Source organism: Gossypium hirsutum, chromosome A05 (assembly GCF_007990345.1).
Source record: "Gossypium hirsutum isolate 1008001.06 chromosome A05, Gossypium_hirsutum_v2.1, whole genome shotgun sequence".
NCBI classification, from domain to species: Eukaryota; Viridiplantae; Streptophyta; class Magnoliopsida; order Malvales; family Malvaceae; genus Gossypium; species Gossypium hirsutum.
The window spans coordinates 97304772-97376860 of record NC_053428.1 but is presented as its reverse complement, the minus strand read 5'-3'; the positions used below and the strand labels follow the sequence as shown (position 1 = coordinate 97376860).

General features: G+C 32.8%; 5 protein-coding genes across 12 annotated transcripts; 3 read left to right on the top strand and 2 right to left on the bottom strand.

Annotated features, from left to right (window-relative positions):
• Positions 1-15592: 15592 nt before the first annotated feature.
• On the top strand, positions 15593-23910 carry LOC107959885 (ABC transporter B family member 20). 6 transcript variants are annotated; one of them, XM_041114204.1, is made up of 12 exons: positions 15951-16188; positions 16642-16765; positions 17608-17662; positions 17767-17940; positions 18060-18260; positions 19087-19346; positions 19425-19735; positions 19860-20080; positions 20155-20495; positions 20635-21422; positions 21513-21754; positions 21981-23910. In XM_041114204.1, exons 4-12 carry the CDS (start codon positions 17848-17850, stop codon positions 23208-23210), a joined length of 3687 nt encoding a protein of 1228 aa, XP_040970138.1. In that variant the 5' UTR covers positions 15951-16188; positions 16642-16765; positions 17608-17662; positions 17767-17847; the 3' UTR covers positions 23211-23910. The 6 variants fall into 6 exon arrangements, with proteins under 6 accessions (XP_016751542.2, XP_040970138.1, XP_040970136.1 ...); XM_041114202.1 differs by having other exon boundaries at positions 16642-16865; positions 16979-17662; positions 17765-17940; XM_041114201.1 differs by having other exon boundaries at positions 16642-17103; positions 17765-17940.
• Positions 23911-24076: 166 nt separating this feature from the next.
• Positions 24077-25844, bottom strand: LOC107959886 (photosynthetic NDH subunit of lumenal location 1, chloroplastic). Its single transcript, XM_016896056.2, has 8 exons — positions 25446-25844; positions 25265-25364; positions 25109-25192; positions 24942-25015; positions 24702-24824; positions 24537-24608; positions 24358-24454; positions 24077-24285 (listed from the first exon to the last, which is right to left on the bottom strand). Exons 1-8 carry the CDS (start codon positions 25509-25511, stop codon positions 24182-24184), a joined length of 720 nt encoding a protein of 239 aa, XP_016751545.2. The 5' UTR covers positions 25512-25844; the 3' UTR covers positions 24077-24181.
• An 8912-nt stretch (positions 25845-34756) lies between these two features.
• On the top strand, positions 34757-38415 carry LOC107959884 (protein ALP1-like). Its single transcript, XM_016896051.2, has 2 exons — positions 34757-35195; positions 37154-38415. Exons 1-2 carry the CDS (start codon positions 35057-35059, stop codon positions 38197-38199), a joined length of 1185 nt encoding a protein of 394 aa, XP_016751540.1. The 5' UTR covers positions 34757-35056; the 3' UTR covers positions 38200-38415.
• Positions 38416-48262: 9847 nt separating this feature from the next.
• Positions 48263-48951, top strand: LOC107959883 (uncharacterized). The gene is made up of 2 exons (XM_041114200.1): positions 48263-48442; positions 48541-48951. The coding sequence occupies exons 1-2, from the start codon at positions 48356-48358 to the stop codon at positions 48640-48642; spliced, it is 189 nt and encodes a 62-aa protein (XP_040970134.1). The 5' UTR covers positions 48263-48355; the 3' UTR covers positions 48643-48951.
• A 72-nt stretch (positions 48952-49023) lies between these two features.
• On the bottom strand, positions 49024-52659 carry LOC107959881 (WAT1-related protein At2g39510). 3 transcript variants are annotated; one of them, XM_016896049.2, is made up of 7 exons: positions 52281-52658; positions 52131-52193; positions 51740-51856; positions 50282-50519; positions 49779-49940; positions 49434-49585; positions 49024-49344 (listed from the first exon to the last, which is right to left on the bottom strand). In XM_016896049.2, the coding sequence occupies exons 1-7, from the start codon at positions 52472-52474 to the stop codon at positions 49128-49130; spliced, it is 1143 nt and encodes a 380-aa protein (XP_016751538.1). In that variant the 5' UTR covers positions 52475-52658; the 3' UTR covers positions 49024-49127. The 3 variants fall into 3 exon arrangements, with proteins under 3 accessions (XP_016751538.1, XP_016751539.1, XP_040970133.1); XM_016896050.2 differs by lacking the exon at positions 52131-52193 and having other exon boundaries at positions 52281-52659; XM_041114199.1 differs by lacking the exons at positions 51740-51856; positions 52131-52193 and having other exon boundaries at positions 52281-52657.
• Between the last annotated feature and the right edge of the window lie 19430 nt (positions 52660-72089).

Below are 72089 nucleotides of genomic sequence, written 5' to 3'. Positions count from 1 at the left end.
ACACTGTCCCGATATATCGTTTGTTGATTGAGCAACATGCCGGAGAAGGGGTAAGCTATTCCAATATTCGCGACATGTAATTACTTTATATATATTACTCAAACGGTGTGAAATTTTAACCATGGTATTAATCGTGTAGTTTATTTGGATGCCATATCGTAGACCATAAATTGTGGCCGTTATACCATCTTCTGCCTATATTCATTCTCAATTGTGGTGCACTAACGCACCAATTATCAGTTTCAATGTAGTCGAGTAGTACCATGGGGATCGAGTATTACGACAGTTTGGTTGCATCCAGTATATCCCGGATCCACCAAAGGAGGTGGGGAAGGTTCACGGCATCAACAAGAGAAGGAAACATGGAATGCATTGGAGGGTTGTGTACCGGAGGTATATTGCGGTGTGGGATAATCGAATGGGTCGAAGACCTCGGATGGATATGTCTTCCGATTTGCAACCATCGCCAGAGTACATGCAATGGTACTTTAGTATGAGAAAGCCATATTTACTTGGTGCCCAGTCGACTGTAGTCCCCCCACACGTGCAGCGACCTGGGGCATACAAGCCAGTGGCCGATATAGAGCCCGATCCACAGCCAGATCTCGAGCCCGAGTGAGAGGTGGAACCTGAGGCATAGTCTGAGGCCGAGTCTGAGCAATCGCATTCACATTCGGCTGATACTTCTTATCATCCGGATTTCCCAGACAACAACTATTTCCCGGGCTCGTCAGGGGGCGGATACCATTACGGGTTTGATATCTTTGGGTCGTCTCTATTGTAGCACAGCACTTCTCTCTGCCTGTATCCCCCTCAGTACAGCACTAGCCTCGGCCCATATCCACCGCAGTACTCCACTCCTCCTGGGATGTATCCGCTGCAGCATGGCACTCCTCCTGGCTCAAGTTCATCGATGCCATTTGAGCTATATGATTTTTCTTCCATGTATCAGACACCCTCACCTGCGACTGAAGAGGATGTTGGTTGTCGTGATCACCCACAACGTGAACGTCGACCTCCGAATAGGTATACCCCTAGGACCACACCATCTAACCATCAACTTTAGGGATTTCTTGGGTTTTGATATTAAAAAAGTTTGCATTTCTTTCTATATATTTAATTAGATTAATTGGAACTTTGAAAATTGTAACAAAATTTGACCATAACGTAAATAAGATTAATTTGGACATTTTGAACATTAAAACAGTAAAACTTAACAAACTTAGTATTGTAATATAAATTAAATACATTACAACAGTAATCTAATTGGAACAAATTTTGCAATATAATTTTTTATATAAATTAAATACATTACAACATAGGCTCAATTCCTACCCGATCGTGACGATTATCCAATATGATAGTTTCGCTGCGGGCATTTACTCTTATTATGACCAGTTAACCTGCATAATCCACAACGCTTACCATCGGATTTCTCCCTAATGTCCATTCATTACGAATTCTGGATGATTGCGGACGACCTCTCGGATTCCTGCGTAACCCTCTGTCTGGGACAAGTTCGAAAGTCGTCGGAGGCACCTCCCACGTAGACAAGTCAGGCAGGACGGGGAACTCATTTTTCCAGACACGTAACGTGCGCTCGAGTGTGTACACATCATCAACAAATTGTTCAACATTAAGGTTTACCTTAGCACACGCTGCCACGACATGCGCACATGGATAATGAAGTGTTTGGAACCTCCTGCAATCACACCGTTTGTTACAAAAATCAACTTCATATGACCTAGGTGGTATACCGGGTCAACGATCGTGGTCTCTGTAACACGAAATGTTTCATGGCGTCGTGAATATATTTCTACATTCATCGACCTCGCCATCCGACGGTTTGCAACCATTGCATCCCTGACATCTTCAACAAACACGTATCCTGCCTCTATCTAGTTGACTTGTTGCTGACCCATTCTTGGCATCAAGGTTACCAACCTGTAAAATGTAGCCTAAAAGACAGATGAAATCGGAAGATGTCGTGTTTTCAACAACACAGTGTTGACCCCCTCCACTAAGTTTGTGGTCATTTGACCATAACGAAAGTCCTCATCAAAACTTTGAGCCCATTGCCATGACTCTATAGTACCCAACCACTCTTGGAAAAATGTGTTCGTTTAACCCTCCATGTCACTCTCAAGTCGAGCCATTCTTTGGCGAAAAATATGTGGCTCCAGCTCGTGCGGTGTATATGTATTAAAGAAAGATAAGTTACAGTATTGGCCTAAAGCATTAAAACATATGTTGAAAAGATAAGGTAATCATTTACCCATTTTCACAACTTGTCTCTTCCAGTCTGTATTCTTATAATCTCGATGAAAGTTAGCTGCGATATGTCGGATACAGTAAACAGATTTCCATGGTACACTGGAACTCCTAATGGCGGCAATTAATCCTTTCCCTCTATCGGAGATGATACAAATATTATCGTTGCTAATAACATACCTCCGCAAGTTGGTAAGAAAGAATTCACACGATTCCATGTTCTCTTTATCTACAATGGCAAATGCTATCGGGAGCACATTCCTGTTGCCGTCTTGAGCAACCGCAAGAAGTAAGATCTGTGCATATTTTCCATATAGCCATGTCCCATCCATTTGCACAAACGGTTTGCAGTGGGGAAATGCGCGCACACATGGATCAAACGTCCAGAACATCCGATGAAAAATTCTTTTTTCTAGCTGTAATTGGTCATTCGGCCCGTAATAAGGTCGTGTCTGTAACTCAATGATAGTCCCAGGTACGTACTCCCGTATAGCGGCTATCCATCCCTGTAACTCGTTATACGATGCATCGAAATCCCCATACAATTACTCCATTGCCAATTGTTTAGCTATCCACGCCTTTCGATATGATACTCAATACTGAAACCGTGCCTGCATTTCGACAATCAGTACTGAAACTTTAATAGTCGGCATGTCCTTCACCATTGGCATGATAAACATACAGATAGTTTTAGAATCAAGGTTTTCATGGTCTTCAGTCAAGTTTTAGAATCAAGGTTTCCATGGTCTTCAGTCATACGTATTGATGTGCACGTTTGAGGCCCAACAAATTTACGTATCTCCCACATCTGCGATTTTTGAATAAATGCAGCTCGTACACGCCAATTACAGCCTTCCGCCAACTTCCAACACTCTCCAATATATAATGTCAGTTTAGACACTGCAACTTTGTAATCCACTGATATATTCATGCTATACCGCTTAATAGCAAATACATTCATGCTATACCGCTTAATAGCAAATACACACTATTCTTTGCTTTCGAATCTCTGGCCTACCAATAACTCCTCATGATCAGAATTTACCGCCAGCTGGTGAGCAGGAAAGATTTCAGGGTACTCCGGGAACTCAGCTTCATGCGCCGCGTCGGGGTCTATGAGCGACATGTGTGGCCCATGGTTATTGTGTATCATAATACGTCGCATCTGGTTTCCCACTAAAGACGCGTTAATGTTTTCATCGTCATTCACATATTCATCGTCAATATCATCGGGGACATCGTCCACATCGGGATCACTATCACTATCGACCTCTTCATCACAATGATCACTATTATCGTATCCATCATCACCAACCATGTCAATATCGGGTGTAACATTAAGATCGATATCGATCCCACGTTTATTCGATTCACTATCAACGTACGATATTGGAGCCACCACGCACGGTTCTTCAGTTGCATGTTCTTCACCATATGCAATGAGATATTCATTTTGCTCCATACCAGCTAACTCAGCAAATAAGTGAATCGGTGAATTTTTGTCACTCCCATTCCCACAGTAAAGAGCTATCATTGTCTCCACGTCTTCGTCTTCTACAAGTTCCATTTCGGTGAATTTGATAGGATCTGTCGAAACTGGAAACTTGTAGAAAAGTTTTGAGATCCTTCTCTCACAACGTTTAATAATTTTTGTGTTAATTCTTCCCTTCATATCATCCAATGAGAAATTTCTATTAAATCTCATTGCTATTTGTTGTCGACATTCAAATATGCATCCAACGGTTGTTGTTAAGATGATTCCATTAAAATAAACGCATAAGAAAAACTGATTATCCATCTTCAATACTCAATCTGTTAAAAAAATAAACAAAATTTCTCAAAACAATTTCGAACAATAAATAAATTACTTAAATACAAAATTAATTAATCAATATGCAATTTTTTTCATTCATAAGCCCATACTTTCTCAGTTCTAATTTTGTACATTAACAACATTTATTTTTACATTTAACCACTTCTATTGAGTTCTACATTTTCTTCCATCTCCGATCCCATATCTTCATCTGGGAAATTCTCTACAATCCAATTTAGAAATTCTTGATTCTCTTCATATTCATCTTCTACAATCCAATTTGGAAATTCCTCGGGATCTTCTTCCTCTTCAATCTTTATAACTGGTATTGAATATATAAGTTCTCTTGGTAATTTCCTAACAACTAATTTATCCATCCATGGTTTGTCAAACACATTTTGCTTCCCAATTAACTTTCGTGAACCTATACTTTGTCTCGCTATTTTCCTTGCTTCACAAGATATTATAAACTTCGCGAAGTTTATAACTAGATTCCAATAAGTTCGTGGTACCGATGTCTTCCAAAGTTCGTCTAAAATGATTTGATGCTCCTGTTCTATTAATGTCCTTCTAAGGGTTAGGTATTGCACTTTATTGTTTCTAATCATTTCATGACCCATCCATAACACTTTTTGCATCTTTTGATTTACGGTAATAAGGTGTTGAACAATGTCTTCTTCTGGTTTCATTCTGTAATCTTGGACTTCTCTCATCATCTTATCAACTTTCTCCCTTTGTGCTAAACTTATTATCTCATTAGGCAATACCAAATATGTTGCCATTTCTAACAATATGTATAACAAAAATATTTTTAGTTGTTATCACTAATTAACAATTACTTTATAATAGTTTTACTAACATAAAAACTTTCAAATATATTTAAAAAATTTAAAACATAAAATTCACAATAAACACATAATTAATCTAAACACAAAACTTACTAATATTTCACAATAAACAAAATAAATTTTAAAACAAAACATAAAAGTAACACTAAACAAACTATATAATACTAACAAAATAATTTTTTCTTATCATAATCTATTTTATTTAAAAAAATAACAACAACAAAATTACTTTTTCTTTTCTTTCTTCTTCTCCTTTCTTTCTTTCTATCCGACTCCACACGCCAAATAGGTAAGGTAATCTGTACCCCATCTACCTCTCGAACATAATTTCTTATGGAGGCTGCAATAGTGTTCCCAGATTTTTTCCTAAACCTCATGAATATACTTATTCTGTTCTGTCCAAATAGACCATAGAGCACATACGAACATTCTACATTGGTTATTGGTGTTATGCTTAAAGAACCAAGTAATCCACTTCAATATCTCCATACTTGACACCCTTTTTGGCCAAGACCAACCTAAATGATTCCATATATCTGTTGTCTCAGGGCACTCACGCAGGGCATGGATACTGGTTTCAATTCCACCTGTACATCTCGGATAGAGACTAGAATTAGTAACTATTCTATAGTGTAGATTACATAGGGTAGAAAGATAATTTTTTTAGATTCGCTAGATTGTAACATCTATACTCTGCTATAATAGAGCTTCTATGCATTTCAGACTGTGAATTCTCCAGATGCCTCCCATTGCCACACCCGGTAGTCTTCATGTTGGAATTTGTATAGTGGGATATTTAGGATCCTTCTAGCATTAGTGTCACTAAAGGTATTCCTTATTAAGTCAACTTTCCATTCCATGCTAACATTATCAATCAAGTCCCCTACCAAAGGATTACACTGGAATCGTTCACTATTTTGGATTCTGTAATTTTCAGTTCCTAGAACTTACGCTATATCACGAACTGGAATTCTAGTCCTACTCCCTACTCTCCAGCCCAACCCTTCCTAGAGCACTCCCTTTGCAGCCCAAATGCTCTTCCAGGTATAGAAAGGTATAATTCCTAGCCTTGCGTTCTTAAAATTCGAATTTGGATTATACGTTGCTTTCAAAGTACACGTAATTAATGAATTAGGATAATTAATCAATCGCCAACCCTATTTAGCAAGTAACGAAAGATTAGATTTATCCAAATTGTGAAAGCCCAATCCACCATCCTCTTTAAGCTCACAAAGTTGTCTCCAAGCACACCAATAAATCCCCCTCTTTCCATATCTCTTCTGCCACCAAAAGGATGTGCAAATATTCTCCATTTTAGAACATAACAATTTTGGCAATAAAAAATAAGCCATGGAATAAGTTGGGATAGCCTGGAGAACCAATTTTATGAAATTTTCTTTACCTTCTTGCGATAGAAATTTAGTGCTCAAACTGGCAATTTTCTATTTCATGCGATCTTTTAAACCTTGAAACACCAATTTTTCTCCCACTCGATCGTATTAAATAAACCCAAATATTTCTCTAGATTTGAGCATTTCTAACATTCAACAATTGCGTAACTAAGCTCTTGCTCTAATCAGTTGTATTTGTGTTATAAAAAGATCGTAGACTTCATATAATTAACACACTAACCTGAAAGCTCTTCATACTTCTACATAATCTTCTTTAATGCTTGTGCCCTTTAATTTGGAGCCTCCTCGAACAATATGCTATCATCCGCGAAGATTAAATGGGAAATTTTGGAGGCCCTTCGACTTACTCTAACTCCCTTTCGCTATTCTTTCCCCCTCAGCTAAGCGCATTAAAGTGGATAACCTTTCACTACATACCAAAATATATATAAGGACTCAAAGGATCCCCTTGCCTTAGTCCCCTTGTTGGCTTAAATTTCTCACCATCAAACCCATTCACTACAATCAAATATGAGACTGAACCAATATAGTGCATAATAAAGACTACCCACGAACTAGCAAACCCCATCTTTAATAACATTTGACGTAAAAAATCCCATTCAACACGATCGTACGCTATACTCATATACAATTTTAATGCAAAAAAAAACCTCTCTTCCCTATTCTTTTTTGCTTGAACATATATAGAACCTTATAAGCAAATAATGCATTATCAATTATCAATCTGCCTGGGACAAAGGTTCTTTAAGCCTCATTTATACAGTAATCTAAAACTTTTTTGAAGTGATTTGCTACCTTTTTTAAATTATCTTATAAAGGATCAAGTATAGACTTATAGGCCTAAAATTTGATAAATTCGTTGGTTGAGCAATTTTTTTGAAGAAGAACAATATTAGTAGTATTACAAGGTTCCAAAGACATACATTCGTCCAGAATACTCAAACATAACTCGCTCACATCTTGTCCAATAATATTCCAAAATTGCTGATAAAAAATCGCAAGGAAACCATCACTACCCACTGCCTTCGTTGGTCCCGTGCTTTTAACAATAGCAAAAATCTCTTCCTCCACATAAGGTGTCGTTAACATCTAATTCATTTCTTCAGTAATTTTCCTATCCACTCCAGGAAGGACATGATCTATATTTTCTACTCCTCTTGAAGAGAAAAGATTGTTAAAATAATTGCGAACAATCGTTTCCATATCATTTTCTTCATGCTAGATCACACCCATTTCATTCTCCAAGCCTCTGATTTGATTAACATGTCACATTTGATACGCAAATCTATGAAAAACGTCGTGTTCTTGTCCCCTATTTTCAACCAGTTTGCTCGGGCCCTCTATTCCCAGTATAATTCTTGTTTTTCCATCTCTCAGTTCAACTGAATTTTAATGCCAATAATTTCCACAAGCATTTCATCATCCCTCTCAGCTTCCAAGAGGAATTCCAACTTGTTGTTTAGATTCTTAACCTCCTCACCCTATTTCTTTTTTATATTTCTCTCTCATTCCTATAAGGCAACTTTAAGATAAACTAATTTTGGATAAGACATCACTTGATTCAGACTCTCACACCTTCTGAATAATCACCTCAAATGATCCTCCAGAACCCATCATGCTTCAAATTTGAATTTTATTTACATCTTCCTCCATTTTCTCATTTGTTCGTTCTTATTAACAATAGAAAATGGTCCGAAAAAAAGTGAGGTAAATGATCAATAAAATAATTAGAGAATAAGTTTAACCAATCTATATTCATCACTCCCCTATCTAACCGTTCCATATTATTTGTTTCCGGTAAATTACCTCTCCCAAGTGTACCAATAACCCGAGAAACCTCCATCCAATAATTGAAAATCCTCAAGCACCTTTCAAAAATTCTCCATGTGCCTTTCTTCCCTTGGTATTCCCCTTGCCTTTTCATAAGCAAACAGAATCTCATTAAAATCACCACAAACTGGCCAAGGGACTTCACAATTTTCCCTAAGGTGTCAAAGTAGACCCTAACTATCTTCTCTATGTCTAGCGATTGGGACTCCATAAAAACCCGTAAACCTCTATTTCAAACTTCCAACTTCTTCTTGAATATCAGCATCAATATGATTTTTAGATAAACTCCAAATACTAACCAATGCATTTCCATTCCACGCAATACTTAGACCTCATCTAGAACCTTCCGCATAGGCGTCTATCCCATTTTTGAAATCTTCTACGCACTTTCTCCATTCGCATCCCATCTAACTTTGTCTCTATTAAAAAGACAAATTGAGGATTAATAGACTTCAACATAAATCGAAGCCTTCGAACAGCCCGTGAACTCTTCAATCCGCGGACATTTCATGATAAAAGTTTTATTGTATCCGGTCAGCTTGCCCCTTGACAACTGCCGATATCTGATTGTGGTGAGCATTATTTCGCTAAACTAAAGCTCCAAATGAATCAACAGAAATAGAAACATTAGGAATCATCATTTCAATTATGGGCATCTTCTTTCCATCAACAGGTACTATTGGATCATCTTCAATATCATGGTCCATATGCATTCAACCCATTGCACTAAAGGAACCAATCTGATTAGCCAAATCAATATTATAATATCCTTACAAATTAAACCCCAGAATTGGGTTGATATAATTTCCAAATCTATTCCTCCATTCCTCCCGCTGATTACTCTATGACTCATGTTTTGACTGATTTCTTTCTTAAGGCACATCATTCCCTTCCTCTTGCAACCAAACACTACTTGCAACCTTCGTGTTATTACTTTCAAAGAAATACTCCACTTGAACTCCATGATTTCATCTTTGACATTAATCTAGCAAGGCAGAACTTGTCGCTATGACCTAAACATCTACATAAGAAACAAAACAACGTAAACTTTTCGTACCAAAAATTCACATAAGTGAATTTCAAGGAATGAAGCATAATTTTTTTCTTTCTTTTTAATGGTTTTTTATGTCTATCTCTACAAGAACTCTCAAATAACTTATAAGCCTCCTATTCAGTTACTTCGAGTCAAATTCTATAAATCTACCCACAAAATTACCTACCTACTTTTGCAATAGCGTCTGTAAAAAAACTTAAGGGGTAAATCATGAATTTGGATCTAGAAAGCTGAAAAAACTAATGGCACCAACTTTGGATCATCATCGTCTTTCAGGCTATGAATAATCAAAAGATGATTATTGAAAGTCCAAGGACATCCATTGACCACTCGATCTATATCTACTTGATGGAAAAACTTGAATAGATATCGTCTTCCCCCAAGATCCGTAATTTGAACACCCCTTAGAGGATGCCACAGATTTGCCATTGTAGTTTTCATTGCAGAAAAATGAACCACACTCGATGTCAAAAAACATCCCACCAAATAGTATTCATACATCGCCTTTTGTAAAGCCGTATCAATCAATAGTAAAACCACCGCCTCCTCCTCCTTCCCATCATTTATATTGAGACCTTCTAAATCCTTTTCTATGGTGAGAATCACTATCAAAAGAGCAAGCAGTACAGATCGTTATGAATGTAACAAAAAGAGAAACTTTTGACAAAGTAAAACATAAACTTTTGACATTTTCTTTAATGTGGTATATATATTATTTTTGATGCAGTATAGTACCGGCATCTAACAAGAGTTATATATTTTGATACCTAAAGGTAATAATGTTGACTTTTTAGTGTTTAATTTAAGTTTTAGGGTTGATTTGATGAAAGTTAATTACTAATTACTAGTTTTGAGTTCTCATTATTTTGTTAATAGAATAAATTTATGTTACGTTTGATAGAAGTATTATATCTTACGCATGTTTTAATATATAAGTTAGTAATAAACTAAATCAATTGATAATATTTAGCTATTCCCATAACTTATTTTTAAATAAGAGGAGGAATAATTTTTACTTAATTTATATATGTCTTATTTTTTACGAGAGCTTTACTTTCTTTTCTAATTCCAAAAAAAAAAAGTTACCAAGTGTTACATTTAGAAAATTTGATATACAACAATTTGTTAAACATGTCTGTGAAATTATTTTTTTTAATCTCATGATCAGACAATGTTTTAGAAATTGGATGGTGTCAAGTGAATTTAGACCATTAACTTTCAGTCCAATCAATTTAATTATAGATTTAATTATTATAAAATAATAAATATTAATAAATTAATACAAATGAAATATAAGCATCCATGGTATAAAATATAAAAACTAAATTAAATATTTAAACCAATTTAAATCTAATTCAAACTATTTTTTTATTAGTCTTGTACTTGGTTCTACCAAATTTGTGTGGATTCAATCTTTTCAAAACTTTTATATCAGTACAACCAATTAATCTAATTCAATTTCAAGATCACACTTAAAAAATTAATAATTTATTATCTCTAAATTCTTTAACCGAAATTTTCAAGGTTTTTCTCATCTTTTTCTACCGCTGAACTAAACATAATATTATATTATTGAAGAAACATAATCTAATTTAAAAATAGATTTAAAGTGAAGGAAGAAAAGTTGTAGGAATTAGTTGAACCATTTTATCTAAGCCAATGTTTTGTGTAAAAGTTAGTGTTTCTTTAGATTTTGTTTGTCTCCCAATCTATCCTTGCCACTCTTTGTTTTTCAACGCTTGGAAACCAGCTTTGTTTTCCCTCTCCTTCTCTCTGTCTACGAGGCAAAAATTGCACTTCGTAATTCATATAATTATATATGTTATCAATAAGGATAAAATTAATTAAAATATAATACTATAAAATAATATAGGGTAAATTACATTAGTAGTCACCTAACTATCAATAAATTTCTTTTTTTTTTTATCATCTAACTATTAAAAGTTATAAAATGATCACCCAACTATTAATAATTTTTTTTTGTCACGTGACAAAATAGACACCTAACTATTCAATTTTGTCTCTCTCTTTTTTCACCCGCTAACTAACGATGACAAGTTTTAAAATCAACATAATAGCAATTTTAACTATCAACATTTATAATCATGTCAATTTAATCTTGATTCTAAAAAATTAACCCTTAACACTTACACATTGTATAATTTGGTCTTCTTCTTCTTTTTTTTTTCAGATTTGCTTTTCTTTATGACATTGGATTTTTAATCGAATTTAGCTAATAAACTTGTTTTTTAGAATCAAGACCAAATTACAAAAAGAAAAACAAAACTACAAAAAAGACCAACTTACACAATGTGTAAATGTTGAGGGTTGGATTTTTTAGAATCGAGACTAAATTGATGCAATATATTAATATTGAGAGTTAAAGTTGCTATTATGCCAATTTTGAAAGCTACATCCATTAGCCATCTGGTGACAAAAAAAAGACAAAATTAAATAGTTAAATGACCATTTTGTAACTTTTTATAGTTGGGTGACAAAAAAAAAATTTACTAATAGTTAAGTGACAATTTTATAATTTTTATAATTGAGTGACCAAAAAAATTACTAATAATTAGGTGACTACTAATATAATTTACTCAATAATATAAATATGACATAAGTATGTACAAATATCGTAAGTCAGATTTATACAAGTTATTTGCATTTCAAATTTATATAAATATATTGTATCAAAAGAAATTTATATAAATATAATAAAATTTTAAATATGATTAAGATAAAATATATAAATATGATAAGTATATGTAAATTTATTCACACCTTTTATCTCTTTTATTTTATGCTTAATATTGAATTTAGCTCTCGAATTATATATGTTTCCTTATTTTGGCACTTAAACTACTTTTTTTTAAGATTGGTACTTAAACTATTATTATGTTACTCAATTTAGCCTCTCTTTTTTTGTAATAGTGCTAAAAAAACCCAGTTGTCACATGACGCCAATCATATTGTGCCACATGGCACATCAAACCAATCACTAATGTGCCATATGGTAATTAAGTTTATTTTAAATAAAAATATTAAATTTAACTTAAATCACCTTTGAATTTGACTTGCTATTGACCGATTGTTGATCACCGTTGATCGGCATTGACCGCTATTGACCATCTATGTGGTGCTATTAGAACAAATTGGTTAATAAAACAAATTCATTGATTTCGATTAATATACTTTGTATTATTGTCCTCAAATAGTTTTTGCACACAAAGCAAAATAGAAGCAAATGTTGCTCATTGGTTGTCTAATGTTTAACTAATATTAAGCGGTATTACATGGTCATATCGTAATATGAAAAGACAACTTGTATTAGTAAACGAACCTAAATATGTCCTTAGTCTAATCGGAAATGAGCAAACTGACTGAAAAACTAATATTTCATCTATCAAGTCCAATTTGGGAGATACCTTGTCTTGGGCATTGCAGTAGATGACTCCTAGAAGATAGAGACATAGATATGACTGACTGGACTGACAATACATTAGATAGGACCCAAGCAGGATAGATCCTGAATTCGTTTATGAGTTTATTCAATTGTAATGCTCATAGTGTGACATACCTAAATCTTGAGTGGATGGCGGACTATGTATGCGTGACTCGTACACTTTAATGTAAGTAAAAGTCTAGGTTCAAATAGATAAGGAATCGAAAGTTGGTGCATTGGGTGTATGAGTTTTGTAGCATGTAACGTTATTCACAACAGTGGAATTCATAGCCTAAAACATGGGTAAATAATATCCTCTCATTGGCATTACATGGTTGATGAAAAGTAAATGTAGCCACAGGTCGTCCATCTTTATGATGGATGACTTGATCACTAATTGATAGTAATTGACTTTTCATGAAAGAATATGTAAAGGTTACTATGAGATAAAATAGGATCATATTGGGAGAATGAATATTATTCCAAAGAGATCAATGATATCCTATGAGGGTAACACATTAATGATAAGGTCATTAAATGAACACTAAGTAGTTGCTTTTGTAATGCTATGTCGTTGGGAGAGCTCAGTCACGATACTATAGTGGAATGACTTCATGACTAAATGAGTTTATAATTAATAGGCGAAAAATCGGAACTTAATTATAAATCATTTGAGCCTTAATTTCATATATCCAATCGGTCCCTCTACTAGCTCGTTGAAACCATAAATGAATTACATGTTTCAATAAAAATGAACGTAATGAATAGAAAATGAGAAATGGTAAACATTTAGGAACGATTATGGTTTTCCCTGAAATAGAGAAATAGAATCATTTGAAAATGAAGGTAAGTTTCCAAAAATAGAATTGGAATTTTGCAATCCTGTATAGGATTACGTAAAAGTTTATGTTTTTGGACTATTTTGAAGCTCGAAAATGAAAAAAAAATCATTGCCATAGTGAACATGTTGAGTTGTGACATATTAAATAAATTTTCTCGAAAATTTACTAAGGGTAAAATAGTAAAAAATTTATCAAAATTTTACTGGGGTAAAATTGGGGTGAGAAAATTATTTAATATGTATATATTAAAGTTTATTTTGGGAAATAGAAAAATTGAATCTGGTTGGATCATATTACAGAGTACTAGGTTAAAAAGACCTAGGAAGTTCTTGTAATTGAAAGTGATGTGAGAGAGACCCAAAACCTCTTATATGAAGGGTGGCAACCCTAGTAAAAATATAAGAGTGAGTTGTTCACATCTCTTCTACTCTAAGTAGGACATTGTTTTTCTATTTAAAATAAGCTTCTAAAACTTTATAAGAGTTCTAGATTTCCTTCCTATAAATAGATGATATTGGTAGAGTTATTAACACTACTTTTAAAAGATTGTTACTCTGCTGAAAAATAGAAAGAATTTATTCTCAACTTATAAACATATTTTTCAGAATAACAATTTTATCGGTTTCTAATAAAAAAGAGAGAATTGTTGTTTTCACCCAAAAAAGAAAACTTTTTCTAATTCTGTGTTTTGATTCAATAGGTTCGAGTCCATACTCGAAATATTTTTTTTTATAAAAATAAGTAAAAAAGATAACATTTTTATTTTAAATTTAAAATATAATTAAAAATTAAGATTAAATTTAAAATGTAAAAACATTAAATTTAATTATTAAAATATCTTTTAAGAAACGATAAAAATTAAATAAAAAACACAAATGTGCCACTTGTTTTTTAAGAAACTGTTAAATATATATATATTTTTTATGATTTTAGCATTTGTTTTTTTATTAGGGATTACCAAACACGCTTAACAAGTAAAGCACCGAAAATATTAATTTTTCGCTTATTTAATTTTTTTAATGAATTAATAAACATATTTAATTTTTGAGCACTTAATTCTTTAGTTTAATAAAATAACACTCTAGTTAATATAAATTTTATTTGAACCAATTTAATTATAAAATAAATAAAATGAGTATAAAAACAAAACATATTCTTAATTGTAAAAATTATATTTCATAAATAATTTATTTTTTACAAGATTATAAAGAAAAAGAGAAAAAAATATTTTTACAAAGTAATGTAAATTAATATATTTTAATAATTAATTAATTAATTAAAATTAAATTAAATATAGGAACTACGATTTCCTTTTTTCTTATTTGTATAAAAATAAACTGAAAATGAACAATAAAATTTCTTTTAAAATAAAATATAAAAAGAAAAACATAAATTAAAAAGTAATAATACATAAAAAGGGAAAAAAATAATACAATAAATAAAATAAAATATAAGAACGTGAATAATTAATTTTTCAGCTCACGAAAAAATTTACGTAAATTATATTGATTGGTTGAATTAACCTAATATATATTATATGATGGAATATAATTTTTATAAAAAATTTTGCCGGCACTTGACCGTTGAAAATATATAGAATCATCAACAACCAAAAATATAAAAATAAATTTAATAATAAAATCCTCTGTTGAGTTTTATTATGTATAATTATTTTAATATTTAAATATTAAATTCAATTTTTATAATTAGACTTTTAATTTAATTATTTGTGGTTAGATTTTATTTAATTATTTGTTTATTGATCTTTTGTATTTGATTTTATTATTTATATATATTTATGACTGTACAGTTTATGTTGATGTTTTGTATTTATATTGTAAATTTTAAAAATAATTTAATAATAGTTAATTGAGTCTTAAAGAGGAATTACGAATAGTTTTATATATTATATAAAAATAATAATTTAGTAGGCGATTGAATCTTAGTTCAATTAATTTTATATTTACGGGCTTATAGAAAATTTTAGGTATTTTATCGTAAAGCAGATATGAATAAAAATAAATAAATAAATGAATAATAATATATTATTTTCCTTTTCATTATGGCTGTCTCCATTTTTCATCTGCCTTTGTTGACCTGGTCGTCATTTTAACTTAAAAAACCAAATTAAATAAAACCCCCCAACTTTTACCCAACGAGGAAAATATCTGATTTTTTTAAAAATCACTCTCTTAATTTAGCAGATCCGCTTGAAATTTCTGCTAAATTTAGAGAAGAAAAAGATAGTTAGGGTTAGGGTTTGGGTTTTCGTTAAAGATGATGGTATCAAGAGGTTTATTTGGGTGGTCACCACCCCACATACAACCTTTGACACCAGTCTCGGAGGTTTCGGAGCCGCCGGAATCGCCGTCTCCGTACTTGGATACAACAGCGGAAGCTGCTGGTGAAGCGGCACAGGTGGAGGCGGAGGAAGAGATGGAAGAGGAAGAAGAGATCGAACCGCCCCCTGCCGCTGTGCCCTTCTCTGGATTGTTTGCCTGTGCTGACAGGCTTGATTGGGTTCTCATGATCGTTGGATCCCTTGCTGCTGCAGCTCATGGGACTGCTCTTGTTGTTTACTTACATTATTTTGCGAAGATCATTCAGGTTCTTGGACTTGGGCCACAAGAACAAGGGCAAGACAGAATGGATGAGCAGTTTGAGAGGTTCAAAGAGGTTAGTGTGTTTTTTAGTAAGTAAAAAGAGGGATTTTAAAGGTTTAGGCTAGTTCGTTAGTTAATAATTTTGATAATTAGAGTGAAGTATTGATGACTTTTGTGTAACAAAATGTTTGGATTTTACAGTTTCTTTTTTCCAAACTTTTGGGAATTTAGTTAACTATTATGTTTTAATTTTAGAAAGCTTCGAAAATTAGGGGAGATGGAACCTTTGATTCTGAATTTAAGCAATTCCTTTGCTTTTTTGTTTCTTTCTTTCTTTCTTATATATTTGTTTAATTCTTGAGAACGTGTTTTGGAAATGGCAAGGTACCTGAAGTTTTGGCTTTTAGGTTTCTGGGGTTTGCAAATGGCAGAAACTTTGTTTTTTTTTTTTTGGGGTGGGGTGGGGCGTAATATTTATGATTCAATATTAAGGCGAAAGTTTGACTATTACTTGTTTCTATTATAGGTGGCAAATACAATGAAGCGAGCTGTTTTATTAGTTTTACATATTCGACTTGGTTTATTTGGTTACAGAATGGTAGTCTTAGGATATTTATGGATTGTTGTTTACTACTTGACACCTAATTGAGGTCAGTATTTCACATCAAGCTTGAGGGGATGGTGGCTGAGATTTAGCTTTGAAGTTAATTTTCTGGAAACATTTCTGATGTAAAAGAGCATGTTATATTGGTAATCTTTGTCATTTGAGATTAATGGTTATTTCTTGTATGGGATTCTTACCATAGGGCGTTGCTGTTTTGATATTATGGGTGGATGTTTTAACTTCATTTTCTTCCCTCTAGGTTGGGGCAGGGTCTTTCTTTCACATTGGAAATGCCAGACACCACTATGGAATATTAGCATATTATTCCAAAGTGAAGGATGTGATTTATTTTAGACCAGTTGAGACTTGTACATTTGTGGAAAGGTAAAAGGAAGGGACGGGGATTGGATGGATAGTGAATTACATGAAGAATGGAATTGTTAATGCAATGACACAGTTAATTTCAAATCAAACCACTGGATTTTGGTTGCAGTACTAGTTAGATTCTGCTGGTGCTTCAAGTTAATTAGGCACTCACTTGCTTTCTCTCTCTCATGTAGATGTCTTCTTATTCATGCATGTAAATTGAGTATATATAAGTATTCTCTGCTTGTTTGTGAACAATATTTGTTTTTAATCGTTACTATGAAGATTTAGAAACTTGCTTTCTACTAGGTTAACTCTAGGTTGTTTTTATTCTTAAAGATATTAATTATAAATATAAGTGCAAATCACATGGACAAAAGAAAAATCGTATTTTGACTCTTGAATTTCTGTTTAGTTTATCTGCTTTTTGCTTGCTATAATCAACTATAATTTTTAGTTTCCTTGAGGGCCTGCTGTTTTGTAATTGCACGTGTCTCCAACTAGTTCATTCTTGTTCTGCAGCTTTCTTTAACTATTGTTTATATTGCTGCGGGTGTTTTCGCTGCTGGCTGGATAGGTAGGTTGGTTCATATCCAAATCAGTTAGTGCTTCATTTTTGTTTTCTTCTGATTGGTGCAACTTTTCTGCTATTTTTTGCTGACTTTGTTCTGTGAAATAGAGGTTTCATGCTGGATTCTGACGGGAGAGCGACAGACTGCTGTTATTAGGTCAAGATATGTTCAAGTATTATTGAACCAAGATATGAGCTTTTTTGATACTTATGGAAATAATGGAGACATAGTGAGCCAAGTCTTGAGTGATGTGCTGCTCATCCAGTCTGCTCTTAGTGAAAAAGTATGTTCAGCCACATGTTGCTTCACCTGTGGTTCTTCCCTTTTGTAATTTAACTTAATCTTGGGTTGGATTTTGTTACAGATGTCTGCTCTAATCCTAGTATTCCTTTGATGATACAGGTTGGGAATTACATTCATAACATGGCTACATTTTTCGGTGGTCTAATTATTGGTTTTGTCAACTGTTGGCAAATTGCGCTCATAACTCTGGCTACTGGTCCGTTTATTGTTGCTGCTGGAGGCATATCCAATATATTTCTTCACAGGCTTGCTGAGAATATTCAAGATGCTTATGCTGAGGCAGCTAGCATTGCTGAACAGGTTTCTCTCTCTCTCTCTCCTCCTGACTGATCTTTGTTAATATCGATCTCTAGTGAATGAAAATTTGGCTACTTGCTTAATATTCGTTTAGAATGACTTGTCCAAACGATATATGTTGGTCTAAAAATGCAGTTACTGTTTGAATTGGCTGCTAATACAAGGGACCTATGGTTATGTTCTTTGGAAATGTGTGATCACTTCAGGAGTGGAGTACTAAACTAAGCTTTGCTAGTTAGTTGTATTCAAAACAGAAATGATGGCAAAGTTACTTACCAATGCTTACTTGATATAATATTTATAGGGAGCTTTAGATGCTTATTTTTATGAGTGTTTGGCCAGACGGCATTGTGGGAAAATTGCTGCTTGCTTTTGAAAATTGTTGTCAAATTGAATTAACTTGAATTAACTGAATACTTTTATTGGGGCTAAAAAATTTTATATATACATATATGTGTATATACACATCATCTTTTGTTTATTTGGAGTTTCTATCACACCTGTCAATTAGCTTTGCTGTAGAGGTTCTTGTCCAAAGATCCAAATTTTGGGCCTCTGCTTTTAACCTGCAAAAGCTCATTTGCAGTTTCTATAGTAGCTAAAACAATTTTATTTAAATTTCATTTGAACCTGCCTTCTGCTTTCTGGAGTAAAGAAGGTGAATCAAAATGTAGATGGAACTTGATTAAAATATGATGCCTTTTTGTGTTTTGTCGAATTTCTTGAAATGGTGACATGGTTTTTCGGTTTCTTACTTGAACTTCACTTTCTACATAGAACCACACTGTGGAAGTGATGCTAATATGCATAGAGTTCTTGTTATTTGCAGGCAGTCTCTTATGTCAGGACCTTGTATGCATTTACAAATGAAACTTTAGCCAAATATTCTTATGCAACCTCATTACAAGCCACTTTGAGATATGGTATATTGATTAGTCTTGTGCAAGGGCTTGGGCTTGGATTTACATATGGGCTTGCGATATGTTCTTGTGCCTTACAACTTTGGGTTGGAAGGTTCCTTGTCACAAATCACAAAGCTCATGGTGGCGAAATCATAGCAGCTCTTTTTGCTGTAATTTTAAGTGGCCTGTAAGCATCTATTTCTTCCTCTTTTTCCCTGCTCCATTTAATCTCTACTGACTTACCGATTCTTTCTTTGCTGTACAGTGGGCTGAACCAAGCTGCAACAAATTTCTATTCCTTTGACCAAGGTCGAATTGCTGCTTTTAGACTTTTTGAGATGATTAGCCGTTCATCCTCTGGTTTGAACCAGGAGGGAAACATCCTAGCTTCCATTCAAGGAAATATTGAATTTAGGAATGTGTATTTTAGTTATCTATCTCGACCTGAAATTCCTATACTGAGTGGCTTTTATCTCACTGTACCTGCTAAAAAGGCTGTGGCACTTGTTGGTAGAAATGGCTCTGGGAAAAGCAGTATTATCCCACTCATGGAACGGTTTTATGATCCTACATTAGGTACGATGGCCATATGATTTTATATTTCACATTGCAGTGGCATGTTATTTAAAGTTTTGAAATCATTGCTGGGTGGTCAGGCAACCTTCATGATTCTTAAATGATTTTATTTTTCATCATGCAGGGGAAGTTCTTCTAGATGGAGAGAATATTAAAAACCTAAAGCTGGAGTGGCTGAGAAGCCAAATAGGACTTGTTACTCAGGAACCTGCCTTGCTTAGTTTGAGCATAAAAGATAATATTGCTTATGGGCGAGATGCTACATTTGATCAGATTGAAGAAGCTGCAAAAATAGCAAGGGCACATACATTCATTAGTTCACTTGAGAGAGGGTACGAGACACAGGTGAAACATCTTACCGTCTTGATTATTTCTCATTTGCGGCACATTTTGTTGAAACCATTTTCTATGAATTTAAGGTGGGGAGGGCTGGCTTAGCATTAACGGAAGAACAGAAAATCAAACTTTCTATTGCTAGAGCGGTGCTTTTGAACCCAACAGTCCTTCTGCTTGATGAAGTTACTGGTGGACTTGATTTTGAAGCTGAAAGAACTGTTCAGGAAGCTCTAGATCTACTCATGTTGGGACGTTCAACTATAATAATAGCTCGGCAGCTTTGTCTCATAAGAAATGTTGATTATATAGCTGTGATGGAGGAGGGTCAGCTGGTTGAAATGGGTACACATGATGAGTTAGTAGCCCTTGATGGGTTGTATGCTGAGCTCCTCAGATGTGAGGAGGCTGCAAAACTTCCAAGGAGGTAATTAGGTCTATAGGTGCTTTACTAAGAAGGCTTATATCGTATGTTTGGAATTCTAATTACTTGTTAGTGGTTTTTCTTTGATTGTAAAAGGATGCTCTTTTATTTCTATAACGGTTTATTTTCTAATTTCTTTCAGGATGCCAGTTAGGAATTACAAGGAGACGTCAACATTCCAAATTGAAAAGGATTCTTCATCAGTTCACAGCTTCCAAGAATCTTCATCTCCAAAGTTTGTCAAATCACCTTCTCTCCAAAGAGTTCATGGTATATTTCGGCCCCAAGATGGTGCTTTTAACACACAAGAATCACCTAAAGCTCATAGTCCACCACCAGAGAAGATGCTGGAAAATGGCTTACCAGTGGATGCTGGTGATAAGGAACCATCAATTAGGAGGCAGGATAGTTTTGAAAGGAGACTTCCGGAGTTGCCTAAACTTGATGTTCAGTCTGCTCAGCAGCAGAAATCAAATGATTCGGACCCAGAATCTCCTGTATCACCCCTTCTGACATCTGATCCTAAAAATGAACGTTCGCATTCTCAGACTTTTAGTCGGCCTCTCAGTTACTCTGATGATATCCCAATTGAAGTTAAGGAAGCAAAGGATGTGCATCATGGGGAAGCTCCGTCATTTTGGAGGTTGGCACAGCTTAGTTTTGCGGAGTGGCTCTATGCTGTCTTGGGAAGCATTGGTGCAGCAATCTTTGGCTCTTTCAATCCACTTCTTGCATATGTTATTGCACTGATTGTAACGGCATATTATAGGCGTCAGGAACATCATCATTTACAAGATGAAGTAGACAGGTGGTGTTTGATAATTGCCTGTATGGGTATAGTGACTGTTGTTGCCAACTTCTTGCAACACTTCTACTTTGGAATTATGGGGGAGAAAATGACTGAACGGGTGCGCAGAATGATGTTCTCAGGTATCTGAATCTAGAAATTAATACTCCAAATTTTTTTGAATGCTGAATTTTATGCATATTGTTTAGCTTGTTTTGTCTGTCATGTGACAGCAATGCTGCGGAATGAAATTGGATGGTTTGATAATGAAGAGAATAGCCCTGATAACTTGTCCATGCGATTGGCAAATGATGCTACATTTGTAAGGGCTGCTTTTAGCAATCGGCTTTCAATATTTATACAGGATAGTGCTGCTGTTATTGTTGCTATACTAATTGGGATGTTGCTACATTGGCGGTTGGCACTTGTGGCATTTGCAACCCTTCCAGTCTTAGCTGTCTCTGCTTTTGCACAGGTTTGCATATGTGTATCCACGCATATATACATATATATTTATTATTTACTTCATTATCGAAAAAACATGGGAGCTTCTGGATTTTTGTGCTTAAATTTTCCTGTTCCATGTATTGTTTTTTCTTCTTTTTCTCCTCTATACTTTTGCCTTTTCATTTCTTATTGAATTTGGAGGGAAGATTGTCCTTATCCAAATTTCTTAATAGTTGCCTACTTAAATGTTGCAGAAATTATGGCTCGCTGGATTTTCAAAGGGAATCCAGGAGATGCATAGGAAGGCATCATTGGTCCTCGAGGATGCAGTGAGGAACATATACACTGTTGTAGCATTTTGTGCTGGTAATAAGGTAATGGACCTCTACAGGCTACAGTTGAAGAAAATATTGAAACAGAGTTTCTTTCATGGAATGGCAATAGGGTTTGCATTTGGCTTTTCACAGTTTCTTCTTTTTGCCTGCAATGCTCTGCTCCTTTGGTACACTGCACTCTCTGTTAAAAGACGCTATATAGATCTGCCTACAGCCCTCAAGGAGTACATGGTTTTCTCTTTTGCAACTTTTGCACTGGTGGAGCCATTTGGATTGGCACCATACATACTTAAAAGGCGGAAATCTCTCACTTCAGTTTTTGAAATTATTGACCGAGTCCCTAAAATTGAGCCAGATGAAAACTCAGCATTGAAGCCACCGAACGTCTACGGAAGCATTGAGCTGAAAAATGTTGATTTCTGCTATCCCACTCGTCCGGAAATGTTGGTATTGAGCAATTTCAGTCTTAAAGTTAATGGGGGACAAACTGTAGCCATTGTTGGAGTTTCAAGATCTGGGAAGAGTACCATAATATCTCTAATAGAGAGGTTTTATGATCCAGTTGCAGGTCAGATTCTACTTGATGGACGGGATTTGAAGCTCTACAATTTGAGGTGGTTGAGGAACCACTTAGGTCTTGTTCAACAGGAGCCAATTATTTTCTCAACTACAATCCGGGAAAACATTATATATGCAAGGCACAACGCTAGCGAATCTGAGATGAAAGAGGCTGCAAGAATAGCTAATGCTCACCATTTTATCAGCAGCTTACCTCATGGTTATGATACACATGTGGGTATGAGGGGTGTGGATTTGACCCCAGGACAGAAACAAAGAATTGCTATTGCTCGAGTGGTGCTGAAGAATGCTCCCATCTTATTATTGGATGAAGCTAGCTCGTCCATCGAATCTGAGTCAAGCCGAGTGGTGCAGGAGGCACTTGACACATTGATAATGGGAAACAAAACAACCATTTTGATAGCCCGTAGAGCTGCAATGATGAAGCATGTTGACAACATTGTAGTACTTAACGGTGGTCGAATTGTTGAGGAAGGGACACATGATTCTTTGTTAGCAAAAAATGGCTTGTATGTTCGTTTAACGCAACCTCATTTCGGGAAAGGTTTGCGTCAGCATCGGCTGGTTTAGGTTGACTTTGCAATTGATTGTGACTTGCATCAGTTCTTCTGTATATTACTCATTTCACTCATTTGAATTGCTGGAACTATGACCATTCTGTGAGCTTCACTTCTCTCGGTTGAAAAGAATCCCAAATCAGAAGGGAAAACGGGGATGATCCAGCTTGTAAAGATGTTCTCTACGAGTGGGTAAACCAAGAGCATGTCCGGATTGTTGAAGCATTGTAACAATGTTTACTCCAGTGGGTAGGTAGATCAGTAGCTGTAGTTACATTGTTTAAAGGTAGAGTGTGGCTCACTTCCCCTACTTTTCTGTCTGGTACTTGTGAATACATAGTTACTCACCATTCACGAGTATGACAATTCAGAATTAGGGGTTTCGGAATTCGGGTAGCTTTTGAGGGATAGATCCACATATTCTTTACAGGGGAAAGCAGGCATTAGATTAAGGCTGTGTTTTGCCTCCAAGGTGTATTAAATTTTGTTTATTGTTCAGGAAGAAAGGATGATATGCATTTGGGTGTGTTTGTGGGATTTTCAGGTTTTGCTCTCGTTTCTATGAAATTTTGCAACTCTGATCTCTCCAAAGCTTGAATGCTGTATGTACTTTAGTTGTAAAATTTTCAACTTTTGATTACTTAAAGAAAGCTTAGAAGGTAAAAATTGCTGTAATCTCTGTAAATAAATGTTCAGTTGAACCTCTTTTTCTATATTTCACACTTTGCAAAAGCATTTCATGTTCACGAAATAGATCCGATTATCTGCAATCGTATTATTTTAATGTTGCTCGTATCATGTCGAGGAGATGCAATAATACATTGTGATGCTTCGTGGTAGCCTCAATCACAAAATTGAAGAAATAATGGAACGCAATAATGGAAGAAGGATAAATAATTAAGGTTGATGATGATGCTCAACTAAAACAAAACCAATGGTATGTTTCGGGGTTTATATACAATGAAAAAATAAGTTGGGGGGTCTTCAGATGTCAAGCACCTTGAAGGAGTCGGCCACCACTTTCAGCTTGTTTCGAAGCCTTCTCCACCGTCTTTCAAGGGCTCCAACAACCAGTGTGTAATATCTCCCTGTAAGTAACAAAAATACAAGTCCATGAGCAAATTTAACAGAAATGAAGAAGCCGGGTAAATAGAATTTACCATTTCCAATAGCTATTGTTGCAAAGGAAGCACTAGCATAGTTTGGAGAGGTGAGTTCATATTCAAAGGTATAATAGTTTTTCCCTTCACTTGTTCTCTGCATTTTTTTCAAAACATGTCAGATTCTTTTCTGATTAATTTAACAACCCAAATAAAAGTTGTATTTATTATGAACAAACCTCTTGCATATCAAGTATATTGACCATTTGATTTGGAGCAGCATAAACATGATTCACCAAATTGTAAACAACCTGTAAACAAATCAAAACTTAGTAAAATCCCCTATTTCTGGTTTTCCCTTGATAAAAAAGTGAAGGAAACCAATATCCAATTTTCTTTTTTACCTCTTCTATTGGCCCCAACTCATGGATGTCTTGCTTATCAGTTGGTATGAATCTCACCCTTACATTTTGCAGTTGAAGAAACCTGTCTTTGAATGCTGAATCATGTCCCCTAAAATCAAATTCCTTACAAAAACCAGGACAGTATTTTTGGTCATGCAGTCATTTAGAAATCATAACATCACGTTGTGGTCGCTTTATTTGGATCCATGATAATTAAAAAAAAAAAAAAAACCAACTTACCCTCCAATCTGATGGGTAGTAATAAGAATACCCATCTGGAATGTCAACGAAAGCTCGATAGTTTTGTGGTATCTCTGTCAAATGACCAAAAACAAGAGAAAAAGAAAAAAAAAAGGTTACAAAAATTATTTACGAAAATTAAGGCTATAAAATGATTTATACATTACCTTCTGCAAGAAGGGAATTTGCAGGGAGTAAATTAGCTGTAATAGCTCCAACAACCAACAGCAACAGTCTTCTCTTGCAATTGTCTGAAATTGAAGCAAAGGTAAATGCCAGGTGATTGAGTTAGTAATGAAAAATTATGAATGGGTTTATCTTACTTTCTTCATTGGAAATGGTTTCTTTGGTGTACGTGAGTGAGTTTTGCGAAGAAAAAGCAGAAGGTGGGGCTAGCTCAGTGGAGTGTGTCACATAATTTGCCTGCAAAATGGAAACGATTAAATAGAATCAAGTTTGAGAGAAATAAAAACAGCTGAAGGTAACGGAAAGAATAAGAGGAACCTTCTTTGTAAAGGAAGGTGGAACCCAGTTCAATGAAACTGAATTCATCGCCATTGCCACTGCCATGGTTTTTGAGGTTTGGATGACTATGTGAAGAAGAGGAAGCAGCCACCTCTCAAAACGGCCTTTGGATATATTGGTTCCTATTGGATGGATGTGTGGTGACTTTTCTTTCCCTTTTGGGTAAACCACACAATATTTCACTAAACTATTAATAGGTTTACATGTTGGTCACATACAGATTATCACTGCGAAACAACTTCAAATATTAGAATCTGCAAATCAAAAAAGAACTTAAATGATTTGTTGTTTTAGATTAAAAGCGTATTTGATAAATTATTAAAGATTTTTATTCCATCAAAAAAGAAATATTTTGATATTTAATAAAATAAGTAATACAAAATTTTCAAAAAAAAAATAATAAAATAAATAGGTTGATAACTACTTTATCACTAGTGGATCGATATTTGATTTGCTGATTGAATTTTAGCTTAATTGACATCGACATTATTTTTAACGCAGGAGCGGTTATGAATAATTGTAGGTATTGTATAAAAAAGAATAAATATGATATAAACTTAAAATGAGATTCATGTTAAAAAAATGCTAAATTGATTTTATTGCATTTTAAAATTTAAATTTGAAATAAATGACTCTTTTTGTTAAAAAAATGAAATTAAAATTATTATATTTAACTTTTATTATCTGGAATATAATATATTTAATATTTTGAATATATGACGTGAATAAAAATTATGAAGACAAATATTAATAAAAAAACAAAATATGCAAAGATGAAATTATAAACAATTATTTTATATTTGTCTAAACCTTACTTTTAAGGTTTGTATATATAGTGTCTATGCATACTCATGCGGTGTACGGGTTAAATTTATTTAATAATAAAAATAAATAAATAAATTTTAAGGATGTCTATTGGCGAAATGAATGGGTGAATGACAACATTATCTTTGCTTTTGAAGGGAAGTCTAAGAAATGAGCAGAAAGCTTTAAAATATGTAGTTAAAATGATACGCTAGCTTATTGTATTTATTTATAACTTATGATTTTATAATTTAACATCATGGAATTCTTTTAATAATATATTTTACATACAGATTATAAATCAAAAGTTAAATAATAAAATTTAATTATTACAAATATATTTTAATTTTTATAAAATATTGGTTAATTTAATGGATAATAAAAGTTTAAAAATATTATATTATTTGCTAAGAATATAATTGCGCTTTGCGGAATTTGTCTTTTTATTTATAAATAAATACATGAATTGAAATCAAATTTATAAAATAGTATGATGGTTAAGAGTGTTTATTATCTTATGTGTAGCCTAGGTTTGAATCGTGCTAATTATGTTTGTTATTCGGGTTTTGTCACGGTATTATACTTTAAAAAGAAAATCAAATTTACAAATATTTTAATGGCCGAAGCAATTAAAATGTATATTATAATTCAGATTTTTTATCTCATAAGTATTTAATTATATGAAAAAGTCTCATAAATATTTTAATATTTCCAACTTTAACATAATTTTATAATCTAAAAAATAAAATGTTTTATTATATAACCTAATTAAGATAACTAATCATTATATATATTTAACTTTAAATTATAATTTTTTTGTATTAATGTTATATAATTTATTATTACAAAAGCACTATCCTAAAATTAATCTAAACAAAGCTCAATTGAAACCCCAAAATAAACTGAAATTAAAGCCCTGTTTAATGAAATGAAAAAAAAAATTAATCAACTCAAAATTAATAATTTCAACAACTTAATTTTTTAAACACTTTCGGTTGTTAGATTTTTTTTTTGCAAAAAAAATATGGAAAATAGTAAGTAGATAGGAACCTAGTTATCACTTAATAAAAAATAATTTAAATTATTTTTTATTTTATTAAATATCTTTAAGATTATATTATCATTTATCAAACAATCTAATTATATTCAATATTTAATTTTAATTAATATACCAAACAAAATTTATAAATTAAATTCAACACTTATTTTTTTTAATTTATCAAACATAGCCTAAAAAAACTTCACAACTATTATATTTTATAATTTATGAAATTTAAAAATTTTCCTATTTCATAATCAACCTCTCTCTCTCTATATATATTTCATTTCTTTCATAGGCATTGTATCATTTTTATTTTTTATGTTAAATATTTCTTTAAAAAATTATTATTTTAAAAATTTACAAGTAATTTTTTCTTTAATGTGTTAAAAAGTAGAAGGTCATAAGCCTTTCATAAAATATATCCTGAAATGGAATGCTAAGATCTTGAGCTCATATTAAAAATTAAAAAAAAACTACATAATAAATATTATATAAGCAAACATCAGCTCTCATATTCAAGCTTTACAAAGAATTTAATACAACGCTTTTAAAGTATTTGTCTAATACTCCCGACACAACTTAAGAGTTTCAGTTAAGTTAAAGATGTTATATTTATCACCGAAGTGATCCTGTAAAACTATTCTTATTTACTTGTGACGATTTGTATGAAAAAATATCGCTATTTTATTTTTAGAAAAAAACATTCATTCATTAAATCGACTTTACTTAGTAATTCAATTACAATACTATTAATGTGAAGTTTTAGGAAAATGACTTTTAGGTATTTAAGAAAAGACTTGATCAAAACTTTAAATATTGTGCAAAGCACTGGAAAACATTTAAAGTAATAGTTTTCTAAACCGAAAAACATGCAAATATTAGAGTTTTAACTAAATATCACGCTTTTAAAATAAATAGGCCGAACAACCTCATACCTAAGATAAAAAAGTAAAAATAATCAATAGCTACAACCCAAAAATAAAACGATCATGGAAAAACTTTAATGGAAACTTTTAAACATAAAGAAAACAAGCTGCTAATCCAAGGTTCTTCCGATGCTGATTCGAGTCCTATTCTTTTGTGTTACCTGAGACATAATTGAATCGTTCTTTCTATCATTTTTGTAATTGTCATTACTAGTACCCCCTACCTTTGCCAAGAAGCGGTAAGTACATCTTGTTTTCAGTGTTTAGATCTCGAATTTTCGTAATATTACTATTCGACACTAATCTTACGTTTGATTAATCAACCTTTTATCGTTCTTACCAAATCTTTTGACTATCTTGTCTAATATTGATACCAATCATTAATTCGTGTGTAAATTTCGTTTGAAGGACCAGATATAGGTGAATCGAACCAAAATTGAGCATGAGGAACGTCGATCGGACTCCAAGTGAAAGGTGTGTGTACTTTTACAAATGAATTTGGGGCACACCGTGTATAGGATTAGGGTCACATGGTCTCCAACATGGGCATATAGACCACACAGGTGGGCCACACGACCACCACATGGCCATGTGCCACTGTTAAGTTAGGGTACTTTATTTTACACATGACTAAGAACCTTTCACACAATCGTGTCTCACCTGTAGGGTAATTTTTAGTTTGCCACACAGCCGTGTAAACCTTCCACATGGTTTATAGCTTCTCATATGGCTGCGTGAACCTGTTTTATAATTTTACCCAAAATTACTACTGTATATGCATGATATAAGAACAATACATGTCTTTTGCATTTGTATTACTGATTGCATGTTCAGCATGCCTTTTGATACCATTAAATGAATACATGTTAAGCATGACTTTGCTACTGTACTATTTTGTTATAAGCATGTCTATTGTTATTATATTGATATGTTATAAGCATGCCTATTGCTACTGTATTGATCTGTTGTAAGCATGAATATTGCTATCATATTGATCTGCTATAAGCATGACATTTTCCATTGCATGGGGTGGGACGATATGAACGAAGGAAATATGACCAATTTATTTGCACTGTTGAGTGGTTTATCCACATCATATCAGCATCTTTTATCTACACTGATAAGTAGTTTATCCATACCATATTAACAACTTTTATCTGCACCAATGAGTGGTTTATCCACACCATACTAGCAACTTTTATCTACACCAATGAGTGATTTATCCACACTGTACTAGCAATTTGTCTGCAAAAACTTTTTATAAAAAACCCCAGTGATTCATCTACTCTTTTCATTACTAGTGGTTCATCCACAATAATGAATGGTTTATCCACAACGTGGTGTAAAGGTAAATGACTTATGGGGAGCTCCTACTGTGGCGTGTAGCGGAGTTGGGTAGGGTCCATTCTGATAATCTGAAACTGCATCACCATTCATGAGCATATGCATAATAAATTGTGAATTCTGAAATATTATGATATTGATGTGTTGATTTAGTGAATTGATACTCTGATCGTTGTATGAGTGTGTTTGTTCTGAAAATTGCTATGTTGTATGAGTTAACTATTGTTTGCACTGATTTACTTGTGATGAGACTTACACTGAGCTTCATAAGCTCACCCCCTTTTAATTTCCATCTTTTCAGATAACTCACCAGGTTAGGACGAGGACACGATATCCGAAAGGTCTCGGCTCAGATTTTTTTATGAGAGTATTTTGGATTTATTATTTGAAATTTCTATTATTCAAAAGCTGTATTGTTTTATGTGTTTTGAACTATGGCATGAGACTTAGGTTTTGGGATTTATATAGCATGCATGACGTTTAATTTAATTATAGGATGTTGACATATAGATATTAATTATCTATACATGAAATATGATTTTTATTAAAACTATGATTAGATATCAATTTTCCACTGCATGACTTATTAAATGAGGTTTGAAAAACATATTCATTTATAATACTAGAATGCGACTTTTGCAAAACAATCATTAATATCAACCAATTTTTGAAACTAAACTGTAATCCTTTTGAAACACACTAAGTTTTCTTCAGAAATTAAAGCAAATGTTTTAAACAACTATTTTTAATTTCCGATAGTTTTGTTGGGTCATTTTGGTATCAATGTAATCTTTCGAATTTGGGCTTAATGTCTAGGCCGAGTAGGGAGGTTACACAAATCTTGACTAACATTGCTTACTATCACTACTTTTTGAATTATATATAAAAGTATTTCTATTTAATTGGTTATTTTTTAAAATATATTTAATTGGTTATCAAATAGAAAAATAAAGGGTGAAATTGGAAGTTAAACTACTAAATGTAGTTTCAAATTCTCATTAGACTAAAAGGTATCAATATGAACATTTAGTTGTGGTGCAATGGCAATTTCCTACAAGTATCATCCAAATGCTACACTGTGGTGTGATTACACCAAAAATCTTATAAATCCCACTAAAATGTGTATAACTTTCCATTCATCTCATTTCCTCATGATGCAAAGTAGCGAAGTGTGGAAGATTATGAAATCTAGAGACTTCTTCTTTAAGATCATGTGTATCGAGTGCATGACCGGATTAACAATAAGGACGCTCTTCTCAAGACATCAACACTAAATCAAGCTTTGGATTTGACCAAAAGAGAGCTTAGAGAAACATCAATCTTGTATGAATTGAATAATCCAAATATTGTTAGGTAAAATAAATCATAATTTCTATTCAATCTGTATATGTGTTAAAGTGAACTTTCATCTTCAATTCTCTCTTCTTTAATTTTTATTTTGAACTCTGATGTGATTCCTTTTAATATTAATTGCTAATGTGATTATTTTAAAAATTTTGACGGGACTTTTTTTATTTTTTTGCAAGATCAATTTTTTTATGAAACCATTTTCAATTGATCGCACAATACTTTATGTAGCTCCGCCACTGGTTAGGATGAATTATAGATAATTCTAGGTATTATATAAAATATATTATGGAGTTATGCTCGCATTCTTTCAGCTTTTTCTTTTCTAGTTAAACTCTATTTTTAGTTTTCCACTTAAACTCTGATTAGTGTAGGTTATCTTAATATTTTTTGATCTACGAATTTAGCCTATAAATATGCCATTTTCCATACTAGAAAAATAACCTATTACACATTTAGATATTAGCTTTTACAAGCTTTTAGAGAATTTTGTGTTTACGTTTAAAGGGTTCTTAATTCGAGTTTCAAGGTTTAATTTTGTCTCCATCTTTGTACTATTTGTTTTTGCAGTTATAGTGAAATTATATTTTCCCGTGGTTTTTTATCATCTTCGGAAGGGTTTTTCCGCTTAAAATATTTGTGTTCGATCTTTTATTTGTTCGTTGCTTAATCGAGTTTATCCCCAACAAATTGGTATTAGAGCTAGTTCAATTTTCACAATCAACTCGTTTAGAAATGACAACAACAAGGTTTGATTTTGATAAATTCAATGGCATCGCAAATTTCAATTTGTAGCAAGTTCAGATGATGACAATTCTAATTCAGAGCGACCTTGATAACGTCTTTACAGAAAAGAAGCCTGCAGACATGGATCAATCAGAATGAGATAGGTTAGATAAAACGACTCTATCCATAATTCAATTATGTCTAACAAATAATGTGCTGCAGGAGGTTTTAATAGAGAAAATGGCATACACCTCATAGAAAATGTTAGAAACCTTCTATGCGACAAAGTCTCTAGCTAACTGATTGGTCTTAAAACAACGTCTATACACGTTTCACATGAACAAAAGTGAGCACCTTAGAGGTCACATTAGTCACTTTTTTACTCTTTTGAATGATTTAAAAATTTTGTGGTTTAGATTAATGATGAAGATTAGGCTATTCTATGATTATGCTATTTACCCCCTTCATACAAGTCTTTCAAGGAGACCTTGATTTATGGTAGAGATAGACTCTCGTTCGAAGAAGTGAAGGGACATCTTGAGCAAAGAAAACTCGGCAATGAGTTTGGTTTGGATCATAAGTTAAATAGGCAAGCCTCGATTTTGGTAGCATTAAGGAAGTGAGATAAGAGATGTCCTTATTGTAAGAAGTTAGGTTTCGTCAAGACATATTGTTACAAATTACGAAATAAAAGGGCTGTTGAAAGCAACGAGGAAGATTTAGTTGGTGCTAATTTGGCCAATGACAAGGGTGATGATTTCTTATTGGTGTCAACAAGTGAAAGCTCCAAGCTTATGTCCGAGTGGATCTTAGATTCGAGGTTTTCCTTCCACATGTGTCCAAACATGGACTTGTTCTCCACATATAGTACAGTTGAAGGTGGAGTTGTGCGCATGGGGAATTGTTCCCCCAGTGAGGTAACCGGTATTGGTATTGTTCAAAGAAGGATGCATGACGGGACAATTAGGACACTTTCAGATATCAGATATGTGTTTGACTTAAAGAAAAATTTCATCTCTTTTGGAATTTTGGACTCGAAGGGTTGTAGATTTAACATTGAGTCAAGCGACATTAAGGTATCCCGTGGAGCTCTTGTTTTGATGAAAGGTAAAAATATTGACGATCTTTATATTCTGAAAGGATCAACGATGACCGGTGAAACACGACGCACCTCATCTGTTAATGAGTCGAAGTCAACTTGTTTAAAGCGGAGACAATTTGGTCATAGGATGAAAAAAGATATGATCATTTTGTATAAGAGGTTCTCTTTCGAATGTAGGTTTTGAAAAGATAGGGCATTGTGTTCGTGGAAATCAGACTCGGGGTCAGTTTTGATTTGGCAGTGCACAAGCCGAAGACTAGAAGTCTTCTAGCTTCGAGATAAGCTCATGGCGGGCTTTGGCAAAGAAGACGTGGTGGAAATACGAGTTAATATGGAGATTCGTGAAGTTATGCCTCACATTTTTTTGTCTTTTTTTTCCAATTAAACTTTGTTTTTAGTTTCCCACTTAAACTTTGATTAGTGTAGGTTATTTTAATATTATTTAACCTACGAAATTTAGCTATAAATAGACCATTTTTCCACCCTAGAAAAATAACCCATTACACATTTAGGTATTAGCTTTTACAAGCTTTCAGAGAATTTTGTGTTTACGTTTTGAGAGTTCTTATTTTGGGTTTCGGGGTTTAATTTTATCTCCATATTTGTACTCTTTTTTTTTGCCGTTATAGTAAAATTATTTTTACCCATGGTATTTTATTCTTTTTGGAGAGATTTTTCCACTTAAAATATTAGTGTTCGATCTTTTCAATTTCTTCGTTATTTTACTTGTTCGTTGCTTAATCGAGTTTATCCCCAACAATTACATGAATTAAATTCTAAATTTATGAAAAGTATTGAGACTTATAGCATACTTTAAATGAAGTATAAAAGAGTGATGCATAAATGGAAAGCATAGGACACTCAAATCTCATGACTCAAGTAGAAATAGTAAGTTCTAAGGTTTCAAATTTTACATTATTTGATTTCATGGTTTGTTGGGAACTCGAAAGTAAAAGAGTGCTTATAACAAGCATTGAAGAGAATAATATGGATAAAATATAAGGTTGAGAAAAACTGGATGTGTTTGGAAAGAAAGAAACTGGGTTGTGGGATTTTTTTTTTCAAAAGGAAATTTTTTTTGAAGGAAATTTTAGAATCTTTTTCATGATTTTAGTATAAATTTTGAGTAATTTTTTATTAGGTATATGTATTTTTTTATTATATTAATTTATTATTTTATATAAAATACGATGTAATTTATATATAGTATTATATATTTTTTGAAAATATTTATGTATATTTATAATTTGTTTGAATTTTTTAGAATTAAAATTAAATTGAGATAAAATATAAATATTAAAATTTATTTTTTATAATTATGATTAAACTTTTTCATGGGTTGAGCTACTAAGCCCGAAGGCCCTCCAGAAATTTAGGAGGGTTTGAGTAAAAAAATAGGTCCAAAAGATAGACTTAGACAAAAAATAAGGTCCGTTGAAAAAACGGGTCAGGCTTTAGGTAAGACATTTTTGGCCCAGGTCCGACCCAAATTGACTAAAAGATAAAAAAAAAATATTTTTTTAATATTAATTTCTTATTGTTTTCTCCTTATTTTGCTACTATTTTATTATTATGTTACTACTATTTTGTTGTTATTATTTGGATATTGTATAAAACTTATTTTATTGTTAATTTGTTAATTTGGTTATATTTTAAAGAAATTTGCTTGTTAAGTTACATCTATGTTAGTGTTAGTTAAGTATATTTTAAAGGAATTTGCTTGTTAATTTATTTTGATATTTTTAATATTTTTGATGTATTATATATATTTTAAAATTATATAAAAATAATATAAAAATTAATATGGGTGAATTTAGTCGAACCTGAATTTTAATATTTTTATCTGAATCGAATTTTTAAGTTTATTTTTTAGGCCAAATCTAACAAATAGAGCTAAATTTTTAGTTAAGCTGGACCGGTGGAATGCTTACCTCTACTTATGATACAATATGTATGTTTATTTATTATTTTATATATTTCGAAAGTTTTAAAAGTTAGATAAGTAAAAAAAGCATAGCATAGTTGAGTTTATGAAAAGAAATTCACCATGGCCCCTGTCTTTCAATTAAGGGGGGAAAATTAGTTCCTCCACCATCATCACAGTTCCTTTTACCATCTCTTTTCCTTTTAGTTTTTACTCCATTCAACAATATATCATTGCATGCTTTAAAGGAACCCCAAACCAAAAACCCAAGCTCAAATCTCTTACTCTCGGATTCTTTTGAACTTTGTTGTTAGTTTCTTTAAAGTTTCTTAACTCTTCTCAGAGTTTAGTGTTTCATTGTTGGGTTTTCTTTCAATGGGACCCATTAGAGGATTCAAAAGAAGAAAGAAAACAGCAGACAAGAAAGTGGTTGACCACAATGTCTTCTCTTCTTCTTTGGAGTCTCAACTTCAGCCTTTGGATTGGTGGGATGACTTCTCTAAAAGGATTTCAGGTTATTACAGTACCATTCCTTTTTTCTCAACAGTTCTCATTGTTTAAGCATTTGATTTTTGATATCTTCAGTTTTTATACTTTTTTTTATGGTGATTACAAGGGCTGTTATTTTTTTTTACTTTATGTTCGATGAAATTTCATGACTTGGATCCAAATAGGTTTCTTTTGATTTGGTTGAATTTGTAATAATATGTCTGGTTTATATTATTTGCAAGTTTGAACTTTGAAAATGCCTTTATATGTTCGATATTTTTTGCATTTTCTAGATTGTTTGCATTGCTAGGAATTGGGTTTATCTTTTACATTCCGTCGGTGCCTGTTTCCTATGCAGTGTTCAACGAGGTAATTTGTTGGGTTTTGTGTTTTAAACTGTTTCTGATAAAATTTCAGATTTATAACATGGGTTAAAATTACAGATTTAGTGAGTAAATTGATGTTTTGAGGTAGTTTGGATATGTTGTTCTTAGTAAATATTACTTGATAACTTGGCAGAGGCATTTTTTAAGGGCAACAGTATATGAATCAGATCTTATATTACTTGAATTCGGGTGTGATACGGATATGTGACCAACAAGAGTACACAAAGTTTTTTCTATGTTTTCTTACGTATTTAGAGGGTCCTTATTAAGGGTCATAGTAAGGTACTCATGTCTACTGCATGTGAAAATATGGATATATGGCCAACACAAGGCTTGATAACTTGTGTCTATGGTCATACTCCTTATATCCATGTCTGGTTATATGGTAGGCACGATTTCTGGACATGTGTGCTTTAACAAAAATGAACAGTCGGAGCAACATAGATCATGTCCACATTTTTATTGTCAGCAGAAAAGGATTCTGTATCAGTATTATCATTTTATCAGCTGGGTGAGAGTTGAATTTGACCCTAACAAATTGATCCTGAATTTTGGCGTGTGCATCTAGAAACACTTAGCAATCGGTCTCCCAAGCTCGTTTTTACTTGTTTTACTCCCTTATGCTTAAAGAAATTTGAGAAAGTCCTGGGTTAACTTCCTTTTTTTGGGAGTTACACAACATATGTTATAGATGTTCGTTGCATGTAAGGATGTTTGTTTCTTGAGATGAGCCAAATGATTTCGTATTACAGAACATCTTGTTGTTTTAGATCTAAAACCGGTTGTTTGCTTGAAGTAGTCAATGACGTTTTCTACAAAGATGGAATGACCTTACACACATTTCAATTATCTTAAAACTAGGGAGATTCAGCTGTATAGATAGAGTGGTCATAGAGAAACCATAATGACAAACAATTTGCTTTAAGACATGACATTAAACCAAGCTTAAGAGCCAGGCAGAGCTAGAGGTTGGGCAAATCGCATTGCCGTGGCATAGTTTGGCTTTTCAAAGTAGGTTCTACCAATAATTGCTGAAATGTTACGAAATTAATGGTTTCTTAGCCTTTAATGGGATTTTTGCCTACCAATGTTGGTTCTGACAGCAAAGACTGCTTGCATTGATCTTACCTGATCATGCACATTGTGCTCAGAACTTGACCTTCAATATTAAATTTCATTATATGCGGTACTTTTGCACTTATGTAGCGACAACAAAAACAGCTTGTGCAATGATTTAGTTATCATCAATTTCTCTTAGTCGCTAACATGCTTTAAAATTCTTGGTTGTACTGGAAATCAATTAGAACATTGTGAATTATCTGATTAATCTCAGCATGTTTGATGAAAGCATAACAAATATGTGCAGTTCAATCTTGTTTTGAAAATTTTCCTCCAGGGCATGTGATTTTGTTTAAATTCAATAGTCCGAATACAATGTCATTGATATGCAGTGAGCCTTGTGGTGACTGGAATAACAGATTTGTGGTGGTTTGGCATTGTAAAACAGTAATGTCGAGGCTGATATCTTGTTAGTGATTGAGTTTCAAAAGTTAATGATCTTACACTGATATAACCTTGTTTTCATGTCACCTTTTAGGTCCTTTATCTCAATCAAAAGGTTCGAGAAGTTTTGAATCAATTTTCAGAATTTCAAAGAAGACATTCAACTACATATGTTCCTTGGTAAAGGAAGATATGATGGCTCGGCAATCAAGCTACACCGATATAAACGGCAAGCCTTTGTCTCTAAATGATCAAGTAGCTGTCGCCCTTAGAAGGCTTAGCTCAGGTGAATCGTTATCGGTCATCGGTGATACTTTTGGGATGAATCAGTCAACTGTTTCACAAATAACCTGGCGGTTTGTGGAAGCAATGGAGGAAAAAGGGCTGCACCATCTCACTTGGCCTTCAACGGAAGCAGAGATGGAGCAGATAAAGTCTAAGTTTGAGAAAATCCGGGGGCTTCCTAATTGCTGCGGGGCAATAGATATTACACATGTTGTTATGACTCTACCTACAATGGACCCGTCAAACAACGTCTGGTTTGACCGAGAGAAGAACTACAGCATGGTTTTGCAGGCAGTTGTCGACCCGGAAATGAGACTTCGTGATGTGATTGCTGGTTGGCCTGGAAGTTTAAGCGATGCTGTTGTCCTCCGGAGCTCAGGTTTCTTCAGGCTTTCTGAAGAAGGAAAAAGACTAAATGGTAAGAAGCTAAACATTTCAGAAGGAACGGAAATAGGAGAATACATAATAGGGGATGCTGGCTTTCCGCTATTGCCGTGGCTCTTAACTCCATATCAAGGGAAAGGCCTTTCGGATCTCCAAATCGAGTTCAATAAAAGACATGCTGCAACCAGAATGGTCGCGCAGATGACTCTGGCGAGGCTCAAGGAGATGTGGAGAATAATACACGGGGTAATGTGGATGCCTGATAAGAACAGATTGCCAAGAATTGTTCTTGTCTGCTGCTTGTTGCACAATATTCTTATTGATATGGAGGACGAGGTTTTCGATGATATGTCATTATCCCATCACCACGATACTGGTTATCGTCAACAAAATTGTGAATATTTTGACCAGTCCGCCATGATCATGAGAGATAAACTCTCTCTCTACATAAATGGAAAGTTGCTATCTTGAAACAATCCTTTGGCTGTCCCTCCGCATTGTATTCTTGATTTCTACACTCAGAAAAACTGATTGTCCGACATAGTTGTAATGCATGTAACAGTTATGTAGCTTGATCACGAACGAAATGAGTACCGTGGTATTAGTTTCCATTCATTTGCCTTTGTTAGTAGAACAATTTGGACTAATATTTGGGAGCAGCTTTATCTATTTTCATTTTTGACAGTATAGGTTGTTTTATGTTATCTGGTGTTCTCCACATCAGCTGCCGGATTCTATATTACTCGCACTTGGGAGTGAATGTTGGATATAGATTTGTGTTTAGCATGCGTGTTTTTTTAAAGATTTTTCATATAATTAAAGGATTAATGGAGAGTCATATTGTCTTGGACACTATATCAAATGAAATAAAGAATTTTCTGGAATTTAAGATGGACAACTTTTGCCTTCGGTTGTGAATCAGGGTGCAAGGAGATGCCTTCCGGGAGATGATTGTGAAGGAATTAGGCATTTGTTCTGGACCAGGACAACTCTAGAAATAAATATGATATATCTATATATATATATATATATTTAGCATATGGTCTTTTTTTTTTTTAATTGGAGCTTCTAATGTCCATATAGTTTGTTTTTTTGTCTTTGAATACTTATCTTTCAAGGCTATATTTTTTCAAGCACTATTGACGTATTTTGAATGGCTGCTCATACAATTTTTTTTGTTAATTTCATTACTTTTTTTTCATTTGATTTTTTTAGACCAAACAAATTCAAATTAGATCTACGAAATAAAAATGGCAGCAATTAAAACAAGTAATAAAAGATATAAAAAAAATCCAATTTAAAGATTAGAAACAATTAAATAAGAACAAAAAAAAACAAAATAAAATAGATGAAAAAGATGAAGAGTGGTGTGTAGAAGTCCTTACAGTCTTTTAAACCAGATAAATCTAACAACTCTAATTTTCCCTCCAATAAAGAAAAATTTGGCAAGAAAAAGTTTGAAAATGATCTTCACAATCTAAAAAGATCATTAAAAATCTTTTTACAAAAAATTCAAGAGAAATTATTGAAGAGAAAAACTCAAAGAAGATGCTTTGAATGAATAATAAATTATCTGCAATGAAGATGCTTTTATATAAGTTAACTAAGTGTGTCCTAAGTATATTAAAACTCTAATTAATTTAACAATAAGTAGTTTTAAACTAAATTTTCTTATTAACATAAAACTCTTAAATAAATAAATAAATAAATAATAAAACTTAATATATACAATATTAGACTTATATATAATAAAATTAAGCCAAAAAAATCAAATCTATTATGATTTAAACTCGAATTAAAACTCCGAAACTTATAATTTCCGTAATAATCCCATTCAAAAATTTTACTTGCACAGTATTTACTAAAATGATCATAACCTAAGATATCAAACTCAAAATCGAGTGATTCAAAGTGCGTTTCAAAACTAAAAGATAGCTATTCGAACGTTATAAAGAAATCTCAACCCAAAAATATCTGAATCTTATAAAAAAAGTCCTCACAAATTGACTAATTTTCCAAACTTAAAAATTGATAACTTGAATAAATGATATTTAATAAATTTCATCTCATTTATCATCTTGTATTTAAGCGTACTTTGCTGCATCGGGCTATGAACTTAATATCACACTTGGCTATATATAAATTTTGTTGTGAATAAATAATATATAAATTTTGATGTGAATAAATAATTCAAGCATAGATAAAAATATTAATCCTTTAAATAAAGAAATAAACTTTTTTACGTAAAAAAGTAATTTTTTTCCTGAACGAATGCAAGTACATTGATTACTAGTGTTTGGTAATTTTCAAGTTTAAGATTTTAATAAGACGTGATTAATGAAAATGTGAATGAAACTAATGGTTACATAAAGTGCCACTTTAATGTGGAAATTCAATATCTTAAACCTTATCCTTAGATTTTCAAATGAAAACAAAATTAAAAGAGCAAATGAAAAAAGAATTCACAAGTAGAATTAAAATGGTAATATTTTTTTAATTTATTTATTAAAATTTAAATATATTAAAGGGGATCTATGTAATTATCTTAATTTATTGATTTCAATAACAAAATAGTCACTCAATTTTTAACTTAGTCACTCAACTTCCAAAAAATAATAAATCAGTCACTAACGTTATCGAAAAATAACAAATCAATCACCTATTAGCATTTTTAGTTACAAGCCTAACAGGATAGGTGATGTGGCTAGTTAACTTGTCACGTTGTACAAAGAGCCTAATGGTCTAAGGTCTGGACAAGTTTAGGGAAAAGAAAAGAAAAGATGGATTGGGATTAAGGAAAAAAAAGAAAGGATCAATTGGGATTAAGGAGAAGAAAAGAAAATTGATTAGGATTAATATTTTAGGGTTTAGTGTTGGATGATTGAAGGGTTGAAACTTTTAGGGTAAGACTAAGATGGAACGATTGAAGGATTGATATTTTGGGTTTCGAGTTTAGGGAGAAAAGAAGACAACAAAAGATATTAGTGATTAGGGTTTAGGGCCACAATGGTTAATAGAAGAGAAGCAACCAATGTTATTGCATCCACTATATCAGGTAAGTTTTTTTGTTGGTTTATGATTTTTTGGACTTAGGGGGATTTGAGTTTAGGGTTTTTTTGGGGATTTGAGTTTAGGGTTTTTTGGATTTCTTTGTTGAAAAATGTTGCACTTGTATGGGGTTTGTGCAATGTGTATGTTTATTATTTGTATTAAAGTGTATGGCGGATTTTGATTTCTTTGGTTATTAAAGTGTATGGCGGGTTTGGATTCTTTTAAAGTTATTGTTTGCTATGTGCATACATATAGCTTTAAGAAAGAGACAAATCAATTCATATTTTTATGACTATTAATATCAAGCTTCTTTAAGTTCAAATATGATAAATAAGTTCCTAATTGTCAAGAACATTTTTTAAATGTTGATTCAAATATGATTATTATTTGTATCAAAGTGTATGATAGATTTGGATTTTTATAAAGATATTGTTTGCCATGTGCATATAGATATCTTTAGGAAAGAGATAAATCAGTTCCTATTTGTATGACCAACAATATTAAGCTTATTTGGATTTAAATATGACAAATCAGTTCCTAGTTGTGAAACATATTTTTTAAATGCTAATTCAAATATGATTATTGTTTGCCATGTGCATGGTAGAAATGGATTTGATTGTATTAAAGTGTATGACATGTGCATGACAGAAATAGATTTGTTTGTTTTAAAGTGTTTGCTTATTATACATGACAGAAATTGATTTTCTTTTTTTTTTTTTGTATTGAAGTGTTTGGTTATTATCTGTCTTTGCCTAGATTGTATTAAAGTGTTTGGTTATTGTCTGCCACTGCCTTTATTGATGTGAAATTTATTTGGAAGGTTTACTTGATTATGAATTTAATAAGAGTGAAGAAAAATTGTTTGATTTTGATGTGTCTGATAGTGACAATTCTGAAACATTAAATAATTCTAGATTGAATGTAAGAGATAAGGTTAGGGTTAATCTAGATGGCTTAAACATGGGTGATGTAGAAGTAGAGGAACTGTCTGATAGCGATGATTCTGAAACCTTAAATAGTGCACATGAATCTGACTTAGATAGCCAAAATTGGCTTGAGTTCATCTTAGAAAGTGACATGAATAATCCAAAACTTAAGGTTGGAATTTTATTTTTGACCAAAGACAGTCTAGAAGAAGCTATTAGGCAGTATGCTCAATAGTTATTTATTAAGTTCCCAATAAATTATCAAAAGAGGTTAAAGGCAATTTGCAAGTCAAATTGTTCTCTCTAGACTACACCCTAATGACCCTACTGACCAGACTTGGCAAATTAAGAGTTTAAACTCTAACCATACTTGTTCTAAGGTCTATAAAAATAAGAATATAACCTCAGCTTGGTTAGCTCAACATTATAAAGACAAGTTCATTGTTGATCCTGATTATTTTTTGACATCATTGCAACAAGATGTCAAAAGAGATTTCCTTTGCCTTGTCTCACTAACCAAATGTAGGAGGCTAAACTTAGGGCAGTGGATTTACTTAAAGGAGGTTATAAGGCACAATATGAGAAGATATATGAGTATCTGTTGGAGGTTAGGACCCAAAATGTTGGAACAACAACAATTTGTTATCTGGACAACAGGTTGCTTCAAAGGATGTCTGTCTGTCTGCAGGCATGCAAAGATGAGTATAAGGTTGGTTGTAAGAGGATAATAGGTTTAGATGGAAGTTTCTTGAAGGGATACTTTGGTGGCTACCTACTAACAACTGCTGGGATAGATGCAAGTAATGGAATCTATCCTATTGCATATACTGCTGTTGAAAGTGAAAATCAAGCATCATGGTGCTGGTTCTTAGAGTTGCTCATATTGGACTTGGAAATTGTAAGCTCATATCAAATATCTTTCATGCCTGACAAACAAAAGGTAAAACTCCATTTGTTTCTTTTGTTATATGCTTTTTCTGTTTAGGATGTATGCTAAAGAATTAAATTGTTTATGTTTTATTTGCAGTGACTTGTAGAAGCAATATCCATGTTGTTTCCTAATACAAAAACAAGACACCATGTTAGACACCTACATGCCAACTTCAAGAAAGCTTGTTTAAAAATAAAGGAATTGGAAGATTTGCTTTGGAAAGCTACCAGAGCAAGCACTCCAAGAGATTTTGAGGATGTCATGGTTGAACTGAAGAATACCAATCAACATGCTTATGATTGGTTGAAAGGAAAGAACCCTACTTACTGATCAACGTCCCACTTCTCATTTAGGAGTTAGTCTAACATGTTGGTGAATAATCTTTGTGAATGCTTTAACAAGGTAAAACTCTATTTATTTTCTATATGCAGTTCATTAAGGAGCAAGTTTCATAATCATTTATGTTACCTATTGGTAGGTGATATTGGAAGTAAGAGGGAAGCCCATTCTGACCATGATGGAAACAATTAGGACCAAGATTATGCGGTTGATTGTCAAGAAGAAAGAATAAGCTGAAAAAATTGAAAGAAACTTATGTCCAAAGATCAAGAAAAAGCTAAATGTCAATATGAAAGATTCGCTGAGGTAAATAGATCTTTTTTAATCTATATGTGTAACACCCATAACCCGTATCTGTCGTCGGAACAGGGTTACGAAGCATTACTATAGTTTTCAGAATATTTACAAATAATTCATATCAATTACTAATCATTTTTCGATATTATCCATAATGTCCCTAGGATGGACCTTTTAGGCCCAAAATGAATATTAGGATCGGGTTGGAACTAATTCGGGAACATAGGAAGCTTTTTATGAAATTTAAAAATTTCTCTCATGTACAAGGGTCACACGCCCGTGTGGGTAGGCCGTGTGAGCAGTGACACAAGTCACACGGTCGTGTCTCTAACCCATGTAACTCTCTGACTTGCAAAACGTGAAGGTGCAGTTTTCACACGGCCAAGACACACTCCCGTGTTCTAGGTCGTGTGGAAAACACAGCTGAGATACACACCTATGTCTCTGCCCGTGTGCTCAATTCTGAGCATTCTGTTTCTCAAATTTAAGATGTAGAAGACACACGGCAAGACCACATGCTCATGTGCTTGGCCGTGTGTCATACACGGTCAAGACACACACTCATGTGCCTACCAGTGTGGACGAAAAGAGGGCATTTTAAGGCTACTTTTCTAACCCTTTCCAATATCAACCTACATATAACATTTCCTTATACCAATACAACCCAACCAAGCAGCCAAATCAAGTCAAATATCAAGTCTTAAACCTAATGTGTCATCGTACTACTCATTTACATAAACTTACCATGTAATTCCGTTCATTGACTACTATTAGATACTATTAAGTACATGTATATAAACTAACATATATGTATAGGAGCCATTCATAACCATATTACATGTTTACTTCCTTTTCATTCAATCCTATACATGCCATATAAACCATAAGTTGTATTACGAAATCTACCGGTGAAATCTGGATAGTGTGGCCCGATGTATTGATCCGATCCTCCGATCTTTTGTTAATCTAAAATGAACATTTAACACACAAAAGTAAGCTTATGAAAGCTTAGTAAGTTCATAGGCTTTAAAATAAATCTTACCGAACAAGAAATAACGAAACATTAAACAGAACATTTCATTAATATTCCTTGCCAATCACAATATCAAATGATGAATTTACTTGATTGAGCTCAATATCACAACTGATCGAATTCTATCACTTTAATTCATATAACACTTACCAATTCTTGTCAAATTAGAGAACGTTTTATGGATTTGAGTATATCGTTTGCTTAATGCCATAGTCCAACTATGGTTTTACACATATATTACCATGGCCTTGCCATGGTCTTATACATATCACAATGCCATAGCCTCGCTATGGTCTTTCATTTAATTACGACGCCATAGCCCAGCTATGGTCTTACACGTACACACATATACTGCTATGGTCCAACCATGGTCTTACGTTCACAATGCCATAACCCAGTTAGGGTCTTTTCACTGAAATGCCATAGCCCAGCTATGGTCTTATATTCCACACTTTTCCATGGTCCAACCATGGTCTTATCCATCAATTCATCACTGGTCACGGACAATCGTACTCAATCTTGCGTCCTGCTCAATTTGAACTTTTGATCCGATTTTCATATTTTACAATATTTATAATTCAATAACAAAAATATGAAATAACACATTATATCATTCCTAAATTAAAAATTAAACAATAAAATTCAACCATATGAACTTACCTGGGTCAATTTGTAGAAGTTGTAGGAATTCAAGGACTAAACGACAATTCTCTCTTTTCCACGTTTATCTTCGGATTCTCGATCTATAATGTAAATTTTTCCATTCATTAGCATATAATTCAATTCTAATTCACTTCACAATTTATACCCTTCAATTTTTTGAAATTACACTTTTACCCTAAATTTTATAGTTTTTTACAATTTAGTCCCTGCTTAATTTGCTCATCAATTGAGCTATTTTTTCTCAAATTAATGCTTTATATATTTATTTTTAGCTACTATACAGCCTTTGATATGCATAATTTCAACACCAAACCCTAATTCACAACTTTTTCACAATTAGGTCCTAAAAATCATTTTCTATTAAAATCACTTAATAAAATCATCATATAATGAAATTAAAGCTTAAAATACATGTTAGTTCATCATAAAATTCCAGCATTCATACATGATAACTTTAAAAATCACTCATGGAATCAAAAACAAATGAATTCAATAGTTGGACCTAATTGTAAAAGTCCCAAAAACATAAAAATTTCAAAGAAAAAGCAACTCACATGGTGAAAAAATATGAAAAACCTGCTTGAGAACTCTCCTATGGCATTTTGGTTGATGAAAAATGAAGAAAAATCTAGATTTTTTTTCAATTTAATCTTTGTTTTATTTGATAAATTTACAAAATTTCCAATTTTGCCCTTATTTCACATTGATTTCTTACTTATTTCCTTGCCCTTACCATCCAGCCCATATAATTTGGGTTTATTTTCCTTTTAAATCCTTCCATTTTAGACACTTAAGTTGTTTAATCACTTTAGAAAGTTTTGCACCTTTTACAATTTAGTCCTTTTTAATTAATTAACTATCAAAACGTTAAAATTTCCTAACGAAACTTTAATACTAACTAATTAACACTCCATAAATATTTATAAAAATATTTATGGCTTGATTTATAAATTCGAGGTCTCAATACCTCGTTTTTGACCCAATTTATTTTATAAATTCCTTTAAATTACAAAATTCACTAATTCAAAAATACTTCTAATGCCATACTTGATTCATAAATGTTAATTTATTAGATTCTTTAAACTCACTCGTCAGATTTAATGATCTCGAATCACTGTTTCCAACACCACTAAAAATTAGGCTGTTACAATATGTCTTTATTCTACCATCACATGCTAGTGGGGCCCATCACGTGCTATCTTTACTTGAGTATGATATGTTTTAGTGATTATTTTTTAGGTGTGTTCCATCACATGCTTGTGGGGACAGATATTAGGTTGAATGTGATCTAGATAGTCAGCATGTGGTGGACCTAGTTGAGAATTCTTATTCCTACTAAAATTGGGATATCACTGACATCCCTTGTATGCATGTGGTGGCTGTCATTCATCTAAAAGATGAAGACCTTGAAACTTATGTACAAACTTGGTACACCAAGGAAACCCAACTTGCCATTTACTCCAACTTCATTAGGTGAGTAAGGGGTCCTAAGTAATGGGAGTTTGTGATGGACATGCTGCCAATATTGCCTCCTACACTAAGAAGGCCACCTAGTAGACCTACTAAGATCAGAAGGAGAAAACCTGATGAACCACAAACAACAACAAAACTGACCAAGAAATGAGTGGAAATGAAGTGTAATAAATGTAATAAATTAGGCCATAATAAGAAGAGTTGCAAAGAGGAACTTGACCAAAACGTTCTAGTAAGTCATCTACCTTGGCTTCATTAGTTTACTTTTAATATGCAAAGTGTTTGATGGATTTCACTTGTTCGTGTAGGTCACAAGACACAAAGTTGATGTTCATAACCAAGTGGTTGCCCCAACTCATCAAGAAGCTACCCCAACTCACTAAGAAGCTACCCTAAGAGAAAAGTATTCGTTCAAGAGGAAACCAGTGTCCAACCATTGTTAGATGAATGTCTTCTACTCAAGAGTCATTTGTCTTAGACCCATCGATGAGATTGTGAACCGAAAGTTTATTTTGTTAACTGTTTTGAGTTTATTGTAAATTTGCCTATTACTACTACTGATTTCTTAACTTAGGCATATTCTTTTTTTTTTGTAAATTTAACTATTATTTCTATTGATATCTAAACTTAGACAAATAGTTAGTAGAATTTTTTTGCAAATTTTTCTACAATTAAAACGAGTTCAATTGTATTGAATTGTAGGCAAATTTGACAATAGTTTGCCCTTCTTTTTGTAAATAGTTTGGCTTTAATTAATGAATGAAGTATAATTTCTAGCAATGTTTTATGCTTTTTCCTTCATCCGTACAAAATATGTAAGTATTGCCAAAATTGCATGGAATATATGTTTCGTCTCTTTTATCCTATTTTCCTGTGGATGTCACATTGTTGTATACTTATAGTTGAAAATGTAACTTGTGGTGATGTTGGATTTGTATTCCATTGTTGTATCAGTTAAGCTGCTTGCTTCATATTAGGCCATCATTTAATCGGTTGTTGAGTGACAATGGGTTACACTTGTTCTGTTTTATAGATTTTTAATGAATTTCATTAATGATATTGAAAAATAACTGCAACTCTTATCTAATCAATATCATTAGAGAGAATGTAAAGAATTTAGTTTAAAACCCAAAACTAAATAACATCACCATAAACTGGTTTTCCATTTCAACAACAACAACGATACTAGTTATCACATAAGCTGGTTTTTCATTTAAACAATAATATTACAAATAACAACACCACACACCATGCTCTTCTCTTCCTTCTCTTCACTTTTTTTAGAAGACCCAACAACACAATTTGTGAATAGGGTGTCAATGGTGGATCAAACTAGGTGAAAAAACAACATTGATTTTGATGCCGACTTTCATACTTTTTACACCCAAAAAACCTCCTACTTGGGTTGTCATTAGACCAAAAAATCTTTAAATTGATTGAGTTTCCACAATAGTACACCGGAATCACGACCAACATCCCCATTTCTTCTCTCTTTCTCTTATTTTTAAACGATAAATGTTAATTATGTTAAAGCTTAATGTTATTTTGAATTTTTTGGTAGAAGAATGATTCAAACTATACTATTTATGGGATAAAAGAACAAATAAATCACAACTTACGTTAAATATTATCTATTTTTTTAATAATGCAATTACTGAATTAATTCATGTAATAATAGAAAGAATAATTTAATTTGACTTTTATAATAGAGAAAGGACATTTATTGGTTAGGTGGCAGCATCTGATAGGAACTGTATCAAACTGTCAGGGAAAGAAAGCATAGAAGAGCTCAATCCAAACGAAACAAACACCCCCCCCCCCCCCCGTGAAGAAAAAAAAAATCTCGCCTTCCACTCCAAATCCAAAAATCCCAAAAATACAACAAAACGAAAGGCTTTATTGGATTAGGGTTTTATGGCAAAATTTGATGTCCAAACTCTCATCAAAGACAAAAGGTTCTGGTTCGCTTCTTTCCTCATTGCTTGGGCCGCTGCTCTTCAGGTAAAATTTTAACAAAAACTGATCTTTGATTGCAAAAATTCTCCCATTTCTGGGTTTCCAATCGTTTAATTGGATTTGAATTTTTTTTGGATTTGAAGGGGCATATGATGTGGATGCAAAGGCAGGACTCTTTCAAGCAAAAATTCGGTACACCAAATCAATCCAAGGATGATGAAACAAAAAATATGTCCCAAAGTTGAATCCATTGGTTTGTTTTGAAATGCTGTTTTGTGATTTGATTCGTAGAACAATGATGGGTATTTGGGTTCTAGAGGTTATTAAGGTTCTTCTTCAGTTGAACCTTAAAATACTCAAAATGAATCATCGTCTGATTGTGAAGAATATGCTCAAAAAGTTGAAGGAGGATTGATATCATAAGCTTAATAGATTGTAGTTTTGGAGATTTGATTACATTATTTAGTGCTAAACTGTTATTTGACTAATTCAATTGAATATTCACTGATTTCTATGTGGAATAAAATTTGATTCACTGTGAGTGAATTAGATCATGACAATGAATAAGTAAGAAGATTAAACACCAGAACCCACTTTACAATGATTTTAGTTATTATAGCCATTCATTAGCTTAATCTCTACTTTGCATTCTTGGAGAATTTAGGGTTCATAAAACTTGTTTTAATCTTTAAAAAAAAAAACTGTTTCTTTCTCCTGATTTTTCATATCATCAGACATATTCATCAGTAGGTGTCACTTTGTTGGAGGTTAAATCCAGGACAACAAGTTCTTGATTTGAAACCTTTGTTGTCTCATCAATGGCGGGAATCATTTTCAGATCATTTGATCCTTCCATTTGGATGTCTTGATTTGATGACCTTTGATCCTTGCTTTTACCCCACAAAACCAGATAAAGGCCAACAACAATAACAATGGCTCCAATAACCCTATAAAAAAAGAATGACACCATAATTACAGAAATTATGAAACTTTCTTGCAGTTTCCATGGCGGAATTTAATGGAACTGATAATTTACCTTCCTAAGTAGAGTATCTCTGATAAGATAAATGAGCTAAAAATTGCAATAACTACCATGCTTAAGGGACTAAAAGCAGTCACGAAAACAGGCCCTCTGGTTTTCATTACCATCCCTTGAACATAATAAGCAATTCCAGAACAGATTACTCCCTGCCACCACACCAAACATTCGAGTGAGTGTCTGGTATGTTGAATTTTTTTCATACCTTAGTGGTGTTAACTAATTTGACTGAGAAGAGGGATCAAATTATAGAGGGCAAATCTCTAAATTTTGAGTATTGATAGAGAGACCAAAACCATATAATATGACCGTACTGGTGCAATCGCGGAAAGAGGTTCTTACACTGTAAACAGCAGCTAATAGTTTAGCATCCAAATGAATAGACCAAACAGCAGCATTACCAGCTTCCATGGCTACAGCTACAATGCATCCTTCAATGGTGCCCACCAAGCAGATTAAAGCTGTTAGGGAAAGCTCAGCAGGGTATGATTTTAGCGTAATGGCCTACAAAACAAAACCACGCATTACATCTTTATGACAAATGAAACAAATACTGTCCACCTTCCATACGTTCACTGTAGTTAATCATAACATCTGTTAAATGCCGTATCGTAGGCATACCAGTAGGTATATCGTTTTTGCTTTGACCCTTTAGTTGTATCTTGTAACATGTTGGTATTCACTGATACAGACTTGTACAGTTTGAAACCAAAACGAAATGCTACTCATATCCTTTCATTTTACCTTGAAACCCCTACTAACCAATATAGTCTAAACTAGAACACCAACAACCATCACCGCAGCCGTGATAAAAGAGAAAATGAATGTAAATGTAAAAGGTTTACTTGTAGAATGATGAAAGCGGCCCAGCTGAAACAACCAATGGTGATCATGATAGCTCCTTTGATGGGATATTGGTGAGTTGCAGCACTGGAAAAAGCATGGTCATCATCTGATTTAATCCATGGCAACTGCAACATTGGTCCTTTTATCAAAGTCATTAGCATTGCTCCTCCCACACTCACAATGGTTCCTATTATCTTTGCCTGGCTATGGACTTCTCCTATATTAACCTTCTCAAGCCTGCCAAACAAATTATATATATATATATATATATATATTCAACCATCTTGAGGTATTAATGAGTTGGAAAGAAATTAGATTAAGTTGAGTGTGTATAGTATCAATATTATACATAATTGTCCAAGTCTAACCTGATTTGACAATTTGAACCTCAAAATTTTTTTTTATACAAGCTCACCCATATTTACATATAATATAATAACTCAAGTCCATTAAAAGTTCACTCATATTACTTTCTTAAAAAAATTATTTGTACATAATATATAGTAATTATATTTATGTACTATTATATAAATTTTCCTTTATCAATTAATTTTAAAAATAACATAACTTTTAAAATTTACCTATAATATAATATATTTAATTTTCATATGATGTAAAATACATAATATATAAAATAAATTTTAAAAAATACATATTACAAACTTGAACATATTTTAAATATTGGAATCTAAGTCCGACACATAATTTAAACTGGCCTAACTTTCTTTTTACTCAAATCTATTTTTTAAATTTAATATTTTTATTCAAACCCCTTAAAAATCGAGTGAGACTTTAGATTTTAAGTGAATAACTTAACTCTTGTACAAAATTAACAGCAAAAGATGTTTGAGTTCAAATTAGACCTATAATCAACGTCAACATCATTTGTATTTCTCCAAGCTAAACCAAAAGTTGAAAATTTTGAGCAAAATTTAAACCTTTGACCAAACCTAAACACATATATAGATGAAATTATATATGTTTATTGGTTGGTTAGGTTTGCACTGAGCCAATGTATGGCTTCAGAATTATTTAACCTATTTTTTGAGTCAATATAAATGATGTTAACAACATACAAAGACTCGGTCAAATTTTACTTGGACTAACGAACACCTTTCATTTCAAGGATGACGTAATATATTCATATTTAATATTGTCAAATTTTATATATTTTTTATTGAAATTTTAAACATAAAAAAAGTTATCGTATTTTACAATACTTACGGTATAATATTATATTTAGTATATAAAAATAAATAAATATATTATAAAATGGAAAATTGATCATATTGGTGGCTTTGAACGTTAGAGTTAAACTACAGCCCTAGATTTTTTTTAATCTTAAAAATTTTGTCCAAACTTTTTTTAAATATTGTACTAATTTTTAGGTTTTAAGGTGCCCTTTCCTTGAAATACTATACAGTTGCATATACGAAGGGGATTGGAAATTTGGTTACTTGAAGATCCAGGCGAAGATAAATGCAAATGCAGGAAGAACATTGCACATTGCAGATGTAAAAGTTGCTGAAGTATACTTCATGCCACTGTAGAATAAGTTTTGATCGATTGTTGGCCTGAAAATCAAGTTAATTGGTGTTATATTCAGACCAATTATTCGATAAGATCATCGATGTCGGCCTGTGACAAGTCAAGCAAGTCATTGAGATCACGGTATATAAAGGCTAGGAACCATGTGAGAAGGATAACGGAAAACGAAATTCCGATGCCCGCTAACACCCTTTTTGTTTTTCAAAGGATTCTCGATCTTTGCCTACTATCTCGAAAATTTACTCGACTTGTCAACGATAGACCTCTACAATGGTTAGGAACATAAAACTTGGTACTTACTCCAATAACCCTAGTAACAATATCTTAACAAAGATAGACAAGGTCATTTTTGGCCTAATCTTCCTGCAAATGAGCCATTGATTTAAATGATGGACAATCACAATGAATAAATATAACATGATTAAAAGTATTGGTCGAAAAATATGAAACCTATCATAAACAAGGGCGAAAGGAGCAATGACGAGAGTGGCGACGGCGTGGCGGTAGACGACCAAAACATGTTGGCTCATGCCTTGGTTTAAAGCATACTTACTGATTAAAGACATGCCTGCAAACCCAAACTGCAAAAGGATTACAGCTACAAATGGTTTAGTTTGATCGAAAATCTTGGCCAGATAATCCATTAACAGTGTTGCTTTTTTTTTTTTTTTGGTTTGGTTTTGTCAAACTCTCTGTTTTCTTCAACAAGCTTTTACATTGGTGTAAAAAATGAAGCACAATCTCAACTTCCTTATATACACATTATTTTTCATGCAAATATAATCTGTTTAATTATTTATATATATGTAAATGTTGGGATTCCACTAAAATCAACTGTTCTGAAGATTATATAATAATAATTAAAAAAAAAACAAACAGTCTCTTTTGTTCACATAAAAAAAAATCTCAAACATAAAAAGATTGGCAACTAAGAGCAAAGCAAAAGCAAAATAAAAGTAGTGGTATTTGCCTATACGAAACATTGTTGAGTCCAAGTAGATGACTTTCACAAAATCTTTTTTATTTATAAATTCTTTTTTTTTTTTTTAAAAAGTTAGATGTGATTAATCATCTATTGAATCTACTCATTTTTAGTTTTAAAAAAATTCTAAAAGAATGGTGTAGGGTAGAGTGTTGATTTATGTGTAAGGAAAGATTAATATTTTTTAATTTTGTGACACTTTATTAGGGTTTAATTTATTATTATCTAAATTTATAATTTTCTTAAATTTACTCTATTATCTACAAAATTAAATTAATTCAATTTTAAATATTTTAAAATCAATTTTACAACAACTCATTTCCTATATCATTAAATTATTTTCAAATTAATTACATATCACAAATTAATTATAATTATTTGTCTTCATTAGGTTTAGGTTATGCTTGGAAATAAACTAAGCCTAAACTAAACATGCAAGAGCATTAACCAAACAAACATAGGACAAATATAATCAAATCATCAACAGGGATCAAACTACATAGGTTAGAAAGTTTGTCTAAGGACTAAATTGAATAACTCAGAATACACACCCAAAGACCAAATTGAATACATCAAAAAGCACATTTAGAGACCAATTTGAATAGATCAAATAACAAATCCAAAGACTAAATTGATTAACTTCGAAAACTCTTTAATTAGTTTACTAACCTTCTTAAAATTAAAATTAATTTATTAAAAATAAACATATAAGTTATTGTTAAAACTTGAACGACGCGTTTGTGAGGGCTTTCACACATTGTTTATCCTCGTTAATGAAATCACGATCGGTGGTGGCTATGTCTATAAGAGAGGCCCTCACTTGGCTGAAAGGTTTCTCCTCATTAATGGAACCACAATTTGCGATGGCTATGTCTATCAAATAGGCCCTCACCTGGATGAAAGGTTTCTCCCCGTTAACGGAACCACGGCTGGCAGAAGCTATGTCTATTAGAGAGGCCCGCACCTAGCTAAAAGGTTTCTTCCCATTAATGGAACCACGGTTGGTAGAGGCTATGTCTATAAGAGAGGTCCTCACTTGGTTGAAAAGTTTGGGCTTGGATAATATTGAGGTGGAGTCGGATTGTTTGGAGGTCGTTATAGCCTTAAATTCGCAACAATTTTACTCTTTCAAGTTTGACTTGCTTTTACACGATTGTTATCTGTTGAGACTTCAGTTTCAACATTTGTCCTTCCGTTGGACTCATTAAAATGCAAATAAGGTGGCTCATCAAATCGCTCGGGTGGCCTTATCTTCTACAGTCCGGTCTTGCTTTAGTTCTTGTCCTCTTTTTATTTTTCATGTTCTTATTGCTGACATAAGTGCTTTGAGTACTAGCGAAGTTGAAGGGTGTTAAGGCCGAGTGTACGGAGTAAGCATGTTGGCTTGAGATTTAATTGGGTTTGCGTTTATTTTTTTTTTAAAATGTTTTTTAAGAACACAAGGATTGATATTGATTATTATTCAACATAATTTTTTTTAAAGTGTTATTTAAAAAAATATATAATTTAAATGGATTTTTATTTATTTAGACTTAATTTTTTGAGATTCTAACATAGTTATTCCTATTCTAAACTTTTAAGTAGATTAAAATTTTCTTTAACTTAAGCCTAAAACTAATTTCATCTACCCTAATTAATATTAATCAAATACATCTAACCTAAATACTAATCAAATTATACCTAACCCAAAGGGAAATCAAATTAAACTAATCTAATTTTATAGTAAAAACTAATCTAAATTTTATTTATCAATGTAATTAACTCAATTAATTGCACTAATTACTATATCTTACCGTATTAATTAATAACACAACTAATAATCATATCAATTCAAACACATGAACTAACTTTGAAAGCAAGAAATTGGTAGCAATAATGGGTAGTATTAGCAAAACAACAAATTAGTAGCAATAATGGGTAGTATTAGCAAAACAACATTCAAGATTCAATATAAAAATAGATTATATCATCAAGAAAACGTGAGAGAAAGCAAAGAAGAAAAGATAAGAAAACTGGGAAGAAGTTTGATATATGATGCATCTATTTCTGACTTGTACAATTATGCTTTTATACAAGGGACTTAAACTTTATCTAGCTTGCAAACTACTTAACCTCTTGGTACAACAAACAAACTAACAAGTAACCACTTAGTATACGGGTCTAACTTTCCAACTTATGCTCTAGTGTTCCCTTTTGACTTCTCTTTTCTTAACAAAAATTCTCCAGCAGAACATACATCAAGCTTCTTTCAGAAATGACTAAACACTAGAACAGATAATGGCTTTGTCAGTATGTCTACAACTTGCTCACATGCAAGGACATAGTTAACCCCAAGCTTATTTTCAGCTACACATTCTCTCACAAAGTGTACTTGTAACTCCACATGCTTTGATCTTGAATGGAACACATGATTCCTTGATATTGCAACTACATTTGCATTATCACACCAAAAAATAAGCACATTTGACACACTATAGAAAGTTCATGCAACAATGATTGCTCCTAAGCTAGCTTTAACACACTACTTGCAACATTGCGATATTTAACCTCTAAAGTTAATAAAGTAACCACGAGTTGCTTCTTTGAACTACATGATATTAAATTGTTTATTAGAAATACTACTATTATATCCCTCCCAAATTTGTGACATGTGGTAGCATGGCAGGCCACTTGAGGAGCACCCCCATCCGTTGAGGACCGGAAGGCCATTAGAAGCTCTACTTTTTGATTTAGCTACTAGACCAAATAGGAGAAAGTTTCTCAATGAAGTTAGCCATCCATTCCCTCTGAAAGGTCACCACCACTCGTTCCTTCAAGCTCTCGATCTTCTATTAAGAACATGATCCTTTTCGTTACCAAACTCCATGTGGATTCAACCACTCCGTACCATGAATTAAAATGAAATGATAGGATACATTCCATTATAGACATCTTCGTCCATCGTGGACATCCACCCCATGCGTGCCACAATGATGGTTTAATAACGGATCCAGTACGATAATGCCACCTAAGATGAGACCTCGCCTATAAATAGTCCTTAAGACGACGAAAAAGGGATCAAATCTTTAATGCTCTTGCCTAAACTTTGCCACTTTACTCTTAGCTTTCACCTTTTTACTTCCACTCTCTACACTCTTCGACTCTCCACCTAGATAGGGTAAACCGGCCTCCGTCAACACTATCATTCCCTCATTCGTGTCTCCTCTTTGTTGATCCCACACATCAACAACTACAAATTCAAAAGTGGACATTTTATCATCTATGCTACTTCTGAGTCAACGTTAGGATAAGCAACTAGATTCAACTGTTTAACAAGTCTAAATGCAACACCATAATCACAAGTCTGTTTGAGATACTTGAGAATTCACTTAGCAACTCTCTAATGTACATATTTAGGCAGAGTCATAAATTATCTAACTTTATTCACGGTATAAGATATGGATGGTCTAGTAACACATAATTATTGGTGTTTTCCCACAATACTTCTTTAGTAATGAGGATCTTCTAAGAGTTCACTCTACATATTAGTGAGATTTGTTGAACTAGTCATAGGTGTAGGCAAGGGTTTGCAATCATCCATCCATGTTGCTTGAAGAAGCTTTAAAACATATTTTCTCTGATTTAACAACACATAACCATTAGCCAATTTAGCTTCAAGCCCAAGATAGAAATTTAAATATCCTAAATCTATCAAATAAAATTGCTCATCCACAACTTTATCCACTCATCAATAGATGCAGAATCATCCCCAATGATAACTATGCAACATAGATAAGGATAAACACTTTTTTGTCACCATTTCTTTGAATGAACAAAGCTACATTTGCTTGTGAATGTTGAAAACCATGTAAGGTAAGATATTGCTTAAATTTCTCAAACCAAGCTCTTGGAGCATGTTTGAGTCCATACAAAGCTTTATGCAATCTATAAACAAGTTGTTCACTACTAGAATCAACTAGTTCATAACCTAAAGTTTGCAACATGTAAAACTCCTCCTTCAGCTCCTTATTTATGAAAGTGTTATTAACATCTACCTATTTAAGCCTCCATCCACTAGTGAAAGAAACAATCAAGATAATTCTCATAGTGTTATCCTTTACTACTGAACCCTAAGTTTCCTTAAATTTTTACTTTTCCAAGGCAGTAACCAAGCTTTGTATCTAGCAACACTTCCATCAAGTAATTTCTTTAAACTCCATGTTTTCTACTTCAATAATGCGCCCATTTCTTTCTCAACTGTATTTCTTTAACAATTATAAAAAAAGGGCTTCTTCAATATTAGCAAGTACATGTGTCTGAACATCAATAACAAATACTTTCTATTTGAAAATACCTGCCTTGGATCAAGTTTTCGTAGCATATGTATTAACTAAGGCATAGTTTCCTTTATAAACTACCTACTTGAATATATATTAAAAAAATGCATAATTTCATGTTTTAAAACAATATGCATCCCTAAATCGTGGCATCCAAAATGTCACGAATAAAAATTTATAGAAATATGATTAGATCAACTTAAAAGTAATTCATAATAACAACTTCACAATCTACTTCAAAGTTAGAACATTTAGCTTGAGTAGTATATCTACTGCTACTTCCATAGATTATTCGTCCATCAAAAGGTCATTACATATCAGTTACCTACAATAGTCCAAATACCAAAACATAATACAAAGGTCATTTAATATACTTGAAATTTAAGATAACTAATTTCCCTTGGTTAGCAATCCTCTGACCCATATATCTTTTTGTTCATTTGGAATAGTGAAGAAAACTCGTTAGGTTTGATAGGTTAATATCCATGTCTCCACTCGGTGATATTGTTGTCTTCTAAAAAGAGAAAAGGACCCCTTTGAATGTGTGAAACACATATCAACAAGATAATAACAACCATTAGACACTTTTAAGCCATTTCTCCTACTTAAAGTATCTCAAAGAACTCTCCCATCAGTAGCCAACCGTTCCTAACTAGGTTGTATGTATGTAACTTTCATGTCAAGGGTACATATCGCTAAAAAATTAGTGGCAACCTCATTTTTCCTTATATGATACATTGGTTTTTCTTCAAGTGGCAGTCAAACTTTGATGTAGGTTTCGTCTAATGCCCCAAAACAATACTAAGAACATATAATCACAAATATTTTTAAATTAACTCAACTAATATCAGTAATATGTATACTAAATAAATAACATTATTTTTAATTAATTACCTTAATTAATTTCCACTTGTCATTAGTTGAATCACTCGGAATAGGTTTGGGTTGTTGGATCTGGTGCCTAAGTGTAAGATATCTGTTATGTACATTTGTATTTTTTGAACAATTTGATTTAATAATAATATCCATTAATTACATTAATACCCTTTGTAGATTGTCCTTGATGATTTTTGCATGCAAAGCAAAATGGAAACAAATATTGACTCATTGGTTATCTAATGTTTAACTAATACTAAGGGATATTACATGGTCGGATTGTAATACGGAAATAAAACTTATATTAGTAGATGAACCTAAACATGTCTTTAGTTTAATCGGAAATGAGAAAACCAATTGAAAGACTAATATGTCGTCTATCAAGTCCAATTGGGGAGATGCTTTGTCTTTAGCATCAGAGCGGATGACTCCCAGAAGATAGAGACATAGATGTAACTGAGTGGACTAGCAGTATATTGGATAGGACCCAAGTAGAATAGATCTTGAATCCATTTATAGATTCATTCACTTGTGACGTTCATGGTGTGACATACCCTAATCTTGAATGGATGATGGACTATGAATGTGTGACTTGTATACTTTGACGTAAGTAAAAACCTGAGTTTAAATAGATAAGGAACCAAAAGCTGGTGCATTGTGTATACGACTTCTGCCATATGTAGCATCATTCATAGTAGTGAAATTCATAGCCCAAGAAATGGGTAAATGATATCCTCTCATTGGCATTACATGATAGATGAAAAGTAAATGTGACTGACTGCCTATAAACGTATTATCATTTATAGTACAAATATCACACCAAAAATATATAGAATTAAATCGGTGGTGTTTGCAGGCGTACGGGTCAAATTGTAATATAGAAGTGTTACAACGGAACACCAATAAGTATTCCAAGGATCGTACCCAAGGGATTGTAGATTGGAGAAACTATTATTAAATTAATTACAGAAAATAATTACTAATCTAATCGAGTCACAAATTAGAAGTGTTAATACAAATTAAAATAGTGCTTAAAATAATTAAATTAATAAACCTAAATTAACCTATGAAATTTCCTATTCCTAGTGTTAACAATGCAAGCCTCTAGCCTATGATCAATTAAATCCCTAATTAATAAATAGAAGATTAACCAATTTTAGAATTTAGGTTTTAATACGAATTAGCTATTAATTAACTAGTATTACCTCCCGACTAGACCTGCTCATGGGCCGAGCCACCCAGCCTGTCCCGAAGGTCCGCCATAAAAGTGGGAGGGTTTTGGCAAAAATATAGGCCTGAAAAATGGGCTTGGGCAAAAAAATAACGCTTGTTTTAAAAACGGGCCGGGCCTCGGGTAAGACATTTTTGGCCTAAGCTCGACTTAGCACGAATTCACTAAATGACAAAAAATGCTATTTTTTATTATTTTAATGATATTTTCTTGTTGTTTTCTCCTTATTTTGCTACTATTTCACTATTATGTTGCTACTATTTTGTTGTTATTGTTTGGATATTGTATAACACTTGTTTTATTATTAATTTTGTTATTATTTTAGAGATATTTTCTTCTTAAGTTGCATCTATTGTAGTATTATTTAAGTATATATAGTTTTAAAATTTTATTTTCAATTTGTTCGAAAATATTTATTTTAATGTTTTTAGTATTTTTGATGTATTATATATTTAAAAATTATGTAAAAAATAATATAATATAATATAAAAAATTAATATGGGCGGGCCAGGTCGGGCCGGGTTTTAGCATTTTTATCCGGGCCAGGCTTGGGCAAATTTTTTGGGTCGGACCAGGCCTAAATTTTTTACTTGAACCCGACTCGACTCGAACCCAACCTGGCCTATGATCACCTCTACTCCTGACCTCTACTAATTAATTAATTGACAGATACTCGCTTATCTCTCGACCTCACTTTCTCCATCGAGATAAATTATGATTTACTTGACAAACTTGTCCCCTAACCTCATTTAACCTTTGTTACTTCTCAGGGTTGTCAAGCCTAGGTTTTAAGAACACATAATTTATACCAACTAATTCTATTATGAACCATTATCCTTTTGTTAATTAATCAACTTTATTAATTAATTAGTTCAATAAACGAATCATGTAAGATATGAATAAAGCTCGAGAAATTCTTCTAATATTCACACAATAGTTAATTGATCAGGTTAAATAAGTATAAATAAAAGAATGAAATAGAAGAGTAGAGAGAATGCTCATGAATAATATATTGAAGTGCGGTACTGGAGCAATCACCGCTCACAATTGTCTTCACAAGATCTTCCAACTAAGCAAACATAAAAAGAAAGAAAACTAAAAACTGAATAAAATTGTCTTCGTTTAAGACTATGCACTAATTTGTGTACATAAGCCCATTATTTATAGGCAAAATATGTGCAATTTATGCCTGATATGCCCCCAATACTAATAAATGCTCTATATCAAATGGTATCTTAAAATCTTGTTAAACACAACCGCTGACATCATCCTCACTTGTTACCCATATTCAGGCTATGGCTCAACATAAGCTACTATGGCTCAACATAAGCTACTGCGGCTCAACACAAGAGCTACTATAACTCAACATAGGTTCTTATGGCTCAACACAACAGTCGTGCCATGCCATAGACTTGCTATGTTGCGTTGTTGCAGTTATTTTGTGGCTTTGGACCTTTCAGTCGTGCTTTCAACGGCTTGGAAAGCTTGTCCAAAACTCGTCCCAAGTTTCTACGGCAATTGGGCCTAAAATTAAGCATCTTGCACACTTAAATATACAAATTAAACCTACCTAAGGCCTGTGTCGGCCTAATAGGTCACTAACACTAAAAAATGTGTCAAAAACACTTATTTTATTAACTTTTACTACTTAGCTACTAACTACTGAAAATGCAATAATTAATATTAAAATACCTAGAAAACAAGCTTGTTAAGTGAGAAAATATCTTAAAATAACTACTACATTTGACATTATGTCAGTGGCCACGGGTCGTTTTTCTTTTTAATAAATGACTTAAATATTATTTTGATAATGATTGACTTTTCATGAACGAAAATGTAATGATTACCATAAGATAAAATAAGATCATACTGGGAGAACAGATTTATCCCAAAAAGATTAAAGATATCCTATGAGGGTAATACACTTATGACAAGGCCATTGGATGAGTAATGGTCGAGTAGCTTTCTTAATGGTATGTAATTAATGAGAGCTCAATCACGATACTATAGTGGAATGACTTCATGACTAAATGAGTTTAGAGAAATGGGTTATATTAAAAAATGAATATGACATGAGAATTAATTTAAGTTTTTCAAATTGTTATTTAATCAAATAATTGAAGTTTGAAAAATGGAATTAAATTAATAGGTTATTATGAATCCGTTGAATATGAAAATTAAATATATTTTCTCATAAATTCTTTTACAATAAAATTGTCATGACTTTAACGTAATTAGAATTGGGTTAAGAAAATTATTTAATTAGAAAATTAATTAATTAAAATTAACTTAATAAATAATATTTATTTTGGGAAATAGAAAAACATGTATTGGGTTGGATTAAATTATAATGTGTTTGGTTAAAAGTCTAAGAAGCATGTATAATTGGACATGAAATAGGAGATGCCCAAAACCCCTCATAATATATATAAAGGGTGGCAACCCTAGTTTATTTAGCTAGGGTTTGCCACCCCTCTCTCCTAGTTGAACTAGAAGACTAGTTTTTCTATCATATAAGTATTATTTGTATTCTACTAATTCAACTAAGATTCTTCTATCTCTCACTATAAATAGATGGCACTGGTAGGGTTAACAAGGAGATAAGAAAATATACAACATTGAGATACTGTTATCCTACCCGAAAATAGTAAGAATTTATTTTTTAAGTATAAATTATATTTTCTCGAAATGACAATTCTACAGGTTTCTATACAGAAAGAGATTTACTTTCCTCTTAAAAGTAAGAAAATTATTATTGGTTTGCATTTGATTCGTGATATAAGAATAGTAGAGAAGGTCGTTTGGTTGAAAGCTGAGAACATTAAGGATCCATCTCGCACAAAACACAAGTATTTTTTGAGGAAAGTTTATCGCTTGAAATACCACAAACCGACTCGATTTTTTAAAAAAAAATTCGCTGTGACAGAAAATCGTTTTCAAATCGGGTTTTTCCAACATGGGCTTACTATGTAGTGGGTGTTGGACTTTAATGACACTAGTAAAGACTTTATTGAAGTATCCACTGACAGTTTTACTTGACCTTGGGAACGTGTTGCTAAAAGTTCTATTCTTAATGTGATAAGAAAGTAAAAAGAAAATTTGTTACTTGCTTATCAATCAACAAGTTATTTTGTGTTCCTCAATCCCTTTTTATTCTCTAATAGTTCACACTGTTAGAAAAACTCAGTTTGAAAATAGTTTTCTTACACAACAGAAATTTAAAATTTTGAAAATTGGTCAGATTTGTGATATTTATAGCAATAAACCTTAACCGAATTTGTACATGTTTTTTGGATAAATGAATCCTTAATGTTTTCCAGCTTTCAACCAAATGATATTCTCTACTATTCTCGTATCACGAACTGCTTCGAGTGTGGGCTCGAACCAATTGAATCAAAACACAACTAGAAAAAGTTTTCCTTTTAGGGTGAAAACAGAAATTATCTATTCTTTAATAGAAACTGATAAAAAATTTATTCTAAAAAATATGTTTATAAGTTGAGAATAAATACTTTCTATTTTTTGGCAAAATAACAATGTAACACCCCGTACCCGAGACCATTGCCGGAGTCGGACACGAGGGGTTCACAGACTAAATTCGCTTACTATCGCAGTCCATTTTAAAATTTTCCAGGCAGTTGGCTAACTGCGACACTGTCACCTTAAAAATCATATCTTGAGTTTCACAACTCGAAAATCAGTTTCGTAATTTTTCCCTGAAACTAGACTCATATGCCCATCTACATATTTTTTTCTAGAATTTTTGGTCAGGCCAATTAGTACAGTTTATTAGTCAAAATCTCCCATGTTACAGGGATCGACTACACTGACCTTTGCGCATTACGACTTGGATATCTCCCTGCACAGAGCTTCAATACTGATGCCGTTTGTTTCTATAGAAACTAGACTCAGAGAGGAATCTATACATATATGGAATGACTCCTAATTATCTTTGGTTAATTTATAATGAATTTCCAAAGTCAGAACAGGGAATCCAGAAACCGTTCTGGCCCTGTCTCACGAGAACCTGAATATCTCTTAACATACTGTCCATATGATTGTTTCGTTACTTTCCTATGAAAATAAATTCATCAAGGTTCGTTTACATAATTTATTCATTATTTAATTCCAATCCTACTATTTTTAGTGATTTTCCAAATCTACATCACTGCTGCTGCCAGCATCTGCCTTTAAGGTAGACTTTACCTATTTCATAGTTTCGATGATTCAACTAGCCCTTTTAGCATAAATAGCACAAATTATGATAGTGATTAACCATTCCATACCAAATGATTATAACATTATTTTATACATGCCATAAGATAATCCAAAACATAGCAGTACCAAACAGTGGATAGTGATAGTGTGACTAGTTGCTGACGATCCCCGAGCCTGTAGCTTCGCAATGAGATCTATAAAACAGAGGAAACAGAGTAAACGGAGTAAGCATTACAATGCTTAGTAAGTTTTAAGCAGCGTCAACAGATAACAATCAAATTATAACATAGTTGTTCGTATTTTTATTTCACTCTTCCTTCGGGCATACCATCCCTTTACCGAATATGCACATCTCATCATATACAATAGGCAGATAAACTTTCACATAAAAGTGAGCTCATGTGACATAGATATATCGTATGATTTCACATCACCTCTCACACTGATCCGATGTCACATAATCATAGGAATAGTCTCATAGATTGCTCTCGTATGCATCACATAACTACCTTATGATTTAGTGCAAATCAAGCTCACATATAAACTTGGAGTACATACCTGTTTAACCTTTCGCATTGAATATATTTATAAGCAATTCTTATTACGAAGTCTTACCCGGACATAATCTCCACACGAAGTTATCGGGTCTTACCTGGAAAAAATTCCCACACTTAGTCATCGGGTCTTTAGAGCTCGGATATAGTACGAGCACGAAGCTTATGGACATCAATCAGTGATAATATTCTCTCATAAAGCCTGCGGGGTTTTAACCCGGATATAGTACTGACACAAATGCCCTTCGGGACTTATCACATTTATGCACTTTCACATCCATCACGTTGGCCACTCGGCCCTGTCACATATATACACTTTCACATTCATCACATCGGCCATTAGGCCTTATCACATATATACACTTTCACATTCATCACATCGGCCATTAGGCCTTATTACATATATACACTTTCACATTCATCACATCGGCTATTAGGCCTTATCACATATATATACACTTTCACATTCATCACATCGGCCATTAGGCCTTATCACATATATACACTTTCACATTCATCACATCGGCTATTAGGCCTTATCACATATATACACTTTCACATTCATCACATCGGCTATTAGGCCTTATCACACATATACACTTTCACATTCATCACATCGGCCATTAGGCCTTATCACATATATACACTTTCACATTCATCACATCGGCCATTAGGCCTTATCACATATATACACTTTCACATTCATCACATCGGCTATTAGGCCTTATCACATATATACACTTTCACATTCATCACATCGACTATTAGGCCTTATCACTTATATACACTTTCACATTCATCACATCGGCCATTAGGCCTTATCACATATATACACTTTCACATTCATCACATCGGCCATTAGGCCTTATCACATATATATACTTTCTTGGCTGAATCTACATCTATCATTTTCCAATATCACAATTTAGAATTCACATATGGGTTTAATCAATAGCTTATGAGCAACTAGAACAAGTTTATCAAGGTTTACAACACAATCTCAAATTCAGCACAAGCTATTTTTCCTGAGCAATAGTCACTAAATCATTTATAACTGGAGCTACAAAACTCCAAATCACTTTCCGTTAATTTTTCCTGAATATAGACTCGTATATCTTCCATCCATAAAATTTCCAGAATTTTAGGTTTGGCCAATCAATACCAAATTTTTCTTAAAGTTTCCCCTGTTTCACTGTTTGACTAATCTGACCACTCTTCACTACGAATCAGATTTCTCATTTTACAGAATTCAAAATGTGTTGTATTTGATTTCATTTGAAACTAGACTCATTAAGGAGTCTAATCATATAAATTTTATCTTATAACCATTTTTGTAAAATTTATAATGATTTTCTAAAAACGGAACAGAGGATTACAGTGTCATTCTGCACTGTCTCACACAACTTTAAATATCTCATTATCGGAAATAAATTTTCTTACACGGTTTCTTTTATAAGAAACTAGACTCATTAAGCTTTAATTTCATAATTTATTCAGCCTCCCATTCAACTCCAACAATTTATGGTGATTTTCTAAATTCATGTTACTGCTGCTGTCCTGAGCAGGTTTATCACAATTTTACTCTTCTGACATATCCTTTTAGCACTTCATAATATCATATCCATTTGGCAACATATCATATCAATAACTTACCTATACTTCATAATAGCCATTAGGCTATATGCATAAAAATTTACAATAGAGTTATGATTCTTTTAATATGTGCTTAACATATCATACTCAATCACATTATAGGCTTTAATACTTAAAACTTACCTCGATCGCTAATGTACGTCAATTCCGACTATTCGACCAATTTCCCTTTTTCCACGATCCGACTTTGTTTCCATAAGCTCTTGATGCTCAATCAACAATTTTTAACTTCAAATTTGCAAACAGCAATGTCATCACTTCACATAACAGAAATTAAATTTCATTACTTAAACTATCCACGACAATCACCTTCCGAGCACCTTAATTTTCTTTAAGCTAAACCACCTCATAGTATACATATACACATTCGGCTAATTATAAAACAAATCAGCACTCATAACCGAATCATTGACTAAAATCACATTCGGTAATATGCTTTTAAATAATTTCAATATTTATTAACATCTAAAACTAATTTGCTTGGGGTGCCATGAATTATTCCAATCAGCTGAATATCATTGAATCTCTAAAATCATGCTTATAACCACTTGGCCGAGTTTCACATTTCAAAGCCACATATATATATTATTCAAAGTATTTATCAACACTTAAAAATCCAAAACCATAAAACTCAATTCATATAACACCAAACTCAATGCTAAATCACCCTAGGCACATTCGGCACTAGCACAAGCACACACACATTTAACTTTTCTAAAATTCAACTTTAACAAGCTTCCTATGCTTCCATGATAAAAACCGAATGCTCATCTTACCACCAACATGCATATTTAATTATCTCAAGCCTCTCTTAATCAATTTTATTCATAATAGCATGAACTCAACAATCCATTACTCATACAAAACAACATAACCGAAAACCTTACTCATTCCAAAAATTCAAATCTCAACTTGGTCACAAAAATAACTTGATATCTCACCAACACAACATCAACACCAAGCAAGAATGATGCATCCATGGCCGAGTGTCATTTCCATCACATAGCAAGATTTAGACCATGGGCTAGGTAGAACTCAAGCTAACAACTAAAACATGCATGCATCTCATGGAACATCATCAAACATACCTTAGCCTAGTTACATGCATGGCCGAACCTCTTCAATCTTTCTTCTTCCTTCCTCCTTAAAATTTTCGGCCAAGGATGAACCAAAGGATGAACACTTTTTTTTTGTTTTTCTTTCCTTCAACTCACGGCAAGAGGGGGACAATCACACATATCCTTTTTTTTGTTTTGTTTCTCATCCTACTAACACTAATATTTTATTGCCCATGCTCTTTATTTTATTGTTTCCTCCCATGATGCACCAACACAACATCTCTATGACATGTTTTGCCCATCACCCTTTGTCCATCCTAATGTCATGGCCGGCCACTACTAGATGGGGGGAAAATTGGCATGCAAGTCCCCCCTTTTTCAACATGCACTAATAGGTCCTTATGTTTTGATCTATCACATTTTAAAAATGTCACACATAAGTCCTATTGACTAAATTCACATGAAATTTACTAAATCGAAGCTTAAAATTTTCACACATTTATTTTAGACAATAAATATCATGTTCAAATAATTTGGTTACTCGGTTTAGCGGTCCCGAAACCGCTTTCCGACTAGGGTCAAATTAGGGGTGTCACAAACAATCTCTTAAAATTTGTATTAATAGCTCTACCAATGCCATCTATTTAAAAGAAGAGAATATAGAACCTTTGTAGAGTTGTAGATGTTTATTTTAAATAGAAAAGCAAATCCTACTTAAAATAGGATAGGGGTGAACGGCTCACCCCTGTATTTCTACAAGAGTTGCCGCCCTCTTCATGTTATATAAGGGGTTTTGGGTCTCTCTCACATCAGGTCCAATTATGAGTACTTCCTAAGTTTTTTTAACCTAGTACTCTATAATGTGATCCAACCTAATTCAGTTTTTCTATTTCCCAAAATTGACTTTAATATTTACATATTAAATAATTTTCTCTTCCCAATTTTATTCTAGTAAAATTTTGACAATTTTACCCTTGGTAAAATTTTGAAAAAATTCGTTTAATATGTCAAAACTCAATATGTTCACTATGATCAAATGATTTATTTTCACTTTCAGGCTTCAAAACAGTCCAAAAACATAAACTCATTCTTCCATCATTTTTAAGCAATCCTATATAGGATTACAAGTTTCCATTTTCATTTTTATTTTTGGAAACCTACATTGATTTCCAAATTATTCCATTTCTCCATTTCGGATAAAACCATAATAATTCCTGAATGTTTCACATTTCTCTTTTTCTATAAATTCCATTCATTTCTATTCAAACACGCAATTCATTTTTGGTTTCAATGATCTAGCAGAGGAATTGATTGGACATACGTAATTGAAGCTCAAATGATTTATAATTAAGTTTCAACTTTTCCCCTATTAACTATAAACTCATTTATTCATGAAGTCATTCTACTATAATATCGTGACTAAGCTTTCTTCAACGACATACCATTATGAAAACAACTATTTAGTACCCGTCCAATGACCTTGTCATAAGTGTATTACCCTCATAGGATATCCTTGATCTCTTTGGGATAATATCCACTCTCCCAATATGATCCAATTTTATCTCATGGTAACCATTACATCTTCTTTCATGATAAGTCAATCACTATCAAATAATGATCATGTCATCCATCAGAAAGACGAATGGCCCTTGACCACGTTTACTTTTCATCAACCATGCAATGCTAATGAAAGGATATTATTTACCCATGTTTGGGCTATGAATTCTACTGTTGTGAATGGTGCTACATACTACAGAAGTAGTACACCCAATGCATTAGCTTTTGGTTCCTTATCTATTTAAACTCAGCCTTTTACTTCTATCAAAGTTTATGAGTCACGCATACATAGTCCGCCATCCACTCAAGATTTAAGTATGTCACACCATGAACGTCACAAGTGAATAAATCCATAAATAAATTTAGGATCTATTCTGGTTGGGTCCTATCTAATGTACTGACAGTCCAGTCAGTCACATCTATGTCTCTATCTTCTGAGAGTCATCCACGCTGATGCCCAAGACAAAACATCTCCCCAATTGGACTTGATAGACGACATATTAGTCTTTTAATCACTTTGCTCATTTCCTATTAGACTAACGACATGTTTTGGTTCGTCTACTAATAAAGTTGTCTTTCTGTACTATGATTCGACCACGTAATACCGCTTAGTATTAGTTAAACATTTAGACAACCGGTGAGCAACATTGGCTTCCATTTTGCTCTACGCGCAAAAACTATGTGAGGATAATTATACAAAGTATATTAATGTAATCAATGAATTTATTTTATTAACCAATCCATTTGGAAAAATTACAAGTGTATATTGGCAAAATTACCACATTTAGGGCACCAAATAATGACTTGTTTAATAACAATAACACAAGTCATTTAATTTAATAACAATAAAAAATAAAGCATTTGGCAAAGAAAATACATAATTCACATTTTAATTAACATTTATCACCTAAATTAGAATTTAAAAATAAATAAGTAAAGAAACACAAGCAAAAGAGTAAACATTAGGCTAAATGCTCAAATTGAGGCCCAACTTTTTAGGGGTTAGTTACATAAGGGTCAAACCTTTTAAAATGGTTATATAAAGGCCCAACTAGTGCTTAAATGAAAGTCAAACTTTTCAAAATGGTCAAGGGCCAAACCTTTTCGAAAGTGATCAAATACGGGCTTTTCAAATCCTATATATTAGGTTTCAAATTATGATTTTATTCTTTTCTTTTCTTTTTAAGCAACACCTAATTCATTTCTTATGTGTTTTATTCTAAACATATCATCATTCACCTAATTTTCACTACAAACTGGCTAAAGTGCATGAAAAACCCTTATTTGAGCACCTTTATAAAGGTTAGGCCATTATATGACTATTTTAAAAGGTTTAACCCTAAAAGGTTGGACCCTAATTTTAGCATTTATCCTAAAAACTAGCAACCTAACAACATTCAAAACTGAAAGAATATTAAGCTTTGAAATTAAGGTACTGCACATGTAAGATTTATTTTTTATTTTCTTTATTTATTTATTGTTGGGTAAACTACCATGTTAGTCACCTTAAAAATGGGTCGTTATTGTTTTGGTCACTCAAATTTGTTTATGTTTATTTTAGTCACCATCTTTAGTTAAATTGCACAAACTGGCCTCTCTTTTGTTTTCTCCCTAACAAAATGCTGATGTGCATGCCATGTTATTGCTTAATTTCCACCTAATTAAATATTTTTAACTCAAAAATAGTGTTCTTTTCCTTCAGCCCACTCCTTTCATCATCATACCCAACATCTCCTCCATCACCATTAGAAGGTCATCCGAATCAACCATCAAGTGCCTAAACCAAGATATCCTTCCATCATCAATCCATCATACCTCATTGTTACCCAACTCCCACCATCACCTAGCATCTAACTTGAACTGAAATCTTCTATTTTCTCACAGTCCATAACCCAGAACCCAAATCACCTTCATTGTCTCTATCCTTCTACCACTAAACTTAATCTTAACAATAAAAACTTCCTAACATAAAAAAAAGCCAAAAAATAATAAATAATCTACAACAAAAAATCAAGCATCTTATTCAACTATATCCTTAAAATTAGAAGGAAAAGAAAAGAGAAAATTAAACAGTTCTTGCCGTCTTTCCTTAAATTTGAATGGTGGAGTTGCAAAGGAGACTGTAAGAAAGTACTATCCTTGAATGTATGCCAATCAGATGTGGGAGATCGTAGAAGAAGGTGCTAAAAGTTCAAGGCTCATTTTCGGGTATTCTTGATGCTTTCTAAAAAATTAGAGCTCAGATTCATGTTTAGGATGCTAAGATGAAGAGTGTGCCGGCGCTATTTTTTGGGTCGGATGAGGTGCCAACGACAAAATAAAGGCAATGACTATGTGAAAGGAAAGAAGAGTTTTTTTTTCTAGTGTTTATTATTGAGATGAAGAAGGGGAAAAAAGGAAAAAGAAACATTTTTTTTATCAAAAGGAAATAGCACAATATAACAGAAAACTATTAACCAGCTTTAGGCATTGAGCTAGGAGCCTTGGCCATCACAATGTCATGCACCACCCATCAAGGTTCCTCAAAAACCCCCTATGTAACACCCTATACTCGGCTCGATTGCTGAGCCCGAGTAATAGGACGCCACACCACCGTCACATATCATATACATTATAAATCGTCCTATTAGCAAGCGAACAACATTTATTCTAGTATATTATTAGAATTTTAAGTCAAATATATCCTAACCATCATATAACCATGCTAAACATACATGAAACAAACTTATAACAAGAATTAAACATGCTTTTAAACCACTAAGAAAAAATTCTGAATAAATCACGTAGGTACCGATACTGGGTCAAAGGTACCAATAATTCTCCTAGATGTTATTGAACACCTAGAAAATCTGTACCAAATTAGCATTCTATTTTTTGTCTAAAATAAAGACCCAAATAAATATCTATACAGTTAAAAAAGTACCGATTTTATTAACCCGAATATCGATACTTGTGATATGGTACAATACCAAATTACATTACTGACTTCCTGCACTTTCGAAAATCATGGAGGTATCGTTTTTAAAATTTGAATATCGATACCTCTACTCTAGACAGCAAAAATACATCATATTAAAGCAATTAGTCCAACCTAACTTAAGTCCATTCAACATACAACTTTTACCACATCAACCAATCGTCAAAACAACTATAATAACAGTTCAAAACATCGAAAATATGTCCAAGCAAGAATCAACATATCAAGGTCCAAGTCCTTAAATCCTAAGAACAGATAAGTTATGAAAATATCCAAAACATCATGGCAACATTTATGCAACAATTCTACCACATTACCTTATTTTCCCAATTCCAAAATAATAACTAATAAACACATACTCAAATGCTAAACTACTTGGATCAGTCCCTTGGAAAATATTCCGCACTGCTCACACCGTAACGCTAACAGTCTACAATGGTTTAAAAAGGAGGGGGTAAGCTTTATAAGCTCAGTGAATGATCAGAATAACTACCACACAAACATGTCATCATGCTTTATTAAAAACAACCATATAACATAATTACAACATTTCAAACTTTAGTGTCCTATTACTTATTCATTTATTATTTATTAATTCATTTACATAGTAATCACATACTCATTTAAGCATATAACACATTACACATAATCACATTTTATGATGATTTGGCACTTGAGGCTATTAAACGTGAAAGTGGGCTCTATCACTACACATCAAATACACAGATCTCCAACACACCAAATGACTCATAGAGCCAAACATATCTCAAAAGTGTAGCATATAGCTAACACCCTCCAACAGACTAAACATGTTCTGGTGAATAGAGCTTAGCTCAC

Excerpts from the sequence above, each read along its gene's own strand:
- LOC107959886 (XM_016896056.2), bottom strand. The coding sequence starts at position 25,511 with ATGGCAGTGGCAATGGCGATGAATTCAGTTTCATTGAACTGGGTTCCA. Across the intron at positions 24,455-24,536 it reads ATATACTTGATATGCAAGAG|AGAACAAGTGAAGGGAAAAA; the intron begins GTTTGTTCATAA and ends AAAAAAATGCAG. Across the intron at positions 24,286-24,357 it reads AACAATAGCTATTGGAAATG|GGAGATATTACACACTGGTT; the intron begins GTAAATTCTATT and ends TGTTACTTACAG.
- LOC107959884 (XM_016896051.2), top strand. The coding sequence starts at position 35,057 with ATGGGACCCATTAGAGGATTCAAAAGAAGAAAGAAAACAGCAGACAAG. Across the intron at positions 35,196-37,153 it reads CTTCTCTAAAAGGATTTCAG|GTCCTTTATCTCAATCAAAA; the intron begins GTTATTACAGTA and ends GTCACCTTTTAG.
- LOC107959883 (XM_041114200.1), top strand. The coding sequence starts at position 48,356 with ATGGCAAAATTTGATGTCCAAACTCTCATCAAAGACAAAAGGTTCTGG. Across the intron at positions 48,443-48,540 it reads CTTGGGCCGCTGCTCTTCAG|GGGCATATGATGTGGATGCA; the intron begins GTAAAATTTTAA and ends TTGGATTTGAAG.
- LOC107959881 (XM_016896049.2), bottom strand. The coding sequence starts at position 52,474 with ATGGATTATCTGGCCAAGATTTTCGATCAAACTAAACCATTTGTAGCT. Across the intron at positions 51,857-52,130 it reads TTGTTACTAGGGTTATTGGA|GCCAACAATCGATCAAAACT; the intron begins GTAAGTACCAAG and ends CTTGATTTTCAG. Across the intron at positions 49,586-49,778 it reads TATTAGCTGCTGTTTACAGT|GGAGTAATCTGTTCTGGAAT; the intron begins GTAAGAACCTCT and ends GTGTGGTGGCAG.
- LOC107959885 (XM_016896053.2), top strand. The coding sequence starts at position 15,790 with ATGATGGTATCAAGAGGTTTATTTGGGTGGTCACCACCCCACATACAA. Across the intron at positions 17,663-17,764 it reads TTTCGCTGCTGGCTGGATAG|AGGTTTCATGCTGGATTCTG; the intron begins GTAGGTTGGTTC and ends TCTGTGAAATAG. Across the intron at positions 19,736-19,859 it reads GTTTTATGATCCTACATTAG|GGGAAGTTCTTCTAGATGGA; the intron begins GTACGATGGCCA and ends TTCATCATGCAG.